Genomic DNA, 71,514 nt, shown 5'->3' on the forward strand with positions numbered 1-71,514 from the left:
TTGGTATGGGCTTCGACCTGGGCTAGATGACTTGGGCCTACATGAGCTGGTGGTTGGTTGGGGCTGTGATGATGATTTTTGTTACCTATTAGACCTCTTCCTCCCTCTAGTTGCAGATTGCACAGTAGATTGTGATGATGCCTTAGACCTGGCTGTGGGCATTGCAGATGAAGGCTTCCTCCCTACCTTGGTTTTCTTCACAGCAGGTTCATTAGGTGGTTGGGCTTGAAACACATAAATGATTACTGTTAGGCAACCATTCACATGCAACCCTAACATACATAATGTAAATACACTTACAGAGAGGGGTGACTTCTTGCATCTTCCTCTCTTATGACCTGATTCACCATAGTTTGAGCACCTCTGAATCTGCCTCCTCCTAGACAAGTGGGACTGGCTTCTGTCCTCAACTTCATCAGGTCCTCTCTTCCTCTTCTTCACTGGTCTGTGGCTAAGGTTCCGATACGGAGGCGGCATCACATCATCAAAGGTCATATTCTCCCATAAATTTGTGCCATTTAGCCAGGCTTCTTGTAGCAGTCATCAACATATGCATCCATATCAAGACCCTTAAAGTTGATACAGCTGATGGCATGTGTGCATGGAATACCACTGAGCTGCCACTTCCTACAAGAACACTCATGAGCAGACAAATCAACAACAAATTTGTTCAACCTATTTACAACCTCATATGTCTGTGCAGCAGACCAATAAGGCCTCAATTCACCATCTGACCTGCCCCTCCTCTCTATCTTCTTCCTAATGCGAGGTAAAACTGTACCATTAAATTTTTGAATTCGTTCTCTATTAACAGCCCATTTACTCATCAAGTAAACCTTAATTTCTTCCAATATTGTAACTATAGGCTTTTCCCTAGACTCGACTATTACACCATTAAAGCTTTCACACATATTATTTACAAGAGTGTCACATTTAGAATGAAAGTTAAACCTGGACCTACTCCAAAATCTAGGAGAAATAGCATTCAGATGCCTATGAGCTTCCACATTGATATTTTGAATGATTGCCATCTCTCTCTCTCTCTCCCATTCATTCCAGTGTGTAGCCTTTGCACACCTCCACATCAATTGCTTCAAGTATAGTCCAAGAAACTTTTTCCTGAAGTTGTTGTACAGATGGCGGACACAAAACCTGTGGTTTACAACTGGAATGACTTCGTCGAAAGCGGGTAGCAGACCCTAACAAAGGAGGTAACCAGTTGTGTAATAACAATAACTGTTTAAATAGAAGTTAAATGAGAAAAAAATAGAAGTTAATTGATTCAATAATTGTTTATCTTCTGCTGATCAGACATGAAGGTTGATCTACCAATTGTCTCAGCCCTAAAATCATCAATTAGCAGCTGGAGAAACCCCTTCCAGGTGTCTTTAGTCTCTAACTCCACAATGACATACGCGATTGGAAGCATTTGATCATTAGGGTCCCAACCTATCGCAGTCAACAGCTGTCCCTTTGAGGTGTCTTGAGAAAACAGCCATCCAACCCAATAAACCTCCTACACTGCATAAAGTTCTTCTTGCAAGCAGCTAGACACATGTATATTGTTTGAATTATGTAGAAGTTGTTTAGCAAAGTGTACTGTTCCTCAACCTCGAAATCAGGGGACCTCTGTACCTTGAGCGTCACTGATGACCCTGGATTAGCCCCTAGCAGCTCCGAGCAGTAGTCAGCGATCCTCTTATACTGCTTTCGGTACGTTCCTTGTATCTCATCCAAGGCAGCTTGTCTTGACCTAGCTACCATTGATGTTGTCACAGTCAGATTCCACTTCCTTTGTGCCTTGTTCACCAGGTCCTTTATCTTAACATTTGGGTTATATTCGACCTTCTTCTTAAAGGCTCTGCTCAGCCACGCAGTATGCATTATCCCTACCCTATGTGCCTGGCTACAAGTATGCTTAAGGTTCATCGATCTAAGCTGCCAAGTCTCTTCCTCACTCATTTTTGCTGCATATAACCAAAATGGACAACTCGACTAACAAATAGTCCTCACTCTAACCAAGTCAAGCTTGGCATACCTGATTCCCCTCCTTGTTTGTGCTGCATACGCTATTACAGTGTCTTTGAATTCCTCTCTTGAAGCATATACAGTTCTAACCTCCCATTTGTAACTCGTCATGTCTTTGACATCTTTGTGAATTGGATACCGAATAGCTTCATCGTTATCATCATCCTGTCTGTCATCCTTATCTGAACCCCCACCAACTTGATAATCCAAATCTACTTCATCACTATTGAAGCCTTCCTCATCACTGAAATCACCATTCCAAGTCCCTTTGCCTTTATCAACCCGACCACCATCTGTAGCACCTCTCAGTTCCTCAAACCCACTTTCATAATCATACTCCTCGTCACTATCTGTAAAATGAACATCATCTGCACTGTCAACTTCAAGATCAGGCAAAATAAACTCTTCATCATCGCTGTCATCATCACTGTTCGATTCAACCCGTGCATTTTCAGCAGCTACATCTGGGTGCAAGTTATCTCCTTCATTAACTTGCTCCGGATTATCATTTTCCACCTGTGGACCCTGTTCACTCTCATAACCACCAACTGATTTCTAAGATTTTTCTCTTTTTGCCCTCCAACATCAATATACCCTACTTCAAGAAATTCTTCAGCATCGTCAACTTTATGCACCACAAACATCTCAACATGACTCCTCAACTCCGCTATTCTACAGATCTCAAGTGCATATATGTCACCTGCAAATAACTTCAAACCCTTCTCTAACCATTCAGCACTTGGATCCTTATACCATAAAGCTAAAATATTTTTCTTTGTGTATCCAAACTGTCTCACCTCTGCATATGCCTCAAATACGGACCAGTAATCACTCTCAACATCTTCAATCAATGTCTTTTGTCCCTCTATATACTGCAATGTCCCATTATCATATACAAATCGACCCCATAGTAGACACTCAGATTAAAACTTTCCATCCCCTAAAACGAAAAAAAAAACTTTAAATCAAACCCCACCAATTTCTGGAAACTAACGAAATCCATTATGTTAGAGCATCATTGAAGGTGAAAGATTAATTTTTAAGTGTGTAATGTAAATGAGACAATGAACCCCTTTCGCAGGAATGAAAACAAAGCGTTAAGGGTTCCAGGGCAAAGGTGTCTGCAAAAATTGTCTAATGGATGGGAGAATGATTTTAAAGCGTTTCTAAGCGTTGAAGATAATTTTAATAACAAAAAAAGGTTGGGGACGAATTTGATTTTCGTCCCAGACCTTAGGGATGGAAAAAGTACTTAACCTTCGTAGATGATTGTTTGATGGTCAATGAAGAAACTTCTAACACGGGAGAAGTGGGATAATTGATAAGGATGAGGTAGCAGACAATTAAGAGAAAATGTATTTAGATAAATTTTATTGGTAAATTAGGATTAAGATGATTAATTTTTTAAAATAATTATTTGAATTTTTTTTAGTATCGAACCAAATTAAAAATTTATTATATATATTTTTTTCATTGTCTCCTTAACAAAATTCTTATCTTATTATATTGTTATTTTTTTTTCGTGAAATTCTACCCCTCCATCATAATATTTGCGTTGACTCACTAGTCACTAGACGAAGTTACCACTTTTACCAACAACCGATCCCTTTATTTTAGCGCCAACTTCTTTTTATTTTTCACTTTAAACGGAGGAAAAAACATAGGGATTTTTTTCAACAAAATAATAATAATTTTCCCTCTTCCTCCACAATACAATAATACAATGAAAAATTACAAAAGGAATCCCTCGTTTTCAACCCAAGATACTAACGCCAATAAAAATCCGCCACGTAACCCAAACAAGACTGCATCGCAGAAACGCCACATGTCATGTCTAGCTACCTCCGGTGGTGGCAGCCGCACCCGATAAACCCTCACGTGAGGGAAATACTCCGCTCGTGCTTCCGCCCTGCAAAACTATTTTTAATCACTCCTAAATCCAACGGCCGAGATCGAAAGTTGGACAACCCTTCTATGAATTAAGACCGTTCCTTTCATTTCCGCATCTTGAACCGTGCGATGGAACAAACGCGAAGATCTAACCATTGAAAATTTACAAACAAAAATTGAATTTTCAAAAGCTTCGGAGAGAGAGGGAGTGTGTGTTCTTCTCTTCTCTCAGCTCCTCCTCCTCCTCCTTCTTCTTCTTCTTCCTCGAAGCCCTTCCCTCTGAAAATCGCAATTTTTTTCCCTCTTCCATTTCTCTCTTTCAAGGCTTTGTTTTTCTCTCTCAAGAACTTTCTGGTGCGGTGTGTTTGGATCGAGGTTCCGTCGAATTGTTTGCAGTTTATCGGGGGACTTCTGTTTGGAGCTGCGGAATCTCTGGTGTCAGAGTTTTTTGGTTTAGGGTTTTTTTGTTCTTTCAGTTTCTGAGGTAATAATCGGAATCGGTGGGTGAAGTTTTCATCTTTTGGCGTTTTTAGATTTTCGGGTAAGAGGAAAGGGAGGAATTTGGGACTTGGGGTGTGAGAAAAATTTGATTTTCTTCCTTACATCTTTTTTGCTTTTCTTGGGTTCTGAGTGTGATGGGGGAAGGTGAAGGAGAAGGGGTTGATGGCGGTTCAAAGATGGCAACGTCATCGGTGGATGCTGCTGTAACGACGCCGGTGGAGGCTCCTACGGGGAAGAAACTCGCCCGACAGCTCGATTTTACGGCCTTGCCGGAGAAAAGATCGCAACAGCAATTGCAACAACGATTGCATTCCCAGGTTCAGGTGCAGCAGCAGAAGCAGATTGTGGCTCCGGTGATAGCGGCGCAGCCGCAGATTATGGCACAGCCGTCGGTGGTTGTAAAGCCGGTTCCTTCGCCGCAGGCACCTGCAGTGAGAGTGGGGTGAGTTCTTATTATTACTGTGATTAAAGCTGTTTGAGCTAATTCAGTGCTGTTTCTGATGCCTGAAGGTTTTTTACTGTAGAACTTGGATTGTGTATTTTCTTACAAGGTTTGAATTTGTGTTAAGAAAGTGGTATTTTTTAATTATAGGATTGGATGTTGGGTTTCACTCTCTTTGTATTTTTGAGTTGCATTTGTTTTAACCGAGCTAACTAATTTGTGTGGCTGTATCAGGGTGGGATCGTGGCTTTGTGAGGAAGATTTTGATTTTTCTGTTTGGGGTACCAATGCATGTGCAATGTTTTGGTTTGCACTTTGCAATTTCCTCATGCACATCTCTTAGCTTTGATGTGTTTCTTTCTTACTTCCACTCTGCTTAACGAGTTGTTTATTGACTTATATTGGTCTTTTTCTTTGTGTGAAACGAAATGGTGGCGGTAGTTGAATATTACTTTAAGTAGCTTGTTAGTAACTTCAAAATTATAATTTTCTTGCGACGATGATTTCCGAATTATGAAGTGTATGCTTGTTTAAGATCCTTCTCATTATCAATGCAAACAGCTGCAGAGCTAAGGGAAAAGTAGCTCGCTTTTGATAAAAGTGCATTGAATTCATGTTTTTATGTCTGCATTACGAACCAAGCAAGCTTGAAGTTGTATATAGTAATTTTTATTTTTGTTTAGCCTTTTAATAGTGGGGTTGCGATTATGAGATATCAGCGACATGATTTTATTAAACTTTCCAGACTCGTGCCTGTGTTAGTACTTTTGAACACCGAAATCCCGGTCATTTAATGCGGTTTGTTTCCCTCTTGACTGGGAGCAACGGTTATGGTAACCGGGGATGGTGCATCCGTGCATGTTTTTCTTTACTTTAAGGTTTACCTGATGTCTTTTCAAGGCGAATATTTTATTATAATTTTTTGACTATTTAATAATATACTTCTATTGCTAATATTTTCCCTAATTTTTACACTAAGTTTTCTATGTTTTTGTGTCTTACAGTAGTATTTCTCATACAATCTGATTGATCTTCATTCAGTCGAATTTCATAAGTCACTTGTTGAAAATTGAAGCATGTATTTCTCAATTATGGTAAAATGGTAGATCGTTTGGTATTTTGGTTTCTGATTGAACTGATGTATATGTGAATAATCAATACAAAGATATGCACTTTGACTACATTGCATGCAAATGGCCTTAGGAAATGCTCAAGCTACATGTTTTGGCCTTGAATTAACTTTTCTTTTCTTTTCTTTTCTTTTCAGGAAACCAGAATCTCCAAAATCAAGATCAAGACCTAACTTTGATATAAAGGAAGCTACTCCAAAGAAGCAAAAGCAGTGCAATTGTAAACACTCTAAATGTTTAAAGCTGTAAGCAAAACTCTCCCTCTCCCTCTCTCTCTCTCTCTCTCTGGATGGTCCTATGAAAGCTTTTTCTGTAGATGTATGCATGTTTGGATACTTGTTTTTTTCACTTGTATGTTGCAACTACGAAATACAAAATTGTTCTTAAGAGCTCATATTTAATTTTGTATATGTTGCTATTTTTAGCTCACTAATTGTCAGAAATTGGTTTTCTTTTTTCTTACATACTAATGCAAAAGAGATATTAATGACCGGGTTATCATTTTTCGTACTCTTTATTTTGTTTGATTTTATTCTCGTGCTCAGAGTTAATGCCCAGGCATTACTAATCTTATTCTAGAACTTTGATTTTTATTGTTACCTTCCATTCTTTTCTTGGATTTTCATCAGTTTCCTTGATTGATAGATGAGCATAACAATTAAATGCATAATTCTGGATAATATTATGTGTATTTCCTTGTTCTATTTCCATGATTACTCCCCTGGCTATATCATATGTATTTATTATCTATGGGGTAGTTTTAATATGAAATTGCTGGTTCCATGGTCAAAGGCTCAATTTATCTGAATTTTGGTTGTCCAGCAATATACTTTCCTTTCCAGAATATCAAAATATCTATTGTTCGAGTCATATTTCCCTTTATTGGAGCTCATTGTACAATTGCACCATATTGGCTGCAATACAATGCTAAATGGAGCTAACTTTTTTCAATGTTTTGAGCAGATATTGCGAATGTTTTGCATCGGGAATATATTGCGACGGTTGCAATTGTGTAAATTGTTTCAACAATGTTGAAAATGAGGCTGCTAGACGAGAAGCTGTTGAAGCTACTTTAGAGCGCAATCCAAATGCATTTAGGCCGAAAATTGCAAGCAGCCCCCATGGAACACGTGATAGCAGGGTATGTAGGTCTAATTTTTTTGTCAAGTAATGTGTAATCTGATGTTTTTTGTGGTAGATATAGTGGTTTTATTAATTAAAATGTTTTTTGGTTGGACGCATATTGCAACTTTATGCTGATGCATGACATTGTCGTTTATATCTCTGTTGATGACGCAAGATATTGTCATTGTTATCTTTATGTTTTTCAATTTTTTTTGGCTTTATGACTGTATGTTTTCTATATTCTGATTGGAGATCACTTTTCATCATGTGACGTTCTTTTCCACGACAAAATATAAGCTATTGCGTCATCCATAATCTTGGAGTCAAACCATTTTCTTAATACAGAATTAAACAAGCGTGTTTAAATATTTTTACCGTCTCCGTTGGTTGCCTTCTTCCCCTTCTCTTCATTTTGTTGACTTAATTTTCTCCAAAACTTAACTTTAATTGGTTATTCCTTTTCTTGGCACGGTTAAATAATTTACTTATTTTTTATATCCTTAATTATTTAGAAACTCTTAAAGTCAATATAGAATGCTAAATTGAATCATAGCGACTCTTTTTCAATCGATGCCTATACGATAATGTGTCTTTGCAAGAAGATTGACTTTTCATGGTATTATATGTAACGACAGGAGTTTCTTCTTAGTAAATTACTTGCAAGTTTCTTTTTTATGTTCTATATAAATGACGAATAAAGGTGTTTTAAACTCTGTATATTCCTTGTACAAGAAAAATATGTTGGATAAATTTTTATTGTATACTTGAAAAATCCTTGGTTTCTCTATTGTTGAGTGTTTAAATTTGAAAATAAATGTAGGAGGAAGCTGGTGAAGTTTTAATATTAGGAAAGCATAACAAGGGTTGCCACTGTAAGAAATCAGGGTGTCTCAAGAAGTACTGTGAGTGTTTCCAAGCCAACATCCTTTGTTCTGAAAATTGTAAATGCATGGACTGCAAGAATTTTGAGGGAAGCGAAGAGAGACAGGCCTTGTTTCATGGAGATCAAAATAACATGACATATATTCAGCAGGCAGCAAATGCTGCAATAACTGGAGCAATTGGTACATCTGGTTATTCATCGCCTCCGGTATCCAAGAAAAGAAAAGGCCAGGAAATCTTCGTTGGGCAAACACCCAAGGAACCATCCGTTAGCAAGTTGGGACAACAGGTAAAACTTGCTCATAACCTAACACGTGCACATACTGAAGCTGAGTTTACATTATTTAATGTTTTCATTTGGCATAGCTGTTTTTTGTCGCACAATTGTTTTCCCAATGGTAGTTAAATTAGTATCTTCATAACCAAGTGCGATTTAGTTTATTGTGTAAAATTTCTAATTTAGAATTCGAATGAGAAGAATCAAACTAAGTGAGGTTGAAACTTTTGGTTCAATACCCTGATAACTTGACAACTCCAAAAGCTCAACCATATACAAGTTATTCGCATTGGCTAGCCGCTGTTTATAGTGAATTTACTCATTGGTATTTGTTTTATTGCTGGACTTATATACACTATCATCATGGAATGCTTTTTTATTGTTCACCAGGTAAACCATGTCCGAAGTCCAGCTCCATCCCCATCCTTGCCCTCCCTTCCGGGCACTCGTGTTGGAACTGCAACACTTGGTCCTTCAAAATTTTCATACAGGTAAACTTGGTCATATATATGAAATGAAGATAAATTTATCACATTTTAGTTACTGACATTATTATGTTTGAAGGTCTCTTTTAGCAGATATCATACAACCACAACACTTGAAAGAGCTTTGCTCAGTTTTGGTGCTGCTATCTGGACAAGCTGCAAAGACACTTACAGGTATTTGACTATCTAAATCACTAATCACCAAGTATATGCTATTGGTATGTCATGTGAAGGTCCATCATTTTCTATTTTATTCTTCCATGTATTTAGCGGTATTAAGTAGTCATCGTAGTTTTTTTTATTGTGGATGGCGGCTCTTGGCAGTGAGTTAAAAATCTACCATAAAACTATGGCAGATGGCGTTGCGGGAAATGACGGACTACCGAAAAAATACATATATATGCACAAAAAAAAATGCAGAAAAACTGCAAATGTAATAAATTATAAAATTTAATCAATTTAAGCAATTTTCTCCTCATAAGGCATCCAATTAATTCAGCAAATGCGGTAGCAAATTCAACAAAATAAACATAACATCAAGTCATAACACACCATAAAACATAAGACAAGAGAACTTAAAAACTAAAAATTCACAAGAAAAGCCAAAGCCATTGCCTTATCGTGTTCTTAAACTAACAAATGACAAAATAAACTATCTAAATTCTAGTTCTCATCAACTTCATCCAAATCAACACGATTATTATGAAGTGAACCTATGTAAATTGGGGGGGAAAAAGGAAAAGAGTGGTTTATAATTTATAACATTGAACCTATGTAAATAAAAGGGGAAACAGGGGAAAAGAAAAGAAGGGTAGGAACACTAAGTTACGAACTAGAGAAAGAGGGAACCCGTGGCTTGCAGCGGTGGCGAGAAGCGACAGCAACGAGTGGCGGCGAGTAGCGAGTCAAGAACGGCTTGCAGCGGCAGCGAGCAGCGGCTTGGCCAGAATGCAGAGAGAACGGCAGAGAGGGAAGACGGAGAAAGAGGAACTGGAGCCAGAAGGTGCTGCCTCTTCTGGGTAGGTGCATCCCAGAGCAGTGAGGGAGAGATAGAAGAGTTTTTGGACCGTCAGAGAGGAAGAGGCAGTTTCTGAAGTAATGAGGCTGAGGAAGGTGAGTTGTAGCATTTAGGGTATCCTAAATTACCAAAATATCCCTCTAATTTTGTTGAAATTCAAAAAAAAAAAAACCGCCATTTCCGCCATTTCGTCCTCCACGAAAAACTTGTCGCGTCATCATGTATGGCAGCAAGGAAGAAATCTACCATTCCATAGCGTCATGGTGCCGCCATAACCACTTTTTCAAAACACTGGTAGTCATTTAGAAAGCCTTTTTATCGGTTCCCCTCATTTTCCTAATGAGTAGTTCCATTTAATGAGTGCACAATATGAATAGGCTTAATGTTTGTGTTTTTCTTTCTGAGCATCTCCCAAATTTATCTATATATCAATCTAAACCAACTAAACCTTTAAGGTTAAGATTATTTTTTAGCCCCTCACCCCCTACCCGTCCCCAATGGCATTGGCAATAGCAACATACTTATCAAAGGAAGTTTATTTCTTGCTGTTTAAATGATTATTTCAACAAAAAAATTCCAATACCATGATAATAATATAAATAACGGTTCCCTGACCAGATTTCTTACTATCTGTTGGTGTTTATGTATTTGGCTAATCCTTGATTCCCTTTAGTTACTAGATTAGTCTATATTTGTGCATTATGCACATGTATAACTGTTGAATTTGGGGGCAAAATAAATTCCTTTGGTCAACCCAAATATTGCAGGTCCCTAATATGCTCTTGAGAATGTTATGTAGTCATATACACAAGCTTCTATTTTATGTTTTCTTAATGTTTTTTAGTTACATGCTAAGTGAAATCACCCTTTTAAATATATGCTGATCAACTTTCTCTTGCCAATCTTAATTATCAATAATGTTCAGACCAGAAAAATTTAATGGAAAAGCATACAGAAGATCAGACAGAAACTTCACTTGCTTCTTCAAATCAGTCACAATTACCAAATCAAAAAGAAGGTGATGTTGAGAAAGCTATGGCTGATGATTGTTCGAGCGCAAACCAAGCAGATAAAATCAGCCCGGACAATTCAAGTTCAGATGGTGCTGACGTCCCGAAAGGGAGGCCAATGTCTCCTGGGACTTTAGCTTTGATGTGTGACGAGCAAGATACGTTCATGACAGCTGCCTCTCCAGTTGGCACAATGGCTCATGGCTGCAACATATCCTCGCAATTTCCTTACGGACAAGGAATGACAGAGGAATACGCGGAGCAAGAAAGGATTGTCTTAACAAAGTTTAGAGATTTCCTTAACAGAGTTATCACCATGGGAGAAATAAATGGCAAGTTACTATTTTGTCCTCACCTTCAGTTATAACTTACTTTCTAAAACATTCATATGATCCTTTCATATCATTTTTGGAGTATCTTCAGTTAGTGTATTTTGCCTTTGTTACTATCCTCATCAAGAGTTCTGCATAAACATCAAAATGTAGTATGCTATTAGAAATGCATGAATTTTGCATGACCTAAACTCTCTTTTTCCAATTTCAGAAACGAAGTGTTCGTCGTTAGCTAGAAGTGAGTTGGAGAGCCAGAAGGATCCAATCAATAACGGCACTGGAAATACGACTACCGAGAGTTTGCATCAGCAGGGTGCCACTAGCAATGGTGTTGCCAAATCGAGTGTTCCACCTACGGCTGCAGCAGCTTCGGCTTCACCAGTCCCCGGTCATAATAATGTTCCTGAAAATGGAGAAAATAAGATGAAGACTGAAAAATAGCTATGAAAGTGATCTATCTATCTAACCAAGGATGTGCAAATATACCATTGAAAAGAAAATTGAGAAGATTTTCTTAGAGTGTATGCTAGGGTTAGAACTTTCTGTAGTTCTATGTAATGTAAAAACATTGCTTTGAAGTGGCTTGTTAAAAGGGTACAAGCCTCAACATTAGTCCACCCAAGTAGGATCAATTTTCTTCTAATTTGGTCATTATTCATACATAATTTAAATTAATTTTTCAGCTTCAACATTGCTTGATTGCGAAGCCTGTAAATTGCAGAGTTGTAACTTCATAAAAATGTCATTTAGATTTTTCATTCAATGAATTTTATAGCTTGTAATTTAGAATATATTCATTTTCTTTTTCCATTATATTTTTGCAATTTTATATACAACAATAAACATATAGATAGATAATGATATGATGATGCCATACAGGTTGCCCTATTTTTGTCTGAAATTTTTTAAAGGCATATTTGTCATTTTCATCTTTTAATAATAGTTCTGTCAATGCAGTATTTCTAATAATTTATGTTCTTATATCATTAAAAAAATTGGTATTATATCTTTAAATTAGTGCATCCTCAAAAGTCAAAAGGATAGAAATATGCGTCATAACTCCATATTCTTTTATTGCCAATAATCCTTTAAGTTTATCCTCTCTCCCGCTGTTCATCCATACCATATTATGTAATCAACAAGCGCATATATTTTGTGGGGTTTTTTTGTTCGCGTGTTAAATTTAGATACGATATTTATTCCATATTTATCTCATTATCTGATACGTATATTTTTTGTGTTGAATTATGTTTGAATAAAAAATAGAAAGATATTTCGGCATGTTAGAACATATCAAAATAAGATTTTATGTGGACATGTTCAGTTTTATTATTAATTTATATTTTTAAAATAAATTATGATTTATTTAAAAAGTTCTGTAAATTTTATATATAAGGACTATGGTATATGTATCTTCATATCTAATTAAAAAAAATTAAAATTAACATGTCTTGTGATGTCGTATTTCATCGTCGTATTAAATTTCTCAAAATTATAATATATTATTTTTCAATATTATATTTCTATGCAATGAATGCTAATTATTTCTTTTATTTTGGTACACGGTACACCCTTCGTACATTATATTTCAACATTTAATTGTTTACTGCTTTACTTTTCAATATTTTTGTCGATAGCTACTGGCAAAACATTTAAAAAAAATTATTTTCGTTTGTAAAAGTTGGTTTAAGAAGAATAAATCACCAAAACGGTATTTAATTTATACTCCTAACAAAAATAACTCTAAAAAATATAAACTATAAATAAATTTTAAAAGATTTAAAAATTCGACAAAAATAATCAAATATTATATGTAATTTTCAGAAAGAGCTTTAGTGATTTTATTTTGATTTTTTTTTTTGTTTGCACATTTTCATCTTTAAAGTTTAATAATTTTATGCCAAGTCTTTTTTTAAGTGATCGAATTTTTTCGTCAAAAATAAAAAAGTCATTGAATTTTACTTATTCAAAGTTTTCTAACGAAAATTCGAATACATGTACAAACCATTTACTAAATGAAAAAGTTATTTTCCATTTAAAAAAATTAAATACAATTTTAATAATTTATCCATTTAAATTTTCAAATACTATTCTAGAAATTTATCTGTTTAAGAAATTTGAGAGATACCAAAGAATAAGATACAGTAAGTACCTTAAATCTTGATTCATGTGCAGTTGTTTAAACCCAACCCCACCTCCAAAATAAACTTTTTGATATACACAATTTAGCTTCCTCACATTATCAAACTGCGAAAAGAACTTTAATTTTTTTTTTTGGCCATAACTACTGTTTTATTAAAGGTTAAATACACTAATAAAACGTATCACACGAGATTTTTTTTTTTTAATATCGTTAAGGAACTGTTCTATATTTTAAAAGTTTAAAGAATAAACAACACAAAAGTGAAATTTCAGAGCTGCGAAAAACAATTTACACAATATAAATTACCATTACACCAATACAATGTTGTCCATAAAGTAGGTAACATTATATTCTTGATCACTACATTGAAATGAATTCACACACGCCTTGTTCATAAAGAAGCTCATGACCCAAAAAATCTTTACCTTATGTTTTAGGGTATAATTAAGAATATGTTCTTGGAAAACCAAGATCGATTGATTTATTTATTTATCATCATTCAACTTACAAGGAAGCAAAATATTATAAGCTAAATTTACTTTGCTATTACATATCCAAGAGCCTTTGAGAAAATTACTTTTTCATAGACGTGCCTTTGATCTTGGAGTAGCTGAAGCAGGTGCACTCTGTAAGCAATGTAGAAACACAAACACTCAATCTTGTTCTTCACAATGAGTCACACTTGCAATTTTAGTACTTAGTATATAAATTATTCAAACTTGTTTCAAATTATACTCAGAAATGAAATGTTTTAAATTTATTTTCTTATACCATTTCAAAAATAAAAAATGTTTGGAAGACAATAGAAAATCAACCCATAGCAGTCCAAAGTTATATTATTTTGCATTCCTTTATTACTGCTGAAATAATTGGTCAATATAGATATAATAAGTGTGTAATTATAGATGTTACACGCATGAAATTATGAATGTTAAATTAAATAAAGTAACTATTGATTAATGTCTCTCTATCATTGCTGTATCATTTAGAAGCGAAAATTAAAGTAAAACATATCAAGTTTGCTATAAGGAAAATACTTATTTGCATCAGTTACAATTTCAATTTTTTTTCCCTTTTTCCAAACAATAATTTCTTGGTTTTTCAACCTTAGGTATCCAAATATCCTAAGGTAACTATGTCAATTTAACATTTTTTTTTTCTCATGTACAAAGGAAATTGACAATACTAAGTTCCATGAAATTCAAATAGATAATAACAGATACAGAGTCTTACCAAAGGAATGCCCTGAATTGCCCTTTCCTCCAGATACCTTGATGGCTTATAGAAGTTACCATATAATTCTGACCATTTCTTTAGGCTGTTATATACATGCTTGGCCCCAACCAAGTCCGCCCAGAAAACAACGCCACCCCTGTCGCGAAAGTGACGGAAATGAGATACAAAGTTAAAAGAATATGTTACTGATACATCATCAAAGCTGATCATAAAACATGCTGGACTAGATAAGTACAAAAGGGGCAGTAACATAAATGATGGTTATTTAAGAGTTCAAATAGTTTACAAATTATTACATGGAAGCAAATGGTTTTGCAATGCTTTTTTTTTATAAATTCCTTTTCTTAGCTTTAGCCCTTCAATATTTTAGAAGAGGAAAGAAAAAGGAAAGGGTAAACCCACCTGTAATTTGGGAAGCTCATCCCAAGAACACAAGCAATGTCAAGGTCTGATGCTCGAATAACTATTCCTTCATCTAAAACACGGCATGCCTCGTTCACTACTGGAAAGAGGATCATCTCTACAATCTCCTGGTCAGTAATAGATATAGGCTGCAAAAGGAATAAATGCTATCAGCTTCACTACACAAGCTAATGCCGACGAGCAAATTCAAGAAGATATAGATTCAATCTAGTGAGAGAGGAAGCTTATGATCAAACAATCACTTGCAATACAGAATTTTCAAAAGAAAAGCACCTTTCCACCAGGCATAATATTGGCAAGTCTTCTCGACTCTTCAACAATTGGTAGTATTGAAAGATCGGGTTTTGGCTTGCTACCCTTTTCATAAATGTAGTATCCTTTTCCATTGTTTTTGCCTGAAAGGACACAAGTGATCAAGGAAAGAATGTGTTATGTAAACAAATGAAAATTGAAGTATGTCCTCAGCACAAAGAAAGTTTAATTTAACTGAAAAATAAGTATTACCATTTCTCCCACTTTTGATCATAAGATCAAGCAGTGGAGATTTATATGTGCGACCACGAAATGAACCCTGAAATTCTTTGGAAACGGCTACAGCTACTCCATAGCCAGCCAAGTCCTGAAGCCTGCGGGCGAAGGAAAGATTAACTCCGTCAAACAGACCACAATTTACACGGTGGCACACATACTAACAAAACAAAACCATGTAAATTTTATCTATGCCACTCTTTTAGATTACTTGAGAATTCAAAAGGTGTTCCAAAAATACTACAGTTTCTATAGCATGTTTTTTAACTGGCAAACTAATCTTTTTGTGTGTTGGAAGTACCACAGTTTAGGGTTACATAGTCGATAAATATCTAACACTTCGGTGAACATATACAATGGAAATAAATAAACCCAAGAAAAGAGTATTACTGGAAAGGACCCATGGGAAGGCCGAAACTGCTTATCAATCTATCGACCCTGAAGATATCCACGCCCAGACTGACCAATAAATGGGCACCTTGTGTATATGGGAAAAATGTTCTGTTCACTGCAAAGCCAGTGCAGTTGCCCACGACAACCGGAGACTTATTTATGATTTTACCAACAGTGATAAGATCAAGAATAACTTGAGCAGAAGTTTTCTTGGTCCGTACAATCTCCAACAGAGGCATAATATGAGCAGGACTGTACATCAAGAAATGGAATCAGAAAACAAATCCATATACACATGTGCTCAAAGTCCAAACAATTTTTAATAACATGAATGCCATTTCAATATCTAAGCCTGATGACACTAACTACGGCAATTCATTAAAGCAGAAATATGGCAATAGAGATAATTAAATATGCAAAAATAACTATAAAACCGATGAACATGCATTCCAGTGGAAATAACATATTCGGAAATAACAGTCATAAACTCAACTGGAATTGTTCTCAGAATTCAGAAACCAATTTATACTATGGCTCAATTAAATTCTCTTTAAATGAAATAACAGCTTAAGATATAGCATCCTGGCAAGTCAAATTTCTTTGAACTATATGAGTGGATAAGTAATCTCTGTTCATTCACATCAATTCCATAAATGAGTAATGATTAAGAGTCCTAATTCATCTCCCTAATTTTCCTCCTAATACTTAAATAAGTAAAAATTCAAATATATGTTATTTATTGAAAACTTCAGAAAGATAAAAAATTCAAAACTAACTTTATTTAGAAATTAGGGGGATGAGTTAGGACTCATAATAATTTTTAATGAGGTTGTTATTACCTGAAAAAATGAGCCCCCACAATGCGATCTTCAGATCTAGTCTTAGCACCAATGACATTAAGATCAATAGTCGAAGTGTTTGTTGCCAAGATGCAATGAGGAGGGCATATCTTCTCAAGATCACTAAATATAGTTTGTTTAAGATTAACATTTTCAATTACAGCCTGCAGGGGGGGAAAATTAACACTAATTACATCCAGCAATATTAAATAACACATCATAAATACCTGACGAAAGAAGTTAGAACTGTTAGATTAATTGCCTATAATGAAAACATTTCACCAACTTCCATCGAGAATCAAACATTCAAAAATACTGAAGAAAGTTAACTACTTTCCAAGTAAAGTGAAAAGGGCTTTAGGGCAGGCAACCAACCTCAATGACCATGTCCACATCTTTAAATTCTGAGTAATCGAGAACACCTTTAAGCAGCAACAATGCTCCATCGGCCTTATTTTTTGCCAACTTTCCCCTTGTTACTAAGCCTCGAACATTACCTTCCATACAAAATAAAACAAAATTACATTAAAAAGTTGTTATAAAATAAATTTCTTGCATTGTAAGTTTCGACAGTAACAATTTGAACTAAGCTAAGTAAGGTCTTCATCTCCTCAAAGGCTCAAAGAACTAGATATATGATGAATGAATAATCACCTTCAATCGTTTTTATCCCCTTCTCAAGATATTGAGAATTGACTTCCTTGAGTATAACATGAATGTTGCTTAGAATGAGAGCGGTAGCAATTCCAGAACCCATTAGACCTCCCCCAATAACGGCAACCTTTTTCAAATTTCTCGGCTTAAGCCCAATATCAGTTACACCAGGCACCTGCATCAAAACAGTTCTTGTCAGCAAACAGTTTTCTGTATTTCAGCAAGAGAAATCCACATTAAAAACAAAACCACTTCAAATGTTTGTTACCCGTTACTAATGGAATTTGTCATCAAATACAGTGACAACCACTCAAACATACAGTGGAACCATAGAAATGATATTTTTTTTCTTGCACTCTCAATGAAAACAAAAGAAAAGGCTCCTCAACAGCACAAAATTATGGGCCAGAATTAGCTAGACCACTTTTAATCTTCCCAAACACATTAAATTAGAAGAGAAAAAAAGGTTAAAATAAAATAGTTGATAATTGTAGGACAATAGAAAAATGAACTAAGGTTATCTTCCAAACAAAAAATTAGCATAGCTTCAACTTCCACACATTCACATGTGGTACAGCCCTCAGCCACTCATGCTATGTTGTGCTCAAAAGCAAAATGCTATCTAAGTTCTAATCTATGTTGACCAAAATATATTTCCAAACACAAGCAGCAAGAGTTGAATACTTGAACAGGAAACAAAAGACTAAAATTCAACTATGCTACTCAACGATCCTCGTACCTTTGATATTGCACGCTGAGCAAAGAAGACATGAATTAATCCTTTTGCGGTGTCTGATAGGACTAGTTGCTTGAATACTTCTGCTTCCTGCAATTAATGTTCTATGAATTAGCTTATATGTGAACTGAGTAACCTTAATCACAATTTCACACAATCGATAGCAAGATACTTGTGAATGCTAACCATGATGAACCTAACAGAGAAGAAGATAGATCTACGTTGAACTCAAAAGCAATACTACATGAAACTCAGTGAATAATAATACATGCTGGACTTAACAATGAAAATGCATCTATTTCCGTCTGAACAACAAAAATCACAGAAGGATAAGTACCCTTAGAACTCCACTATAGCCTCCATGGACAATTCCATGCTCAATCACATCTAAGCATGCTTGCTGCTGAGGCAAATGCGGTGCAGTCTTCTTGACATGTTGTCTGGCAGTTTTCAACACCTCACGTGCTTCAGACAAGGAACCAATTTTATCAGTCCTATGAAGTGTTCGAATCCAAGGCTTACGCCTCTCTCCAATCTCAAGTGCCCACTGTCGGGAAACGCTGAGTAACTCCTCAGGAGACACAATTTCATCGATAAGTCCTAGTTTCTTCCCTTCTTCTGACTTTATTGGCTTCGATTTCTGTAAGAAAGAAATAATGAATACAACTTATACACAAACATTTTGAAATGAATATAAGAAATAACAGATACATGACAAGTTCAGGCAAAAAAGTCAAGGTTTTCAATTTTCTGTAGCAGTTTATTCTATCAATTTTCTTTTCAAAAGACTTATAACTACGTCTCATCCATTGACAAGCAAATAATATGGAACCTCAAACAATTTAAAATGAATGGTCAACATCGTACCAGCATCATGTCAATAGCTTTAGGAAGCCCAACAAGCCTGGGAAGACGTTGTGTGCCTTACGAAATCAACAATGTCTTGTTAACATTTCAGTTAGCACAACTAAATGAAGGTAGATTCAAGAATCCTAATTGAGACTACAGAACACACATAAATTCAAATGCCTGATTACCTCCAAATCCTGGAATGATTCCAAGTGTCAGCTCTGGCAGTCCCAGTTGACTTCCTGGAGCAGCAATGCGGGCGTGGCATCCCTACAACATATCAAGATGTCACACTTCACACAATAATTAAGATGCATAGACAATAATGCCTGTCTAAATGCAAACAGCATGCTTCTCATTCACAAGTCCAAAGACTAACCAGGGCAAGCTCTAAGCCACCTCCAAGAGCGAGCCCTTGTACTGCCGCAACAACAGGCTTCTTCGAATCTACGGTGATCAAGAACGCTAATTAATAATATTGCAATGATCACACTTACATAAAATAAAAATCGAAGCAGTTTCTACTTTCAGGTGTGCATAAAGATAAGTTACAACCTTCAATTAAGTTGACCAACAGTTCCACAGAGACATCAGGGAGAATTGAAGCATCACCTATTAAGAAAAAAAGCAGAAAACTCAGTGCCTTAGCTTTAATTTTTAATTTTGTATCTAAGTTCATCAGTATAATCATAACTCACCAGTTTGGTGAACCTTCTGCATAACACTGATGTCAAACCCACCAGAAAATCTTCCACCTTTGCCTGATCATAACATGAACAAAAAATCAAAACACTTTGCAAATGTCTTAGTTATTACAATCAAATGATCACACTGCTGCATGAACAAAGTAACTACCAAGAAAAAATCTTTATTAATAAATTTAAACAAAAAAAAAGAAGAATTACCAGTCAAAACTACAGCTTTGACATCATTCCTTTTAGCTACCTCCTGAAATCTCTCTTTCAACCCCATAATGACTGATTGAAACAGAACATGAACAGAAGAAAAAAACATCACACATCACATAAAATTCAAAATGAAATACATATAAGTAACAGTAACAATGATTATTGAAGTAGCTAGCATACTTGGAATAGCCAAGGCATTAACGGGAGGGTTGCACATAGTGATGACAGCAACCCCATCATTCCCAACCTCAAAATCAACCTTCACGGAAGAACCCATCTCTCACAGCAACAAAACAATCACCAAGTTTCTTCCTTTTTTGAATAAAAATTATACAAAATCAGATCTTTTGGGAGTACAAATAAACTGACTATGGTGGGTTTCAGAAAGCGAAGTCCAATTCCCACGACTATAGCGAGCCAATATATATTGTCGGATGTGCACCTAAGCACCTAGCCACCTAACATATATAATTAAGCTTTATTGAACACTTAATAATTATAACTAATAATTAATAGGTTGTTCAAGAAAAAGATTTTTTTTAGTTATTTTTTTAAAATATTTTGTGAAAAAATAAAAATAATTAATTATTTAAATATCTCATATAAAAAGATCTTTTTATATATCAATTATATTTAAATATAATAATATAAAAATATTTTTTTATTTATTTATCATATAAAAAATATTTTAAAAAAATCTTTTAAAAAATATAAATTATAACTTCTCAAAAAAATATTTTTTTATTATTTTTTTAATACTTTTATTTTTATTATTAAAAATTTGTTAAATACATTAAAAATAAAAAAAATTTATTAAAAAAAGATATTTTTTTTGTCAAGATAATGAGATCTAAACAAATACAAAATTAAAAATATATTTTGGCTAAAATAGTTGTTCATATTCTTTTTCTTAAGTTTTTTGTCAATCTCACAAGTCACATGAATCAAAATTCTGTTCATGCTAATGCTAGAAAAATAAAATTACAGTCAAAATTTATATTATTTAATATTTATTTAAAATAAGTTCTAATTGATTTTACTAAATATTTTTATTTTGTTTAATAGTTTATCTCTAATCAATAAATTAGAACATATATAAAACAAGATTTAAATTATCAAAAAATAATTATTTTGTCATATAATTCTACTTCCTCTGACTTCTATATTAAAATAATTATCATTTTGATTATTTTGATATATTAAAAAAATTATATATTTATATGTAAAATGGATCTAATATTAATCTTTTAATGTATTGAAAAATTAAAACGATGGATATTTTAAAATGAATAAAGTATGTTTTGACCTTCAATGATAATAATAATGAAAAATGTTATTATATTTTATAAATACATAATCATTAAATTACTGATATAAAATTATAAATGTTTTTCAATGATAATAGTATTTTTCCCAAAATCTCTTTGAACTTTTTGTTATTTATTTATATTTTTTAGAGGATTTAATTAAAAAACTATTGTGCATATTAAATAACATTATATTTTCAGATCATTTTTTAAATCATGTAATAAAAATGTTTCTTATATTAAATTTTAAACATGCATATTTACTAAATGTGTAATGCTAGCAAGAGATCTTAGTACAAAGAATAAGTTTATAAATTGTATTAAAAGTCCTAGTACGGGTCGTGAGATGGATTGAAAACTTGTGAGTCGAGGCAATCGTCAGATTATTTGGCTGAAGCAACGGGATGAAGACATTTCGACGTTCAAGTTAGAATGGATTTGAGAAGTATATAAAGTGTGTAAAATAAATGACGTACCTAAGTAATTTAGGATTCTCTTTTATATAGTTGGTGGTAGTTATCTCATCTTATTTTATCTGACTAAGATAAGAAAGACATTTGAAATTTTGAATTCAAATGTTAGTTAGAAATTATAAAGCCAATTTAAATCGTCATCATCTTATCTTATCTGAAATAAGAGAAGTATTTAAATTCAAATATTGAATCAGAATATTAGAAATTATTAATATGTCTACCGTGAAGATAGTCTAATCTTAAAAGGATTTAGAAGTCGATTCCGAAACATAAATAAATTTTAAGGACAATATACACATGAGTTTTATTGAATTTTTATGAGTACTCCTTAGTAAAATTAAAGAATATATATTCTTCACCCTATGCTTTACTTTTTTTAAAGAAAATAATAAATTAAGGAAGAACTTGCATTTATTGTGTTTTTAGTTTTTACTTTATCAGTTTACTACTTATTGGAAAGGAAAAGGAACCTCAACTTCGGAGAAAATAGCTTGAATTTGTTAACGGAGACTTGGGGTGTGAAAGTGAAATCTTGACAGCGTTGACTCACCAACCTTCCACGTTGTGTTTCACACTTCCACCACGCTTCCACGTGTGAGAATAAAAACTAAGTTAATCACATGAAGGCATCACCACAGTAAGATGCTGAAACCGTGAAATATGATTGACTAGATCTTATGGTCATTACACATGAGTCGTCGAGAGTTATGACTATTTCTCTAAACATGAATTTTTACCCGTTGAATAGTCCCTAACTGCACTTCTTAGCCTATAGAAAGCCGCAGTTAATCATGGCAAGCAAATAAAATCCAGAAGAAAAAAATAAAAGCAATTCAGGTGCGTTTGATTATGTATTTTTTTCGTTCTTTTTTTTTAACTAAGAAAATTATTTTTCATATGTTTATATAATTTTATAAAATAATAAAAAATTTAAAATATTAGTTTTCAACTTTAAAAAAATCACTATTGCGTTGAACGTCAAATAATCATCAAATTATAATAAGATAGATAAATTTTATTAATTAATATCAATCAGATCAAATCAAATATTTATATTTATTCATCAAATCAAATCATTTTAAAATTAGTAATTTAAGTTAAACAAAGATTTTATCACTTAAAAATTAAAATTAAAATAGCTTTATAATTAAAAAGCGTTTTAACTTTTAAGGCTCTACTCAAATATAAAATAACAAATCCTTGTTTCATAGCAACGACAAACGAAGCATCAGCCAAAAAAAAAAAAAAAACAAAGAACTTCATAGTTTGTTCTACTATTCCCACAGGTAAATTTGCAAGCTCATGTCTTTTATGTATCTTAAATAATTGTTCTTTTTCCTTTTCATTCATCAAAATGGTTCAACCAATAATCAAATCGGTAGAAGGCAGAAGCCACCAAATTTTTTTAAGGGTTTTCTTCCGTTTTAGTGTATTTCTTTTTTAAATCTTTGTCTCATTGTTTGAGTAGTTGCTTGAAACATGTGAGCCAAATTCTCAATTGTGTTTGAATTTTCGTAATCCCTTATTCTTTAAGAATCAAAATTTGTTTTAATGTAAAATTTAAACAGGAATTGCTTATGTATGATTTGAATCCGTTATGCTTATGTATGCAAAATTTGAATTGCTTATGTATGGTTTATGCTTTTTAAAGATGATCAATACAATTTCAGAGAAAAAAAAAAGCTTCTAAGTTATTAGTACGTAACTTTTTACAAAAAACAAAAGTAGGCAGAAAAGATTTTTGAGTAAACGTCTTCCACAATTAAAAATTTATAATTGGTTCCAATCATCTAAAATCCAAAGATTACTTAAGACGGTGATTTGGATCCAAATATGAGATTTAGACTCCTTTTAAAGTAACGTCCAACTTGTTTTAAAGTTATTTTAAGGTGTAAATTTTGGTTGTGAACTTGAGAATTTGAAAAAAATAAAAGAGAGATTTTAGAATTTTTGGTAAAACTTAATTTTTTGATCAACTTCAGCAGGTTATAACTTAGCTACCGAACCTCCAAATTTTGTCAAGTTTATTTCAAATGAAAATTAGGTTCGTAAAATTTATACTGTTCGAACCTCCAAATTTTGTCAAGTTTATTTTAAATAAAAATTAGGTCCATAAAGTTTATACTGTTCGAAGAACGTTGAGATACTGTAACACCCTACCACACTAAGCTTTACGCTTAAGTCGTAAAACGAAGGTGGTGAGGTATTACGACCTCTAAAATAAAATGAGTACATATAATAGCAGAAGAATTATAATATGCTAGGAGCCTTGAAGAAAAGGGGGAAATAAAAATCGCACAATAAAGGCGCTACGCTCAAGGAACGAGTTAGCTTACGTGCTAAGAAAACCATAACTATTAAACATAAGATAACAGAAGTAGGAATAGAGTGCCAAAGATACAAAATAACAAGCTCCTAACTCAGCCTGCGAAGTCAAGAAAGGCTGGAGAATATTTACACATATATACATATATATCCAAAACCCAAAAGTACATAAACACAATCCTGCCTCTCCATAAACCTTTAAGAGAATCAAAAAGAACAAGTCATGCAGAGAGAAAGCTAGGTATATATATATATCAATGTACAACAAAATAAACCCAATAACCACTTCGCTTCAAGAGTCCAGACGCCTAACGAGATGCCTCTCAACCTGCATATGAAAAACAATAACATAGTATGGAATGAGAACCGGAGGTTCTATATATATATATATACATCACTGTACAACAAAATAAACCCAGTAACCACTTCGCTTCAAGAGTCCAGACGCCTAACGAGATGCCTCTCAACCTGCATATGAAAAACAATAACATAGTATGGAATGAAAACCGGAGGTTCTCAGTATGGTAAAGGTGCCACACACATAATATATAAGGTCCTGGGAATGCCAGAGGCAATCCTAGAATGCCGACACTCAGATTATAGAGCTTAAAGTATTAAATAGAAGTCATAAAAGGTGGTTTACTAAGGATATTTAAACCTAACTTAACTTAACCTTAAATCTAAGTCCCATACTGCCATTCCTCCATACCTCCAGTTCCATCATGTATTTTCACAGACAAATAGACAGATAAAGGCAAACACAAGAAGGTTACAATTACTGCAGGTAACAAATACACATTTAACATGGCAAGTACATATAGGCATACCCAATTAAAGCACAAGCAAGTAGCTCAAGTAATATGCATATGATGCATGCCTGTCCTATGGCTGATGAGGCTCATCTGTCGGTTATCCAGCCAACCCGACAAGTCTGAATTGTCCTTAGACGGTCCCCCGACGTGCATCCCTAAGAGTCTATGCATAGATTTTTCTCAAATAATCAATATTGCTCAATGGGGGTAACATTCCCGGGAATTTATATAGTGCCCGGTCACACTTACGTCGTAGGGTCAACAGAGTATCGAGTTTTCAACCTGGTACACGTGGTGGCAAGCCACGGCACTTAATCCAGGGAACCTCGTATCTCAGATCATTCAAATTCATAAGCCATATAAATAATTCAATTATAATTCATCAACAACCACATCATTTTCATTCACATCTCATTCATCATCATACATCAATCATATTCAATCCTTATCCTTCATTATCACACCTCCCATTCCGTCCATCAATAGTTCCAATTCAAAATATAATTCATTCTTTTCTAAATGAATCAAACTTAAAACATGCTATTTTTTTTAATAACTCAAAATCAAACCATATAACCTTTAAATCTAAATCTTTTTAAATAATCATATAAACAAAATCTCTAATCTCTAATTTTTATAAAATTTCGACAGCATCTCCTCTAAAACTCGGACTTTGCCACCCTGTTCGGGTCCAAACCTGCATTCTTTTAAATTCAACATTCCCTTCCTCATTATCATAACAATCTCCACAAAAAATCTACCTCAGATCAATAATTAAACTCATACAATATTCAAATCCAACAACTAAAATTCAACTAAGAATCATAGTTCACAAATCCTAGGCTTTTAACACAAAATACCTCATTATCACAACAACCTCCACAATAATTATACATCAAATCAATAATTCACCGAATCATTAATTAATCAACAAGCACCAAACCAACCATGTTCATCAGCAATAACATTCAACTATAATTCTCTCCAAATTAACATAACAACATTCACCATCCAAAATTAATAACTAATTATCCAATAAACTTCAACCAATTATATTCATCGACAAATTACTAAATATAAAACATACACCTGCATTCCAACTTATCCTATGGTCATCTAGCCTAAGTTTTCACAGAACATTATATATTAAATGCAAGAAACCTAAACCATACCTTGGCCGATTTCCACGTAACGACTAAAGCTATTTATTCAAAACCAAGACAGCCCCTCAAAACTCAACTAATCCGCTTCCTCCAAGTTCCAGTATTCACAATTTCAAGCTCCAATTATTTATTCACAACCTAATACACATTCATAACACATATATATCCAATTTAATACTCAAAGCTCAAATTCAATGAAAATAAAATAGAATTATCGCATCCTCACCTTACCCAAGCTTCACATAAGCAAGAGTGAATATTTTTCTCAAGCTAATTGGATCCTAAAACATCAGAAATCAAAGAAATTCAACATTTCTTCTCAAATTTTGAAACTTGGGGGAAAAGAAGGCTGAGTGCAAAATAATGAGTTACCTATGAAATTGTTCCAATAGAAACGTAGAGCTCGACGTGGTGAACGCGTGGCCGCAAACGGTGCGGCGATCGGAGCTCGGACGGAGAAGTTACGAGGATCGGAAATTAACGTAAGGTTTCGGGAGCTTTTTCTCATTTCTCCTCTCCCTGGAAGCTGCAAGCTTCGTTTACGCTGAATGAAAGAAAAGAGAAGGCTTCGGTCTTCTTAAATGATGGGCTGGTTGGGCTCACGGGCCCGGTTTGGGCTCGATTCGGCCCGTTCGGTCCAATCTTGGACCGTTTTCTTCGAAATTGGTGTCAAAATTCTCGTTTCGACGAGTTCTATCCTAATTTAATATAATTTTCACATTTCTAATATTCTTTATTAAAAACTAATTTATTGACTAATTATCTACTAATTTAACCAGGGTTTACATCCTACCCACCTAACAAAAAATTTTGCCCTCAAAATTCAAATCTAGTTACCTGAAAAGAGATGCGGATAGTCCTTTCGCATATCTGATTCGAGCTCCCAGGTATGTTCCTCGATACCAGCTCGACTCCAAGCTACTTTTACCAATGATACTTCCCTTCCTCGTAATCGTTTAACGCTGGTGTCATCAATTCTTACTGGGGCTACTGGAAGTGTTAGATCTTCTCTCACTTGGATTGGTTCTGGTTCTAGAACATGACTTGCATCAGGAGTATACTTTCGAAGCTGTGATACATGGAACACGTCATGCAAATTCGATAGATACGGCGGTAAGGCAATTCTATAAGCCACTGGTCCAATTCTTTTCAGAATCTCAAAGGGTCCAATATAACGGGGATTCAGTTTCTTAGTCTTAATAGATTTTCTCACTCCAGTGGTTGGTGTAACTTTCAGAAAGACATGTTCTCCTTCTTCGAATTCCAAAGGCTTTCGCCTTTGATCAGCATAGCTTTTCTGGCGGCTTTGGGCTATAAGCATTCGACTACGAATCTTCTTTATCTGTTCAGTAGTTTCAGCTATCATCCCAGGCCCTAACAAACTTCTTTCTCCAGTTTCATACCAACACAATGGAGATTGACATTTCCTACTATACAGAGCCTCATATGGATCCATTCCAATACTCACATGATAGCTATTATTATAAGCAAATTCTATTAATGGCATATACCGATCCCAGCTCGCTGGCTGGTCCAAAACATAAGTCCTTAGCATATCCTCCAAGGTCTCAATAGTTCTCTCTGACTGACCATCTGTCTGAGGGTGATACGCAGTACTCAAACTTAATTGAGTCCCAAATGCACGCTGAAAAGCTCCCCAGAATCTTGATGTAAAACGAGAATCCCTGTCAAATATAATGGTAGAAGGCATGCCATGTAACCTGACAATCTCTTTAATATACATTCGAGCTAATTCTTCCATTGTACAACTTATTCGGATAGGAAGAAAGTGAGCTGATTTTGTCAATCGATTCACAACTACCCAATTAGCGTCACAACCAGATCGGGTTCTAGGCAAACCTATCACAAAATCCATTGCGATACTTTCCCATTTCCATTGTGGAATCTCCAAAGGCTGAAGGGTTCCTGATGGTCTTTGATGCTCAATCTTAACCTTCTGACATGTTAAACATTTAGATATGTGTAATGCCACATCATTATTCATCCCTAGCCACCAGAATATTGCCTTCAGATCCTGGTACATTTTAGTGCTCCCTGGATGAAGTGAAAACCCGCTCTTATGAGCTTCCTTCAAGATACTTTGTCGCAGGTCTCCAACATCAGGCACAACAATCCGGTTCTTGAACCTCCATAAACCATCCTGACCTTCTAACATTCTCCACTGTTTTTCCTGTTCAACTGCTGGTAATACCTTACGTAACGCTTCACTGTCTTGATGAGCCTTCAAAAGTTCTGATTTAAAATCACTTGAAATCTGCAACTGACTTAAACATAGAATTCCAAATTCTTCTCTAACTCCCAAATTCAAACCTTGAAATGCTTTCAGTAACTCTTCCTCCCGTAGCATCATCCAAGCTGCATATAAAGACTTTCGACTCAAGGCGTCCGCTACAACGTTCGCTTTTCCTGGATGATAATTCAATTCAAAATCATAATCTTTCAAAAGCTCCATCCACCTCCTCTGACGCATATTCAACTCTTTCTGCTCAAAAAGATACTTCAAACTCTTATGGTCTGAGAAGACATGAAACTTAATGCCATAGAGATAGTGCCTCCAAATCTTTAAAGCAAACACAACAGCAGCAAGTTCCAAATCATGTGTCGGGTAGTTCATCTCATGCGGCCTTAATTGCCGTGAGGCGTATGCTACAACATTCTGGTGCTGCATCAGAATGCACCCCAAACCCTTCAGAGATGCATCATAGTACACTTCAAACGGTTCACTTGGTTCAGGCAATACTAACACGGGTGCAGTAGTTAACCTGTGCTTCAATGCTTGGAAACTCTCTTCACACTCCGGAGTCCAGATAAAAGGCGTATCCTTCCTAGTCAACTTAGTTAAAGGTAAGGCGAGCTGTGAAAATCCCTTAATGAATCTCTGATAATACCCCGCCAAACCTAGGAAACTCCTGATCTCTGTCACTGAAGTTGGTCGCTCCCAATTCATCACTGCTTCCACCTTAGGATCCACAGCTATTCCCTGCTTACTCGCCACGTGGTCGAGAAACTTCACTTCACTCTTCCAGAACTCACATTTAGATAACTTAGCATATAACTTCCTGTCTCTCAGAATTTGCAGCACAGTTCGCAAGTGTTCAGCATGTTCCTCTTCAGACTTAGAATAAACAAGAATGTCATCAATGAAGACAATAACAAACTTGTCCAAATACGGTCGGAAAATCCTGTTCATATAATCTATAAATACCGCCGGGGCATTAGTTAGCCCAAAAGACATCACTGTATACTCATAATGACCATAACGTGTCCTGAAAGCAGTTTTTATAATATCCTCGTCTCTAACCCTTATCTGATGATACCTTGATCGCAGGTCAATCTTAGAAAACACACCGGCACCCTGTAACTGATCCATTAGATCATCGATTCTAGGCAACGGATATTTATTCTTCACAGTGATCTTATTCAATTGCCGATAATCGACACACAGCCGCATACTCCCATCCTTCTTCTTTACCAGTAACACTGGCGCTCCCCACGGAGAAACACTTGGTCGGATAAAATGCTTACCCAACAAATCTTCCAGCTGAGCTTTCAATTCGGCCATTTCTAAAGGTGACATCCTGTAAGGAGTAATTGAAATCGGACCGGTTCTAGGTACCAACTCAATTGCGAATTCAACTTCTCGGTTGGGGGGAATTCATTAATATCATCCGGAAACTCATATGGAAATTCACATACAACCGAAATCTACTCTAAACTCTGATCATCACCTGATACTCCCACAGTTAATAACATAATACCCTGACATTCAATTCCAGAACAGTTTACTATCATAGAGTTCAAATAGTAACTATTCACCACAACTGGTGCTTCTGACCCTTCTGGCATAAACTGTACTAACTTTTTAGAACAATCAAGCAAAACATGATTCTTAGATAACCAACCTCCCGGTTATCCTAGCATCATCTGTCTGCAGGATACGTCATATTTCCTACCACCAATGCTGAGCCTCGCTTTGCAGCTGATAAGTTCCAAACTCAACCCAATGCTCCTCAGGAACCTGCGACGCCATTTCCATAGCCTGGATCCAATTATCTGCATCAGTGGGATTTGAGGTTCCCCTAAAAGTCGGAGGGCGAACTTTCAAAAATGTAGTAAGTGTCATAGGACCGTCCTCATCATTATTATTTCCGTGATTACCTTGATTTATCTGGTTACCCAGCACCTCAGCTGTTGCTTGCATAGCTGCAGCCGTATTTCCCAGGGCAGCCATAAAGTCTACTGGATCATTCCCTACCGGGCTAGGAGTAACGGTGTCTATCCTACCTCTATCTCACCTGCGACCGCGTCCGCGAGTCGACATCTGGTTCTTATACACACCAAACAAGTGATATTAAGTTGATCAGTCTCAATATCGCAGGTCTAATGCTTTAAGTTCCAAATGTATGCTCCCAAACGTTTATGCCATATATATCAATCAGATATCCTAATAGCACATAAACACATATACAGAGAATGCACGGAAGTACAATCAGTCCGTCTTTCAGGCTCTATAGGAACGAACTGCTCTGATACCATAATGTAACACCCTACCACACTAAGCTTTATGCTTAAGTCGTAAAACGAAGGTGGTGAGGTATTACGACCTCTAAAATAAAATGAGTACATATAATAGCAGAAGAATTATAATATGCTAGGAGCCTTGAAGAAAAGGGGGAAATAAAAATCGCACAATAAAGGCGCTACGCTCAAGGAACGAGTTAGCTTAGGTGCTAAGAAAACCATAACTATTAAACATAAGATAACAGAAGTAGGAATAGAGTGCCAAAGATACAAAATAACAAGCTCCTAACTCAGCCTGCGAAGTCAAGACTGGCCGGAGAATATTTACACATATATACATATATATCCAAAACCCAAAAGTGCATAAACACAATCCTGCCTCTCCATAAACCTTTAAGAGGATCAAAAAGAACAAGTCATGCAGAGAGAAAACTAGGTATATATATATACATCACTGTACAACAAAATAAACCCAGTAACCACTTCGCTTCAAGAGTCCAGACGCCTAACGAGATGCCTCTCAACCTGCATATGAAAAACAACAACATAGTATAGAATGAGAACCGGAGGTTCTCAGTATGGTAAAGGTGCCACACACATAATATATAAGGTCTTGGGAATGCCAGAGGCAATCCTAGAACGCCGACACTCAGATTATAGAGCTTAAAGTATTAAACAGAAGCCATAAAAGGTGGTTTACTAAGGATATTTAAACCTAACTTAACTTAACCTTAAATCTAAGTCCCATAATGCCATTCCTCCATACCTCCAGTTCCATCATGTATTTTCACAGACAAATAGACAGATAAAGGCAAACACAAGAAGGTTACAATTACTGCAGGTAACAAATACACATTTAGCATGGCAAGTACATATAGGCATACCCAATTAAAGCACAAGCAAGTAGCTCAAGTAATATGCATATGATGCATGCCTGTCCTATGCCTGATGAGGCTCATCTGTCGGTTATCCAGCCAACCCGACAAGTCTGAATTGTCCTTAGACGGTCTCCCAACGTGCATCCCTAAGAGTCTATGCATAGATTTTTCTCAAATAATCAATATTGCTCAATGGGGGTAACATTCCCGGGAATTTATATAGTGCCCGGTCACACTTACGTCGTAGGGTCAACAGAGTATCGAGTTTTCAACCTGGTACACGTGGTGGCAAGCCACGGCATATAATCTAGGGAACCTCGTATCTCAGATCATTCAAATTCATAAGCCATATAAATAATTCAATTATAATTCATCAACAACCACATCATTTTCATTCACATCTCATTCATCATCATACATCAATCATATTCAATCCTTATCCTTCATTATCACACCTCCCATTCCGTCCATCAATAGTTCCAATTCAAAATATAATTCATTCTTTTCTAAATGAATCAAACTTAAAACATGCTATTTTTTTTAATAACTCAAAATCAAACCATATAACCTTTAAATTTAAATCTTTTTAAATAATCATATAAACAAAATCTCTAATCTCTAATTTTTATAAAATTTCGACAGCATCTCCTCTAAAACTCAGACTTTGCCACCCTATTCGAGTCCAAACCTGCATTCTTTTCAATTCAACATTCCCTTCCTCATTATCATAACAATCTCCCCAAAAAATCTACCTCAGATCAACAATTAAACTCATACAATATTCAAATCCAACAACCAAAATTTAACTAAGAATCATAGTTCACAAATCCTAGGCTTTTAACACAAAATACCTCATTATCACAACAACCTCCACAATAATTATACATCAAATCAATAATTCACCGAATCATTAATTAATCAACAAGCACAAAACCAACCATGTTCATCAACAATAACATTCAACTATAATTCTCTCCAAATTAACATAACAACATTCACCATCCAAAATTAATAACTAATTATCCAATAAACTTCAACCAATTATATTCATCGACAAATTACTAAATATAAAACATACACCTGCATTCCAACTTATCCTATGGTCATCTAGCCTAAGTTTTCACAGAACATTATATATTAAATGCAAGAAACCTAAACCATACCTTGGCCGATTTCCACGTAACGACTAAAGCTATTTATTCAAAACTAAGACAGCCCCTCAAAACTCAACTAATCCGCTTCCTCCAAGTTCCAGTATTCACAATTTCAAGCTCCAATTATTTATTCACAACCTAATACACATTCATAACACATATATATCCAATTTAATACTCAAAGCTCAAATTCAATGAAAATAAAATAGAATTATCACATCCTCACCTTATCCAAGCTTCACATAAGCAAGAGTGAATATTTTCCTCAAGCTAATTGGATCCTAAAACATCAGAAATCAAAGAAATTCAACATTTCTTCTCAAATTTTGAAAATTGGGGGAAAAGAAGGCTGAGTGCAAAATAATGAGTTACCTATGAAATTGTTCTGATAGAAACGTAGAGCTCGATGTGGTGAACGTGTGGCCGCAAACGGTGCGGCGATCCGAGCTCGGACGGAGAAGTTACGAGGATCGAAAATTAACGTAAGGTTTCGGGAGCTTTTTCTCATTTATCCTCTCCCTGGAAGCTGCAAGCTTCGTTTACGCTGAATGAAAGAAAAGAGAAGGCTTCGGTCTTCTTAAATGTTGGGCTGGTTGGGCCCACAGGTCCGGTTTGGGTTCGGTTCGGCCCGTTCGGTCCAATCTTGGAGCGTTTTCTTCGAAATTGGTGTCAAAATTCTCGTTTCGACGAGCTCTATCCTAATTTAATATAATTTTCACATTTCTAATCTTCTTTATTAAAAATTAATTTATTGACTAATTATCTACTAATTTAACCAGGGTTTACAGATACTACTATAACGACTCATACAATTTTAAAAATATAAATATAAATAAATTATAATTTATTTCATAAATTGAAGTTCTATATTTTAAAAATTATTTTATTATAAGTAATTAAATTAATTTTATAATTATTCGAGTTTAATTAAATTCAGATTCTTATATATATATTTATTATAATAAAATATTTTACATAATTAAATTTATAATTTTATTAATTTATAAATAATAAAAATTATATATTTTTTATTTAAATAATTGATATTTTTAATTTAAAAATAAAATTTAGTTAATAATATTATTATCGAGTTTGATATCCGTCGATATGAGTAAATATCGTACTTCTCAGTGAACGTAGCTTTGCTAATGCTTCACTGCATATTTTTTATTATTATGTTTCTAATGTCATTTATATTAGTAACTCATATATATTATTACTTGTGTTTTAATATATCCAACTTTCATAATTATCCATTTAAAATATTTATAACTTAAATCGCTGACTTAACCATTTATATACTTGACATCCAACCCACCCATTGACAATTGATCATCATTTATACCATTAATCATTATCAAATTGCATGGCTGAGTTCATTTCAAGAGGAAAAAGAAAGACAGTCGAGAGAGAGGGGAAAGAAATCGTGACGCCACCAAGAACTTTTAACTTCGATTTTTTCGTGATCCATAACTCCAATGAAAAATTTAATCCGATAAAAATATTCACATTCTCCTCCTCTTCACGTTGGTGTCACTTTTGTTCGGAAAAAATTGATGGTAGAGCTGCTGTCCCTCCATGCAAAGTTCGGCCGAGGAAACTCCGAAGGTGGAATAGCCAATTTTGACGTTTTCTTCTTCAATTTCTCGATCAGAAATCTTTCTTGAAGTTTCGATTGTTGTGATTTCATACGGAGGTAGGGTTTGATAATTTTATAATAATTGAATGTAAATTTAATAAGTGAATGTTCGTTTGATTAATTATTGATTGAATTTGACTGAATTTATGTTAAATTTTTGTGATATATTTATATTTGTGATTAGTTTGGGGTTTGGTCATTTTAAGTGCAGTCAAGAACTGAATTATTTTGATGAATTTGGGGCTATAATGTTGTTGATAATCAAGTGGAATTGGTGAGATTTGATGATAACATTGAGATTTAATAAGAAAAGAATTGATGACATGCTTTGAGATATGGAAATAGTTTGATTTTGGAAGCGGTTGGATTTTTAATTAGTTTAATTTTATAATTTTTTTTATATTAGAAATAGTTTTGATTTATTGGAAATGATTTGAAAGAGTTTGAGAAATGGATTGGATGGGACTCGAGAAGGATGGCAAAGTCAGAGTTTTAGAGGAGATACTGCCAAAATTTTGTTATAAACTTTAATACTTTGTTTGAAATGTTATTTAAAAAAGATTGGATTCGAGAAATTGTATTATTTGATTTATTAAGAAAATAGTTATGTTTCAAGTTTAATTCATTTAAGAAAAGTATATGTTTTGAGTTTGGTTTATTTAGAAAAAAATTATTTTACGACTTTAAATTATTTAAGAAAAATTTTATGTTTTAAGGTTAATTTAAATGGCTTGTTGAGTTTGAAAAACTTATATTGAAATGATAATCAAATATTATTAAAATATTAATTAAAAAATTATTAAATTGTTATTTGCTTCTAATAGATTGTTTAATGTGTGTATTAGTGTGCAGGAAAAAAATTAGTTTCTATTGGGCCAAAGTTACACAAGTCCAAATTAATCATTGAAAAAATTAATTCAAATATTAATGACTGAATATTTAAAAAAAAAAGAAAAAAAATCCAAAGAGGCACATATCACAAGCCCATGATAAAATCAAAATGAAAAACAAATGGCCCAAGGAAGCCATTCGGTGATCACAAAACAAAGGAGGTCCAAATTGATAAAGTTTTCATGCATTGTGATTGGAATTCAAAATTCAATTTGGTTGAATACCTTTCTTGGTAACCGAAACTCTAAATTAAATTGAATTTAATTGAGTATTGAAAGTTTTGTCTCTTGTCTCTCATTTTTCTTTGCATTCGGTCATGTCAATCCATCAGAAGAAGATAGAAGCAAATAGAAAAAGTTATCAGAAGCCTATGAAGAAAAAAGCTATGAAGTAGAAAAGTAATTGAAGATTTTTTTTAGAGGTGAAGATCTGAAGAAAACAAAAGCAAGATTTTCGCCATTGAAGACATGATTTGAAGAAAAGCTTCAAGATCTTATTTGCCAAGAATAGAAATAATCTGTCTCGGTGAAGAAGCAAATTTGAGGTAAAAAAGTTTAGTTCCATTTTTGTTCATCAAAGAAAGAAGATAACCGCTGAGCTACACGTAGGAGGAAGCAAAAATGGAAGGCAAGAAGCTGTCCTACGTTAGAAGATTATCAAGGGTCCGAATCATTTCTTAGAGCCAAAGACAGGATCAAGAGTTCAGCTGGAAGGAACTTGATGAAAAAAGGTTGAGAGGGGTACATGCATGTTGGTTTTTGATTTTTTCTCTCTCTTCTCTTTGTTCGAACCGCTGCTGTTTTTGGTTGGAGAAGAAGTTGCTTGGTTGAATCGGTTTCAACTTTGGAAGCTTTTCCTTCTACATTAAGGGTGAACGGCCAAAGGTTGAGATCAAAGAGAGTAAGCTCAGAGTTCTCATTGCTACCCAGAAGCTACCTGAGTTCTTCTCTTTCAATGTTGTTCATTTTGTTTTTCTTTACTTAGTATTGTCTGTCTGAGTCTCATGGTAAAAAAGGCAAACATGGTGACGTTTGTAAGAAAAAGCCAGTGAGAGAAAAAAGGCAGTGATCAATATTAAAGAAAAAGTCATAGATGTCTCAAAGTTTCTTTGTACATCTGTATGTTGTGTTTCATGATCCTGTGGAGATTCTCTTACAAGTCAGGTTAGCACTTCGCGGTTGAAAGCTAGGTTTTGAGTCCTAGTCAAATTCAAATTGGGTGTAAAATCTATATTTGTTCCAGATAGGAATGGGTAGTTCCTAGAGAGAAATTGGTGTTTGTAAGAGAAAGTCTATGAGGCCAACAACTTTTGTGTTTTGTGGCCAGCACTTAACCATCAAAAGAAAAGTGAGTGATCTCCCACCATTGGATATAATCTCACACCATTAAAAACACTATTGATGGCCAATTGATGGTTACAAAACACAAAAGTTGCTGGCTCCTTAGCACTCCTCGTGTTTGTAATGTTGTGAAAACATAGTGAAATTCCATCATTGTTGTGATGGAGACTGGGTGTAAGCCACATTGCACCTAGTAGCTGAACTAGGATATATCTGGTGCTAATTCTTCTTTCCTACTCCCTTCTTTGTTTCTGATAATCAGGAGACAAAAAATAAAAGTGTCTCTCAATTCGACACGAGACAAAACAAAAGTGTCTCTCAACTTGACACGAGATAAAAGCAAAAATATCTCCTAAAGTTTCTTTAAAAAGGCAGAAATTATTATTCAGCAAAAAATGGCTAAAATTCAACCCTTCTTCTCTTAGCCACTGATTACTATCAGGACTTATGTTTTGAATTTGACTTAAGAATTTCATTCGGAGGAGTTTTAGTGAACTTTAAAAGTAATTGAATTTTGATTGAATGATTTTGTTTTGTAACGTCTTGAAAAAAGTTAAAGGATTAGTTTTAAGGATGAAATTGGGATTGGTTTTGATTTTGAAATCAGTTTTGTATGATTTGGTTTTGATTTGATTTAGAAACTTTATTTGATTAAATTCAATTTAAGAAAACAATGATTATTAAGGATTTCTAATGAATTCAAGAAAATGAGATTGACTCGCTCCCTTAAATTCTAGAGGCTTTGTTGAGGGGTTTAACTAATAAATGGTTTCTCTTTGTCTTTTAAAAGAAGAATTGGTTTAAGTGAAATTGTTTTAAAGTTTTGGAGAATATCATAAAGAGGTGATTTTGGTTTTAAAAGAAAAAGATAAATCGGGATGTATGATTATGGGAAGGTCACGAGAGGGTAATGATAATATGGTTAAGGTGCCAAATGATAAATGTTAAAAATTCATGGGCTTTGTTTGTGATTGTGCAGAGACGCCTGTAAATATGGAATGGCTTCTAAGAGAATGGGTCACATGTTTCAGCTGGAGAATCAGTGCCTGCAAGTACTTACAGAGGTCATGTTCGACATACTTCAACTAGAGAATCAGCGCTTTCAAGAAGTGGAAACTTGCAGAGGTTATATCGTTGGAATGCCTCATCCGACTTGCGAGTTGGATTGCGTCGGGTGCTGGTCAAAACTGACAAATGAGCTCATTATTTGTGATAAGACTAAGCATGTATCATCCTTGTTTGCATATTTTGCATTTGATTCGGTGTTGTGAATTATTTGTGATTGCTTGAGTGTGTTTGTGATTTTCATTGCTTGTTAATTTGAACTACTATGAGTGGTTATTGTTCTGAGTCCTTTTGTCGGGCTGCGAATGTTTGAACTATGATAATATAGATTTAATTATCTAGTCCTAACCCTACCAAGAATTTCCCCATTCTTATCCCTTATTTCCACCCTTTTCAGCTACTAGTATGAAGGTTTACTGCGGAGTTACAGGAGTATAAAAGAATATTTTTATGAGTTGAGATGTTAGAATTTATTTTTCCCTCGTCGTCTATTCTTTTAGTTTTTAGAAGGGTATGACTTGTAATTGAGGTTTTTTTAATAAGTCTATATATATAAAGTTATGTGAATATATATAATTTTGTGATTAAGTAATTTAAATAAAGTCTCATTTCGTTTTCTTAAATAAAGTTCCGGTTCGTATTCACGAATACTTAATATTAAATAAAGATAGTATATAATAAAAAGGTTTAGAGGTAAGTAACGCCTGAATTTTTGGTACGATCATGAGGTGCTAAAAGTTAGGGTGTTATATTACCTATTTCCACCACTTTTAGCTATATAAGTACGAAGGTTTAGTGCGGAGTTATAGGAGCATAGAAGATTATGTTTACGAGTTGAGTTGTTAGAATTTATTTTTCCCTCGTCTTATTAGTTAGAATTTTATTAAAGGGGTAGATTTTGTAATTGCCTTTGTATGTATAATAATACTATAATATATTATTAGTATTAAGTAGATGAATATATATTCTTTGTTCTTGTTAATTTTTTTTTTAAGTTTTTAGTGAAATTAGTGATAAATTTACACGTAAAAGCTCATACCTTATTATTTAATACATGAGAGACGTCCTAATATGACCCTATCCCAAAAAGTTTCGTAATGTTGCATTTCTGACCATATAACAAAAATCACCACTTCTACAAGTCCTTAACCTTAAAGGAGTAACTTACCTCCGAGATCAGAATTTTTCCTTTTTACTACATTATGTTTTTTTATATAGTTTTTGTGTGTTTAACTATGCAGGTATTTGTACCTTAGCTTGAAGATTCTTCATTGGATTCGATATGTTTTTGCTTTAGGACACACTTAAAGACCATAAGGATCAATTATTCTTTTGAGTCTGATCATGAGCTACCAGCAATAAAAAAAAATTGTTGCAATCAGCTCTACTGTTGGATAAATTTTATATTCGTTACTATCCTTGTGAATTCCATCACGGATTAGAGAATTTAAAGTTTTTGAGACAAATGATCGAATAATTGAAATTGAAATGCAAGTTGATATCTGTAGTTTGATTGAATAATTGTCAATCATTCAAAGTGCCTAGTTTTCATATATAGTGCATCCGAATGGAATATGGATCTATTTATGCATTCAAATGATACATGTATGAAGACAATGATGTATTTTTCTCTTTTGACATTAAAAGCTTGTATTAGGGAAAGAGAAATGTTGCTACTTTTAATATACGCAAAATAATATATTACTTTAGGTAATGCAATATTATATTAAGGATGGAATGAACATTTTCTGAAATTTTATTTAGGATTTAACTAACATATGCTCTTATAAGATAAGATTATTATTAATAATATATTTTTAAATTTTATTTTTTTAATAAATATAAAATAAATATATTAAAATTTATAAATTTTTGTATTTTTAATAATTTTTTTAATTTGTAACATATATTTTTAGATACAAATTAACTAAACTCATTTATTTAAAATATTTTTATATTAATCCTAAATTTTCCTTTATCAATTAGTAATACATTCTTTTTTTTTATTTGTTGGAATTTCTTTGTTTGGTCTATTCACATAACAAGCTGAATTTACAAAAAAAAAAAAAAGAAAAAAAAAAGATAAAAGTCATCCTTTTTTCTAAATAAATATTATTAGAAAGTCCAAAACCAACGTGCAAGGCATATACTGCCTATCCAATCATTAAAATCAGATGACTATCACACCTTTCTATAAATTGGTTGAACTCAATTAATAAAAAATTACCTATTAGATTCAGAATAAATAATTTGTTGCAAAATGTAAAACCTATAAAAATGTAAAAGAAAAACTTATAAATTTATTCAAACGGTTTGATTTATTTTAGTGGAAACTAATTTAAAACAAATAAATATAGATATGTCATTTTATTATATTCGATTGAACTTTAATCAAATATGTATTGAATAATTGAATATTTAAAATTTTAACTTTATTAATTTTATTTTTAAAAGTTTACCTACTGCAGAACTAAAATACAGGGTATGTTTAATAGGTATTATTGAGTACATATTATGTTTAATAACACTTAAGAATGATTTTTTAAAGAAAGTACATGTGCTTGAAAAAAAAAATACAATATCACAGTAACTTTAGTTCAAATAAAAAAAAAAGGATTGGAACAAATATTTTAATTTTTCTTTTGTATCTCTTTTTATATACTTCTATTACAAAATAAAACAATTTGTATATAGATTTGTTCAGTTTTTTAATATGAACAAATTAAAGGATAAATTTGCCGAATCAAAAGAGTTGGAGGTAGTTGATTGTGAGTGGTGAAGCCTGATATTAATTCATGAGAAACGTGATCATGAAAAATGTCTACATGGCTTAACATTTGAAAATTATAAGCTCCCAATTACATTTGTACTGCCTCTTCTATTTTCTTTCCGTAGTGGTGTGCATGACTTTTTATTATTGTGACCTATAATTTTCTTGAATACAATGTGGTAGAATTGTTTACAAGAATTCCAATCTTTAAATAGTATATTTTGATTAAGAAAAAGTACGGAGAAACAATGATAATTGTGAATAGGAGTAGTAAAATAAGTTGAATTTGTCGGACTCACTAGAAAGATAAGTTGGATTAAAATTTAAAATCCGTCAAATAAATTTTTTTTGTCAAATCTGCACTGTCAAATTTGTAAGTTTTGGTGGGTCGGTCTCTCAGGCCAAAGAATTTTATTTTATTATTAAATAAAAGAGTAATTATTGCTACAAAATTAATAATTATATTATTTTTTTATTTTTTGTTTTTATTCTTTTTTTAATTATTAATTATTTTATTTTATTTTATAATTTTGTATATATGCTTAAATTATGTGACTTATTTTTTAAAATAAAAATGGTTTTATTGACAAATATTATTTTGAACAATTTTATTGAAGTTAAAAATTAAAAAAATATATTAAAACATTATATTATAATTTGACTATTTTTTATTTGTATTTGATTTTTTAATTAATTTTTTTATTAATTTTAATGAATTTTATTTAAAAAAAGAGTCAAGCGTGCTAGCCCGTCGGCTCAACTATCTGCCCTAACGCGAGGCGGGTAATATTTTGAACCCATTTTAGTTGGCAGGGCAGGCCACACCCCGTTTGTGGCGCTGGCCTAGGCAGAGATGGGACGGGCAGGCCCGCTTTGCTACACCTAATTGTGAATGATGTAAATAATAGATTAAAAAAAGATAAAATTAAAATTAAAAATTAGATCATTAATTAATTATTTAATTTCAAATTTTAAAATTTCAAAAAGGAAAAGTATAGATAGAAACAGAATCGGTTAGGATCTCATCCAAATTTAGAAATAGAATAACTAATTATTCTCAAATTTCATTTAATATTCTCAATTATCATACTATTATTATATTCTTGGTGCTAGCAAAGAATATAATAATATTCCATTTGAATTAATATAATTATTTATTTGATCAAATCAAAATAATAATTAAATAATTTTATAGCAAAGATTAGAACACTCGTTAGTGTGTGACTCTATAGGTTCAATACTAAGCGGGTAGTAAATTAGTCGTACTAAATTTACTAAACAAAGTTGGCGTGTAGCAACACTCCTCAACGACCCGATAGTATGAAATAATATATTTTTACTAAGAACCTTAGAAGAACAAAGTATAATTCCTTCCATCTTTTCAACTCTTGGTTAACCCTTAGGGTATGTGTGGTTCAAATATTATTTTATTATTCAAATTTCATTTTCATGAGAATCAAAATATACCCAGGAGGAAGGTGGAAAATTAAAATGATGGAATTTTGATTCTCTGAAATCAAACTTACTTGAAAATAGTTTTTCAAATTTTGAACCAAACATGGAAATATGATATTTCCATCTTAAAATTCTTAGGAATTATTTATAATTCCTCCAACCACACACACCTTTAGAGTATGGTTTAATTGTCAAACTCTAACTTGTTACCATTATTATAATGAACTGTGAATGACTTAAGAAACTCATTTTTTCATTCAATCAATCCACTTGACCAAGGTTTTATTCATCTCAGTCATTATAATCATAGGGCTCAAACTCTTTATCGAGAGTTGACGAATTTCTCATTGACTAATCATTAATTCTACAAGTATTTAAATTATACCCAATATCCATTCAACTAGCACCCTAGGGTATTAGGTGTCCGGAATCAAAGTATAATAAATGCATTGTTAATTACTATCACAGTCGCAGGTCAAATGAAACCTATTACCATGTTTATATTGAAAATATCCTATTGACAAATATGTGGTAATTATAATCATCAGAATTTCTCAGAGTGAGTCAGTTCAATGGTCATATCTCTATATGTGGTAATTAATAGATCTCATTTATTAAATTATATATATATATATATATATATATATATATATATATATATATATATATATATATTGATCTTTCCGGATTATTAATGTCCTTTTTAATAATCCTATGACCAAGAACAATTTAGATTAAATTATAAAAGATTTATCTCTTAATATTATGATCACTATCACAATGATAAATTTCTAAATTTAATCAAGAATCTTATTATATTAACATTTTAATATAATAACAATAACAAATTATTTGACACATGATTGATTAGATTGTAATCATACTACTTATTCCCAATATGTTTAGATTCTTTAGTCTCCCTAGCAGAGTTGTTCTATTAATAAAGCTGAGGGGAGTGCAAGAGGTAGCAAGTTTTGTGATTTTTTGTCATTATGAGTGCTTTTAACGGTGTGAGATTACATTTAATATGAGATTATTCTCTTTTCTTGTGTTGATATAAGTGTTAGACAAATTTTAATAAAAGTGTTGGCCTCCTAGACTTTCTCTAGGTCTATTACCTATAATTAGAGTACGAAAATTTTTTTAATAAAAATGCTGGTATTTTAGACTTTTTCTAGGATTATCAGTACCTATTTGTGTGGAGAAAATATGAATACATTTAAATAAAATGTGTATTCGTTTTTTATTTTATTTTTTTTCACTTAATCAGTACAAGAAAAGTGAGTAATTCTATATTATTAGATGTAATTTTATACCATTAAAAATATATAACTAATTAATAACTACAAATCACAACATTTATTGACCTATTAGGACTTCTTTTTATTCTATTTAATAAAATAGATAATTAAGATAGAATTTCAAAAATTATAAATTTATTTTTTTGACAGTTGTATGTATCTTGTTGACTTATTTTAAAAAATTATTTATGAATTTTAATCTTATATGTTTTCAACACCAGTAACCTAGGTTGAGAAGGGTGAGTGTAAAGGATGAGAGCTCATAAGAGAGATACATAATGGTTGTGGTAATTGTATTATTAATTGACAATGGGTAAGTATAGAGAATTAATAAAATATTTTATTAATTTTAATATTTTTGTTAAGTATAATGACTTAATTTGTACAGTTATGGGCACAGGACACAATATGATACAGATATGTGGACATATAAATTTAAAATTCTTATAAGATTTGGATCACGTTATATATATTAAAATATAAAGTATTTGTTTGATAAATTGTGATAATATTTTAGTATTTTATTAATATTAAAATAAATAAAATTTGTAATTATTTTTAATATTTTTTTTAATTATATAAATTATTAAAAATAATTTTTTATTTTAATAATTATTAATATATCTTATTTCTAAATTCATTTTAATAATACATATTAAAAATAAAGTTGGACACACTAACACGTGATGGTATTTAAGTGTGTACAAACATGTCTGAATTTTTTTTATTTTTATTAAGATACGGTTAGATAGGATATAGAAGATACGTGTATTGGACGAATGTCGATGAGCATCATCGTATTCAAAATGCGTACGATACACGGATACGACAAATAAAAAAAAGTGTTTGTTCTTCTTAAGAGGAAATAATAGCAACTAGCAGAGTAATTAAATGTTTAAACTTTACCATAACCTAACTTGTTTTCATGTCTATACTCTATAATGGTGGCTGTTAAATACTCCTCTATCGTTTGGAGTTTTAAAACTCCATAAAAATTTACAAAGAAAAATTTTATCTTTATGCTGCATTTAAGGTGAAAATTTAAGGAAATGGATCCTCTCTATTTTTTTAATAATTAAGGGAGTAAAGTGTGATCTCTCACAATTAATTTTATAAGTGAGATCAATAAAAAACATAAGAGAGAGAGAGCAATAAAGGATTACATATCACACTTTGCTCCCTCATTTTTTTTAACAATTAAGAAGATCATCTCCAAAATTTAATATCAAAACCTTTTCACCTTGAGAGTTCTCTCTCCTTCTCTATTATCAAAACTTGCCTCTTCACTTCCTCTCTTTCTCTCTCGTCTTTATTTATTTATTAAGCAACGCTTTTTTTTTAATTTTAGTGTTTTATTAGTGTTATTTTTTATGAAATAAAATAAAAAATTATTATTTTCCATAATAATTTTTTTTATATTTATATTTTAGGATTCATTTTTTTTAAAGTTTCATAAACTCATTACAGTACGATCTAATCGTACTGATATATTTTTATTTTTAATTAATCTAATTTTATTCACATAATTTAAATTTTAAATAAATATAATTTAATTTAATTTAATCGTAAATATTATTATACTTATATGATTAATTATATTTATTCAATTTTTTTAAAAAGTAACTATTTAAAATCGTTAATTTTAAATTAAAAAATTAATATACTCGTATTATTTTTAATAAACATTCTCGTATTATTTTTTTTGAATGAAATCTAAGCCACTATGGTATTTTAAATATCCCAAGGAAAGAGATAGATGGATACAATTCTTCAAACTAATAACATTAAAATGTATATATAGGTACAAAATATATGAAAAAACTAATAAATCTTACCTAAAAAATATGGTTAGAGAAATTTTTTGCATAAGATAATAAAAAATATATATATTTTGTTTATCATATTTATTTAAAAATAATAAAAGTACATTTATTTTTAAGGTTTAATTATTCCGGTGGTTCCTATAATTTTTTCGAATTTTCAATTAGATTCCTATTTTTTTTTTCAATTAAGTTTCTATACCATATCAAATTTTGTAACTAAATCCCTGCCATTACAAAAATATTAGAATTAACTGAATATTTTGTAAAATAAAATAAAATATTTATTCAAGTATTAGGTATATTCGTTTTGTTTTACATGATATTAATTTTAGCAGATGTGTATTTGATAATATTTCTCAAAAGGAAAAAATAAAAAATTATTATTCTACGTTCTAAAATGTAATTTATTTTTATTTTAAAATTTCAATACGTTAATAGTTTAATTTATCTAAATGTATAAGCTTCATATTTTTTAGAAATAGTATTAATATACGTACGGATATCTAAAAAATAATTGATACATAGAAAAAAATATTGTTTAAATTTAAACAATAGTTTAGATTTTTTTTCCTGTCAAATTTGTACTATATTACAATAAACAATATGATTTTTATTATTGTAAGAGCCCAACATTTGAGTCCAAATCTAAAAGCAAACAAATTAAACAATACAAATTTAAACCAACTTGGATTGAGCTCACTCGTCCGCTTAAGCAAGTGTTGGGAGTTCGAACTCCACCTTGTATACGTAGTAACTCATTGGCTAGCGGCAGACTCTTAAATGAAGCTCAAATCCGCAACGGATTAGTCCTTAACCTGTCGAGTTGGAGATACCGTTTGGGTAAACTAAAAAAAAAATACAAATTTAGCCCAAATAAACTTAAAATTAAAAAATAATAATAAACAATGACTTTTCTTAAACTTTTCATTTGGAGTTTTAGTGCTCCAAAACATATTAGGAGCATTGAATCAACATTCCAAACTTATCTAGGATTTAAATCTATTGCAACTTTTTAAGACAGATTTAAATCTGTCATCTGATCCAGGCCTTGGGCTGCCACTTGGATGCTTTTAAAATCAAGTTAGAGAGAGCTTTTTTTTTTTAACTCAGTGTCTCTAGTTTTCCTGTCATCTTTTTCTTTTCGGTAAGGAGTCATTTCTTTAACTTGGGCCTAGCCCACAAACGGATAGGCCCATTACAAATAGCAGTAGGTGATGCTGGAGGTTTTGTTTAGAGTTGCAGGCAGAGATAGTTGTAGCTCATCTTCAACAACGATGGCAACAACCTCAAAGGTATTGTGCAGGTTGTCATGTCGGGTGAAGCTTCTGTCTCATGCTAAGCTCCCCAAGTTACCATCATCTTCCTCTTCACTCTCTCCCTCTGCACCACGCATTACTCGCACCACTTCACGGTGAGTCTGCTCTTTCTCGCTTCTCTTTTATTTATTTATTTATTTTTATACTACCCCATATGAAAAAAAAAACCTGTCTTTTTTTTTAAGTTTCTCATCATGTACGTAAATTTTGCTCCTTTTTAACGGAATTTTTCTGGGTTTTCATTTGAGGTAATGCTTTGTTTGTGATTTGGTCAGGTTACCGGTGGAGTTGGGTAGCATTGGATCGATGATGCCGTTGCATAATGCGGTAGCTTCAGCTCGATTAGTATCAAGTTTGTGCATTACATCTCAGACTTGGTGTTTAGTTCCTCAAGGTGAGTTGGGTCTCATATCATATTAACATATTCATATGTGAGGTTGAACCTGAAGTTGTAGAAAGCACCTTTAGCTGCATATAGACCTAATTAGTGCACACTTATTATGGTGTGTTATTTTGAAATATTGGGGTTGTTTACTTTTCTCATACACCTATGGAAAATCCAAAACTTGTTATCTCTAGTTGAGTTTCTCTGTTGGTACTTGGTAACCTAGCTATGTTAAAGGTACACATATGAATTCTGCTTTGATGATTTGGATTGCTGTTAACTGTGTTTGGGAGTGTGTTAGCTTAAAGCAACACTTTCTCCCCCAACTTTGTTAGTTATGATATTAGTTAGTTGCTAGTAAGTGTACTCGGGAGTGTGTTTCTCAAAGCGGCAAGGTGGAAGAATGGAGGAGGTAAAACTGTAAAAGCGTCGAGTTATTTGAGATTGGACATTCGATTGAATTGGGAATGTATTCTCTCAGTTTGATTTGTCCGATTGACAAGCTTAAGTATGATTTTATACCATACAATATTCAATCTGAAATCTGCAAGAAAATTTGTTTTGATTGCTGATAAATTGAGCTAGAACTTTGCTTTTCTTTCATCTGATTAGGGGCAATTTAACAAATATAACTTACTATACTATTTCTGTTTGCAAATTTTACAGGTATTTCCATGCCTTTATGATGTTACCTATCTGGATTGTTGATCGACAGGTTACAGTGACACAGAGACTAGGGTTATGTTATGTTTTCCTTTTGTTGCAATTTTGAGGCTTCATCCTTTATCTTTGAGGAGAATGCAGGACAATTTGATGTTGGTGACTTCTTCGACTGATTCGGTCTATCTTCATGTATTTCTAAAATGAACTATTTGATAATATACTGTGCTGAATCCTTGGTGGGTTCTATTGCAGATGAAGGCTTTGTATTGGCCTAAATATAAACAAAACTCTGAATTTGGTGGGTTCTATTGCATTATTAAACATTGAATCTTGAGCCTGCCCACTCAGTTGGATCAAACTAATTGACAGGCTCAATCTTAAACTTAGATGGATGCTTAAATGAATCGTTTCAAGACCTCTGGTTTTGTTGCTTTGTAAATATTTGTTTCGTTTTAAAATGATAAATATACTTATAATCTTGTATAAGATAAGCTTAATGTTCATTTGTGCAAAATGTACATTAACTTAAACACATATTCTATTATGTTATAACCCTGGAACAAGAAATATCACTCTACTTTGTGAAATTACTCATCTACATTGTGATTTCAGAAGTCATTTTTCTAACTTAACTACGTTAAAGCTTGCACAATTCCATCTATGAGGTAGTTTCAACATCTTGAGTTCTCTATCTGTGATTTGAGGAAAGGAGTTGTTAAAATTTGTGTTATGCATGTGGCAGAAATTGAACTGCTAAGAAAAATGGCTTTGGCAATTGGCACGGTTCCTTATTTCATGAATCATTCAAAAGTCAAAACTACTCTTTTAAATGTCATTTTAAAAGAGTAGAAAAATTTCAGCTACCCAAAAAAAGAGAGAGAAGCTATGCATGAAGATGAAGTACACGTAGCTAAATATACAAAATTAAACGTCCTTAAAACCTTTGTGTGTACTTTAAGAATTTGCATTTCCAAGCAACATGCGTTTCTATTTTCTATAGTGGTCAATGTAGTGGGAGAACCAATTATAAATTTATTTTCTCCCCCCTTTTCTTTTCTTTCATATTTTCACGCCAGATATTAATCTTAAGCACATTGTCCTTTCGTCATTATGAGGCATCCGTTGGAATTAAGCTTGTATTCACATGCATAACTGTCACATGAACCTTTGCAATTGCATGTGCTGTTTAACACTAACGAAACTCAAAACTAGTCCCTTATTTCTAGCCATTCATTTTGCATTAATGTAACCATTGATTATTGATTATGATCTTATCTCATAATAACTATAGTAATTGTACACCACTAATATCTTGTCTTCTATCAGAAGAATTTTCAGATGATAATCTCACTCTTTTGTGCTTCTGCCATACTTATATTTTAAATGCTTTCTGCCATTCCATGTGTGTCAGAATCATTGGCGTGCCTTTTTAAATTTACAAAAAAGCTACTCACAAAAAGGGAAGAACAGAATGTCACGGGACTTAAAAATGAAAACTGCTATTTCACTTATTTTGTCATTTTGCAACATATTTTGAGTGATTGGTAATGAGGTGAAGACAAAGTGTCATTTTACTGAGTTTTGTTTTGTTTTGTTTCAACCTCTCGGTCACCATCTTATTATAAGGTGCAACAAAACCAATGCATATATCCACAGGTCTCATTCAGAAAACAGACTTGTAGATAAGGAACTTGTTCACACTTCAACTGATATCAGTAACAAGAGCATGGAGCTGAGTTTCAAGTCCTTTTCTCTTGAGAAACAAGATGAGGCTGAGGCTGAGGCAGAAGAAGGCATGGGATTTTACAAGTCTCTTCAGGTTTATTTACAATTACATGCTGTTTTTGTAATCTTTGTTTTTTTTTCTCCTTGGAACAGTTTCATGCATTGTTGAATTTTTTTTTTTTTTTTTTTTTTTTGGCAGGAGTTAAGAGAACTAAGGTCTCAGCTTCACCATGCTGCAGATTTCTGTGAAACAACATTCTTGAAAGGCACATCAAAGAAAGAGTGAGTCCTCTAAACTCAGTAACTGATGCTGCTATATATATATATGCCAATGTCAGAGTTATTCTCTGCCTTTGGATTCAGCCTTCTGGAGAATTCATACACCTTGTGGAGGTTCATGCATATGCCAAGATTTTCTGTTTCTTTCTTTAAGTTTATTTTTTTTGTTATGAATAATTCTTTTGATGGAGAATTTTCTAACACAGTGCAGCGCCTATATCAGTTCAAACTTGGTCTTAGATTCATATACCATTGTGTATAGCCACGGACAATAATACATATTAAGTTTTTTTTTTTTTTTTTTTTTTTTTTTTGTTAACAAAGAAATGAAAATATATATATATATATATATATATATATATATATATATATATATATATATATATATATATCAAACATTTTTTTGCATTTGTATAATAGGGGACCACTCACTCACAGATTCTGTTACTGTTGGAATATCCCACAAATCAATGAGCCTTTTCTTTTCTTTTCTTTAACATGTTTGCTAAACTAGTAGGGAAAATGGACTATATGAGGAAGGGTAATGAAAATTTTTATCCTCTTTAGGCCAAACACAAATATATTAACCATATCTTATTGTGGGATTTTTGAATCCCACATATTTTGCTTATAAATCTAGAACATGCTGCAAAACACTTTTAAATTTGGATTATCCAGGTAACCCTTTTAAAAAATTTCTATCTTTCTTGGTACATGCACTTTCTAAGTTTTTTTTCTATGAGAAAGTTTGTTTGGTTGCTTCACATGTTAACATGACACTGACAAATTGGAACTTGTTACATTCTTGCAGTGTTGTGGAGAACACAAAAGAATACATATGCAGGGCAGTGGTCACTGTAGTTGATCATCTTGGAAATGTTTCTGCCAATCTTGATGCCCTTATATCTCAAACAAATGCATTTTCTGATGCTGAGTTAAGAATCCAATGCCTCAAACAGGTTAGTATTCTACTTTGCACTTAGCTCAAATTATGCATAACAGTACTAATATTCTCACACCAGTTTGATATATTAATTTTAGAACTGTTTATTTTAGTTAGTAGTTTTTGTTTTGTTGCTTAATGCCTTAATTTGTGGTTTATTTGACTGCTAAGCAGTAACATAACTTATATTCAATGATGAAGAATTTCTAACCACATTATAAGCAATTAGTAGGTACCACAACTTGTGTATAAATGTTCAATTGATAAAAGAATAAACAAAATTCTAGAATATTCAACACAGTTACTAAAGATGGTGCTTTTTGACAGAGACTTCTCTCATGTGAACAATATGCTGATAAGCTTGCCCTCACCAAGATGCAATGGAGGGAGAACTTGCCAAGATTCCATTCAAGATATTTATCGACACGTAAATACTTCATGTCATCCATTGATTTTTTTTTTTCCTGATAGGCACAACAAACTTTGCAAATCAGTTACATTGAATTATCACTGTTGTTCCATCATCTTGTTTTTTCCCCCCTAATTTTATATTTTTAATTACTTTCCATGATCAGCAATCACTCTTGAGAGATCAAGCAGTGAAAAATCAAGGTACCTCTTCATTCCTCAATAAAATTGAACATATGTTTTCTGATTCTCAGAATTTTCATTATGAAAGTGAAATAACGTAAACTTTAGTTCGATAGTTGTTACATTTTTTCCCCTCATTCAATGCAGAAGACCTGAAAGTGAAGTTTCTTCAAAACTGGAAGATAAACATGTACTGGAGACACATGAAGATTTACCTCTTTTTATGTACACTCAGAAACCACTTTCATCAAAGAATATGAAGTCAACCACTACTACAGTTAGTGACCATAAAAATTTGGCCATAGGTAAGCACCTTATGCTCTTTTAATGCCCAATAAACCTTATTCAAAATAATTTTATGTTCTAATGTAACTTTCTTTTCATATTAAAGCTGCAGTAGTACCTGTTCGCGATGGTTTATCAGTATTAACCAAAGTTTCAAATCTCACATTTCATTTCCAAGTGAGTTTTGTCTTCAACACTCTAGCAGCATACTAAACCAGGTTCTCTTTCTCATAGATTTCTTAATGTGCATTGCTTGATTGTTTGTAGGGTACCCCGAAGATTGGACGTCATAGAAGATCGTTGCATGGCAGTGACATCTTATGGCTTCTACGGCGTACTAAACGAACCCTTTGAAAACTAGACTGTTAACAATGTATAGCTTCATCTTCTAGTCTTCAGCACTCTTGGTTGTTCATTTGTTTCTGGAATTGTTTCCTCATGAGCATATGTTGCAATTTAATGTTATCTGTGGTAATCAAGAACCAAACACTAAAAGCTACTATGTAGTTTAGGCACTTCTCAAATATTGTCTTACTCTTTTGTGAACTTAGGAACAAGACATTTTTATGCTTAACACAAGTTTTAAACAAATAGTCCTAAACATTATTTCCCAGAAAGCTGCTAGATTCTCATGTTTTGCTTTAGTTTTATTTCATATTTCTGACAAATGAACAAAATTATCTTATGAAATACTAAATATATACACCAGAAGCAGCACAGATCTTCCACTATCTTAAAAAAGTAAAGGAATAAAGAATTTACAAGCAGTGCAAAAAATTCAAAACCTAAGAGCCTGACTGAAATAATGTACAAGCCTGATATTTAAGAAGCATAAGACTCTATATTGGGTGTCTACATCTGCACTGTAAATGTTGTTTATTTGTGTTCTACCTTGCTCCTTCTTTGATATTAACATCAATCTCGGCCTATAGGACTTTTCATCGAAGTCAAGCTTTCAAGCTTATCCACATAGTATGCTCTCTTTGGTGTTGTTGCTAAGCTTTCATCTAAGTCTCCTGTAGTCTTTGCATGATCACTCCCTTCCTTGGATGCACTCCAACCCATGAAGTCTGAGAGAGTCATTGATGCCGTTGGTGTCCCGTCAGAATGTTGTGAGGTTCCTGCCTCTTCTTCCTCTGGATTCGGGGATCTCTCCCCACTTGCAGACAAAGAAACAGGCGAGAACCTCCTGTTGTTACTCACTGCCAATGATGGATTACGTGTCAATGAATCAGCATATAAGACATCCTCAATCCTTGACATAACTGTGTGAGCTAGGCTTTCTATTACTCTTGAGTAGCTTTCTAGAATGGCGTGTCCCACATCCTGCACATATTCGGAAAGAATCAAACTTCATTAGTACCCAAATAGTTTCTATTTCCAAGTTTCTGTTTTTAAGTTTTAATTACAAAAGTGGCATCTACAAAAGTTTGTTTTTACTACTTTCTTCACGAAATCCTGAGTACAGAAACAATTTAAGAAGCAAACCAAATATGTGCTTAGGTGGAATGTTGTTTTCACCTTGTTATATTGGATTTTGCAAATATCAAGTTGAGATTGTGGAAGTCCTGGGTAGTTCTGCTTGATTAGCAGCAATACCGTCTCCGCTCTCTCCTCAAAGAGTTCCCTTTTCCCCATGCTCACTGCTGAACTCCACTTGCTACTATCCTTGTTGTTCATCTTCCTTTTCCATATCACTATAGAAGCTTCAATCCTATTCTTCAGGTCAAGCACCTTATGTTCTGTTGACATGTCCATTGTTTGGAGGAATTGACCAGGATCAAAGAAATCCTCAGTAATGATCTTGTATGCTGATTCGCCAAGGCTTTCTCTACCATTCTGCGAAAGGAGTGAAGCAGAACATCAACTGAAATTCTTAGTTCTGACGAAGTATATGAGCCAGTTAGACTCTTTTGGTCTAATTTTATACATTACCTTAGGGAGAGATTCCATATAGTTATCAGGGATTGCCATCTCTGCTAGCACTTGCGCGTTTATTGCCATGGCTGCCTTGAGAACCTGGTTAACGGAGTCCTTTTGACACTGTATCCATTTCAAAGCTAGATCTGACAAACCTGTTGGTGGAACCTTAACTGTTGGCAGCCACCACTTGTCATTCTTCCTTTGATTGCTGGTTTTATCGTCGCCCTTCTCGTCGCTTTTATCAACATACCAGAATTCATTGTGATCTCTAAAGTTATCCAAGGTATCCTGTTCCATTGCTAAATAGTTAATTCAAAGTGATTGAAACAAAGCCATTTGAATAGTTATGCAGAAAAAAGGATCATATAGTTAGCTACTTACAATGAGCATTGCATCAAGTTTGCGCAAGGCAGGGATGTTCACGACCAAATCTGCTCTTTGTCGTGTTGTCATGATCTACATGAAGCCATAACATATTATTTTATATGAAGTATGAATCACTGAAAATAAAATCTTTACTATAAGTTAACTCAGAGTTAAACTTTATAACTAAGCTTAACATAGCCGGTCCTAAAGCTACACAAAAGAGGAGGTCGTGTTACTGTGTTAGGCTTAGGGGGTGCCCACCTCCATGGTTGTTCCATTTTTAGCTAACTGCTGTGATGGAGCGAATTCAACAATGTGATCAGTCACCGATAGAAGCCACTCAATTTCTTTTCGCCACCTGGCCTTCTTATCTGGAGACATTGGCTTCAGCTTCGATATTTCTCCGAAAACAGATGCTGCATAGCATAAAAACCACAACCGGATTATTGAAAATGGACATTTCATGAGACAACAGATCCAATTGGTAACAATAAAAATATATGTCCTTTACCAGCTAGATTTGTTATGGCATTTGACAAAGCCAATGCTGAAGAAACACCATTTCCTGCACCTGACATGTCTTCTCCTAAAAGTAACTTACCAAACCTATCCTTGATCATGTCAGCTTCTGAACAATAGAACAAAAAAGAAAGAAAACTTTATACCAGATTGATTTAACTGCAATCTAGAACCAATAACAAGCTTGACATAAAAGGTAAAGGGTAATAATGTTATATATACCAGTTGGGGGCCTGGGAGGAATCTTTGGTATTTGAACACCTGAACTTGTTGCTTGATCATTATTGAGGACACGTCCAATTGGCTTAACTTCGACTGTATTTCTTGACTCGTAGCTTCTCGAGTAAATCTTATTGTTTTCATCATCTTCGTCGCTATCCCTATCGAATAAGCCATGAATATGGCTCTTTGGGATATCAAACATCCTCCTGAAATGAAAAGATTTTGACTTCTGCATGCTGTGTGAATGACCGAAATGGCGAACCATTGTTGATTAGATTCAAAAAGTCAAAAGAAACCTTTTTCTGCTTCTTCTTCTTGATATAGCACCAATACCAAAAGTACTACTTGATCAATGAGAGATAGAACAGAAACCTTCAAACAAAATAAGATGTTGTAAACAAAACTACCTAGGGGGGGAGCCTAGACACCACAATGGACTTTCATTGAACATGTGGTGTGCATGTTTTTGATATGGTTGAAAGAAATGGGAAGTAATCTGTTGAGTTTGTTTCATGAATGAATGAAATGTGAGGTTAATACTAGCCTATTGCTTTTACCATAATTGACTCTAAAAAATAAAAACCATAGACCCTTAATCACTGAACCATTTTTTTTCTCCCTCTAATTCTCTACCATAATTGCTTTGTTCTTATCAAAGATATATACCTACCGTCTAAAATTGGAAAAATGAAATTAAATGGTACATGTTGAAGAAAAAGAAGTATATGATAAAGTGAATGAATGAATGCGGAAAAATGGCATACATTAAGGGTCATAATAATTTTGTTAATTTGGATTGGGAATTGGATTAATTGGCGGAGAGCCTCAAATTGAGCTGGACTATAATTAGAACAAGCTATTGATATTGTAACTCCCTGATACTGTACAAAATAATATTAATTAGGTGGCTTTGATTACGTGCACACCTCACACTAACTATTAGTAATTATTAATTAGGACCTAATTTTACATAAAAGGGAGTTGTATACTTTGAAATGCTATCTCATCAAAAAGAAAAAGAGAAAATATCATTAGCTTAATATAATAAATGCATTTTTTCATTTTACTTTCTTAAGAATCAACAATATGTGTTATATATATATAATATAATTGTACATTTGAGAAATTTTCATTGGTGATTATATACACAAAACAAAATTTGAACTCCTAAATTCTTAATATTTACTAATGTGTTCTCTGCGTTTTACCTAAATTGTCTCAATTTTATTTTTCTTAGTTTGATACTCGATATAATATGCACGTAGAAATTTATATATAAATAACAAAATTTTATTTGTTTTTTGAAGTGTTGTTTTTAAATAACGTATATTTTACATATTGTTTGCTCGTTAGATTTTATTAAGTTATTAATTGTCGTTTTTTAATATTTATATGAAATCATTATATACAAAAAATTGTATATGAAAAATAAACTGATTAATATTTATTTATAAATTAAAATTTTTAATCTTTATTATAAAATCACTCATCTTCAAAATTTAAATTTTTAAGATTATTTAATATTATTTTATTAAAGCAAATTTATTTTTACATTTTATAATAAATTATACTTCTGTATATTTTCTCTATATCATAAATTATAATTATGATAAATTTTCAAGATTTTAATTATAATCAATAAATTAAACGTAGGAATACATATATTAAATATTGGGCGGTGTTATGTTGATACATAAAAAATTATTAGCGTTGATTCTTTTATCTATCTACTATTATAAGATTTAGTTTGTTTTATTTAGTTATTCTTTTGGCACTTGAAACACACATGACACATATTTTTATAATAGAGATTTTTTTTTTTTGGTTTACAATGGGGCCTAAGGCCCAAAAAAAACAAACTAAGAGGAAATTAAAGATTTGGGTTGAGAAACCCTTGAATCATCACAAGATAGCATACTCATAAGAGCAGCAGGGAAGTGTTTCATATTTGGGTGGAGGCCTCCTGATTGATGCTGAAATTAACCAATCAATCTGCACAACTATTGACTTCCCTATAGATATGGGAAATTCGAATATCCCAATCCCTCTTCATAGTTCATATATTTATGGATGTGGGAATATAAAATAGAGCTAGAGTTGCGCCACTCTTTATGACTCTGAATGGCAGTGATAACTGCCTTGGAGTCACATTCAAACCACACTTTCTTGAATCCCAATGTCCACGCCATTTCCATGCCAATGTACAGACCCCATAACTCAGCCAAAAACGCTGCACAATTACCAAGCCGTCTGGTGAATCCCATGATCCAGCAACCATAACTATTTCTAAGTAGTCCTCCACAGCCTGAGTGACCGTTAGTACTCTTGGCAACACCGTCTGTATTCACCTTGATCCAATTCCTCATGGGAGCCTGCCATTTGAGCTGACCCTCGCTCCTGGTTCTATTTTGAGTCCCTGGACTGCCTCTGTCAAAGGCTTTACGGACAGAAGCCACATAATCTTGAATGATGAAGTGCCCCGATGGAAGTCTCTTGAAAGGGGGTTGAAAAATCTCCATATTCCGCCAGTTCCAAAGCTTCCAACATGTTATTGGGAAGACATCTCTTCACTGAGTGTTCATATGTATTCCCCAATTAAAGGATAGGCAGGCATTGACCCACTCAACCAAGGGGAGTTGAAGAAAAATTTGTAGTTTCCCTGGTTTGATCAATTTTTTTCAGATAGGCAGAGCTCCATCGCAGTCCCTCAGAACATGCAAGGTATCCTCCACTTTGTGTCGACAGTGGTGGCACCTTGGATCTGATCTATACCATTTGTGTCTCTTCTCCTTGGTGATAATTCTATTATAGGTGGCTTGCCAGAGGAACATTTTCACGCGCTGAGGTCCTTTCCAGGCCCAAATCTTATCCCAAACCAAGATATGCTGTCGGGAAGCCTGCTGCTGGGAAGCCTTGGATATGAGTTGGTAGGCTGAACTCACAGAGAATCTTCCATCAGGCGTCGCCTTCCAAGCAAGCGAGTCTGAAGGATCCGAACTCCTAGGAGGGGGAGCAGCTTCTATACGAAATATGCAGTCATTAGGCAATAGATGCTTGAGTTTATCTAGGTTCCAGTCACCGTGGTCATTGGTCAATTCTCGAACTTTAGCCTCAGTGTTTCCAACATCCGAGGTGGGGAGAGCAAGCTCTATAAGAGGCTGGTCCATGTCAAGCCAAACATCTCTCCAAAATAGCGTATTTAAACCATTGCCAATTCTGTGTATAGTATTCTCCTTTATGAACGGCCACATGGGAGCAAGGTTCTTCCAAAGACTAGAACAGTTAGCCGTTCGATGAGTCAGATACGGGTTTTTGTCGAGGTCATATTTGGCCCAGATTAAGGATGCCCAAAGATCGTCTGGCTTGTCGATCAACTCCTAGCAGATCTTAGCTAAGAAAGCCTTGTTCATGGTATTTAAATTTTTCATTCCAAGACCACCCATAGTTTTTGGGAGGCACAATGTTTGCCAGCCTATAAGATGAGCCTTCCTGTTAGAGTCATCTGATCCCCAAATAAAGGCTCGTTGAGCCTTCTCTATTTCATTACAGATAGATATAGGGATTCGATTATGTTGCATCGAAAAGTAGGCCATTGGGCTGATTGCTGATTGAGCTAAAGTCACCCTACCAGCCATAGACAAACATTTCTGTTTCCAACCTTGTAGTTTGCTTTTGACTTTCTCCAAAATATGGTTATAACCTCTCCTCCTACCATGACCATCAATGATATAAGCTCCTAGATATCGACCAATTTCTCTGGTTTCATTAAACCCTGAGTAAGAGGTGATTTCCTTTCTAGTGCTTTCTCCTACTTTCCTTGAGAAGTAGATCTGAGTTTTTTGAGCATTTATAATCTGTTCAAAGGCCTCGCTAAATTTATTTAAGCATTTCATTATGTTTTCCATCTGATGCTTGGAGGCTTCCGCAAACAGCATTATGTCATCCGCGAACATGAGATGCGAGACAATAGGGCCTTTCCTCCCGACTCTAAACGGTTTTCAATATCCATTCGTGACCATGTCCTCGATCATATGAGACAACCGATCCAGGCAAATAAAAAAAATATAAGGAGAAAGGGGATCCCCTTGACGAATACCACAAGAAGGAAGGAACTTTTCTGTGAGCTCACCATTCCACAAAATTTGGAAACTAGAGGTATTTACACACCTCATAATAATGTTAGTAATCTCAGGTGGCAACGAAAAGTCTTGGAGAGATTTTTTAATGAAGGACCAACTTAACCTGTCATAGGCCTTTTCAAGGTCAATTTTGATAGTCATGTGCCCATTTCCAGCTCTGATTTTCCTCATAGAATGAACAATTTCTTGCGCCACTATTATGTTATGTTGAATCCTTCTCCCTGGTATGAAGCTGGTCTGGGCAGGCGATATACGACCATCAAGCAAAGGCTTAATTCTATTTGCTATGATCTTTGTTATGACCTTGTAAGAGACATTGCACAAAGCAATGGGCCTGAACTGAGAAACAAATTCATGGTACTCAATTTTTGGAACGAGGGCCAGCAGAGTATTGTTTATCTCTTGAATTAGCTTCGGGCTATGCCAACACCTCCGAACATACTCCTTGAGGCTTTTCCCCACTATGGACCAATTTTCCTTGTAAAAACCAGCTAGAAGGCCATCATCTCCAAGGGCTTTGAGAGAACCCATTGAGAAGAGAGCCATTTCAATTTCTTCTTCGGTTACAAAGGACCTCAATTTATTGATATTGATATTGTTCAATTTTGGATAGAAGTGCTCGGTGTTGATGGTACCACTTCTATAAATCTCCGATTCAGTAAAAAAAATTGCAGAAATATTGACAAACGTGAAACCTCAAGTTATCATCATCTTCTATCCACTCCCCATTGGAACCTTTGAGTTTGAGGATTCTGTTCCTGCGCCTTCTAATCATAGTCCGCATATGGAAGTAGCGAGTGTTGCGATCCCCTTCCACCAACCAATTTTTCCTAGATTTTTGCAACCAAAACACATGCTCTTTCTCAATGATAGTTTGCAGCTCTTCACTCAACTCTGCCTCCAGATTGTCAAGATAGTCACTTTTACCATACCTGGGAGAATTCTGAATGTCCCTGAGTCTGGCAAGAATTTGCTTCTTTTGCTGGAAGATATGTCCAAACACTTGTTGGTTCCACTTTTTTATTTTGGTAACAAAGGATTGGATAGTCAGGTTAAGGGGGAGATTCGATTGCCAATTTTCTCTCATAAAGGAGTTAAAATCCTCATGTTGCATCCACATGAATTCAAAGCGAAAAGGTCGAATCTTGGGGTTGTTCGATGTAGCAGAAGTTCTGATTAAAATCAGATGGTGGTCCGACTTCACCCTAGGAAGGGTTTCCACCGCAGCACTATGGAAAGTCAGATTCCATTCCACATTGCAGTAGGCTCTGTCCAAATGCTTAAAGATTTTATCACCATTTTGCCAGATCGGTCCTCTCCAAGTGAATCGAGTTCAATGATACCCTAAGTCAATAAGGTTGCAAGCATCCACCCATTCTTTGAAACGATGAATTTGGTTCGTATCACACAAGGCTCCCCCTTTTTTTCGCTAGGATCACTTATTTCATTGAAATTACCATAGGTTAGCCAAAGGCTTTGGATTGAGGAGGCTAAATCTTTAATATAACTCTGCACCTCTCTACGGAGATTGATTTGGGGATTCGCATATACTATAGTGAGCTCCCACTTCTTCCTTTCCTCTAGGACTTGGACATGTAAAGCTTGATTATGCCTACTTATTTCTTGAACTCGGAGATTGGGATTTTTCCATAGCAACCAAATGCCTCCGGAAAATCCTTGAGCATCAACCACCATCTTGAAATTGAACCCCGCTTGCTTTATAGATTTTTCTGCCACCGCTCCTTTGCATCTTGTTTCTAAGATAGCAACCATATCAGGCTTGTACTGAGATACATAGTTCTTCAGAGCTCTAACAAATTTTGGGCTACCAGCCCCTCTGGTACACAAACAAATGGCTATTCTGAATTTTTTATTATGATTACGTGGTTAGTGTAAAACTTAGAAGTTTTTTTATTTTTTGAGACACACAAACAAATGGCTATTCTGAATTTTTTATTTTTGGGACAGTAGCTAAGCAGAGTCTAAGTTTGGTTAATATTTTGTAGGCTTTTAATTGAAAATAAAAGTGGTCTTTTGGGGTTTTTGGTAGTCCGAAAGGCTTTTCTAGCCTTTTGTTATTTGGGCTTTAATCATATGGGCCATATCCACACAGGGCTTGAAAGAATGCTTTTCCTATTTACTAACCAAACTGACAAATTTCAAGTGAAAAAGAAAATAACAAATTTTAATAGAGAAAAGTATGTGACAAAAACCATTTTGTCTAGTTAAGACCTTGGGCTAAATTTCTGCTAAACAAGTTGATAGGCCCAATTATGAACCACTGTGGCCCAGTATTACCAAAAAGAATTACGTTGTCCTCCCAGTTTTACCCTCTCATATTTTCAATGATATTATAAAGTCTACAAGTGCAATTTTTCGTCAAATAAATAAATAAAACTAACATTTATTATTAGATTGTAATAATTTACGTATTAGAAAATAAAGAAATTATTTACACTTTTTTTAGGGAAAAAAAAGACTGAACATATATGAGATAATTACATTTATGTGTATATAAAACAACTTAAGTATTGTCACCAGAAAGGCAAAAAGAAAGTAAAGGAAAATCTTAGATTTTTCTTTTGTAAAATATTAAAGATTTAAGTGAATTGAATCTTGTCCATATATATATATAGAAAACCTTTCTGCAACGATTAGTCAATTTTCAATCCAACTGGTCAGACTAGTTGGTCCTTTGTGTTTCTTGGAACACTATTAATATTTGATTACCTCATAATTGAGGTGACAAAATATATATATATATATATATATATATATATATATATATATATATATATTGTACGTTACAATAAAAATTTACATCCTCCAAATAGTACCTAAAATATTTCTCTTACAAATCTCTGTGGCAATCTTATTGTATATATGTTCTGTCCAACCTCATCATCAGAATAAAGTGTACACACAAACCTTAACACAAAAAGCTAACTAAGCTTCAAAAGTTAATGAAATAGACATTATTATTATTATTATTATTATTATTATTATTATTATATGCAAAAAGCTTAACAGATATAATCTTATCTGGGTCGCTGGTCAATCTCTTTAGGATACAGGGAACTCGTTATTTGCAATAAAAAAAATTCTTGTGATGAGCATATATATCTAGGGTGTGAGATATTATATTCATTTATATTTTACTTAAAAATAATAAAGCGCAAATCCGTTCGACACATATATAACTTTGCCAATGTATCTCAAGCAATCGTATTGTTGACAAACTAAGAAAAAAACATGACATGCACTACTTATACCATGTTGAGTTTGTCAATTGTCATAAGTGAAATTTCTAATCTTCTATTAACTATCATTATTTTAATACCCTTGATTTAAGGTAAATTCTAGCCTACCCTTTCTATAATAACATGTAATTTACCCTCTGTGACATGTTATCTTTTAATTGGTTGCTATGTTAATTATGGTTAAATTATTGGTAATTAAATTATAGTCCAAAGTAGGTGATTATGTAATTAAATACCTCCAAATTTAATTTCAATGCATCCAAAAATTCCATATCATCATCACCATCACTATCATTATCATCATCATCATCATTATTTTCATCTTCTTTTTCGTCTTCCCCTTCTACACTATCATCATAAAAAGCCATCATAATCGATTTCACGTTCTTAAATTTTAAGATTTTCTGAATTTCGCAAACGTAAACTTAGTCTCACCTGGGCTAGGTTCACAAAACAAAAGCAGTTTTTATAACTAAACACAAAGAACACAAAACACAGAACACGACCTTACTTGAACAGGATCTGTTCTATAGGCTCGTACATCTGTATCCTTGAGTTCTAAGAAGACAGGAACTAAAGTCGGGCGGATGAACTATGACCGTGAGGTCAGAGCGTGATTAATTGTTCCAAAGCGCATGCCATTTGAATGGTGGAGTATCGTTCGCGCTACAACCTTGTGGTCGAGATGGTCTCACCGTGTTCTGACAAACTCAAATCTTTTTTCTCTGGCCATTTAATTAGTTATTTTCTCTAAATACTTATTTCCTGGTTCATCAAAATATGAAACACCCAATGAGTTGATTTTTTCTTTCAATTTCAGAGAGAAATGGGATCGGGGTAAATTGAATTTCTACACAATGATAAAAATATAACTTTATTTTTTAATGTTTATAGAAATTATATATTTATTCCTCTTATAAAAATATTTAATTACAAAATTACCCTACTTTAGTTAACATATTAACTCTTATTGAGTTAAATTAACTCAAACTAAAACTAAGCATCCAATTAAAACATATCACGTCACGAGAAGTAATTTACATGTTGAAATAGAGGAGGTTGGGTAGAACTCACCTTGATTTAAATTATTTCTTTCGTATGGTGTACTGCTTTTGAAATGAACCAACCAAAGAAACTCTGCCAAATCTCACTTTACTTTTTTTTTTTCCCTTCATGATACCAAATGCCCAAATCTCACTCTAGCTAGGTGTAGTAAGTTTAATATCTTATATTATATATTATGACATATCCACACACAACACATAAAGACAATATAAACCTATTACAGGAATATCTAATGGACTAATGAAACACAAAAAGAGGACAAGATAAAAAGATGTCTCATTATGAAGCCTAACATTTATAAGTGACCACAAAAATACAAATGACAACAGCAACTAGCATTTGTTTCTTATCCTTTTTTTTCCCTCTAATCTACAGTGGGACCATATGTTTGAGGATTCTCCTTCAGCATCTTTCATGCCAGATTGCCAGCGATGAATTTAAAATGTTATGAAATTTTTTAGAGATAAACCTCAATGTAGTCCCTGAAGTTGCACTCGAGTCTCATAGTAGTTTCTGAACTTAAAAGTTCTTTGGAGTCATCCCCAAACTTGCACTCTGAGACTCAAAGTGGTCCTTCCGGCAATTTCAGCACACGTGGCGCAACCGGAAATCTTAGCTGGCAGCGTTGGTGACACGTGGGACTCACAATGGCTAGCTGATGTGGCAGAGTAAACTCTTCCGACTCAATTTGGTCCCTCAGGTGAAGTTAAAACCCTAATCCCTTTTTTTGAAGGCCACATTGTTCACTCTGCTGTCTCCTCGTCGGTGCTGTGTTCTTCTGTTCTCCCTCTCTGAAATCCGAAGGTTATGGCTAGCACGAGCAATGCAGCTGGGAACTCGAACAACCCACGATCGTTTGGAAGCATCATGAGGAGAATGAACAGAAACAGAAAAGCTCGTTTGCCATAATGGTGTGCCTGCGGGTCGAGACCGGTGCTGCAGTGGTCAGGGACGGATTCTAATCCAGGAAGACCGTTTCTAGGTTGCCCGAACTACAATGTAAGTATTATTGTTGTTGATTGCTGTATTTATGGATATAAATTTTGCTGATTGAATTTTCTTTGATGTGCAGACTGTGGGTAAGAAATGGTGTGGATTGTTTATGTGGATTGATAAAGTTTTGGAAGATGCCATGCCATGTGATGATAGAACAAGAATTTAGTTGATGATGAAGAAGGGAAGATGAAGATGGCTTGGAAATTTGGTAAATTAGAAGCTAAAATTAGGGTTCTAAAAATGGGAAAATTTTTTATGTTTGTGTTCATGCTGCTGATTGTAATTGGTGTTCTTGTATTAAAGTTGGATAGACAGCAGGGTCAATTGTATCTAGCAAAAAACAAATGACATGCATGTTATATGCATTCCTTTTTCATGTACTTGTTTCTATCCTTTTGTTTGAAAGAAATGGAAATTAAAGTGTTTGATTATATGCATACTTTTGTTCCTGGACTTCTTTTCAATGAAATAGAAATGGACAGGATTTGAACTACTCTTAAGTCTGTAACAGAGGATAAGATATAAACAAAAGGCTGAGAAAACTCAATTCAATAAAGTCATAATTCATAATTCATATTGGTAATGTTTAATTCAAAAAAGACATTATAGAGTCAAAACACCAAGTATATATCAAAGTTGTTGATATATTGACCTGATAAAATTCAAATATTAAAATCTCCAAAACTGGGACAATATTTTAGGCATTGTAAACAACATCAGCAAAATAGATACAAAAAAACAGCCTGCTTTTCCTAAACATAATCATCCTAATCTTCATTTGTTGTGTCTGGGTGCCTTGAATCCAGGGTTGGACACAAACTTCATGAAATTTACAAGCCTTGTAGCAGTTTCCTGTGTTGCACCTTGCATAGGGCCACTTGTTCAAATACTCCGAGGCTTCCTTATTAACCCTTTCAATCTTTTTGATGATATCAAGAAAGCCATCTTGGCTAGTACACCTTGCACAATCCCAAAGTAGCCCTTTAAACTGAAGATCCTTCCATTGCTTATTGAAGTTCTTCCACAGATGCCAAACACAGAATCTGTGATGGACATCTGGAAAAACCTCCTTAACTGCATTTATAAGGCCCTGTTTCAGATACCAAAGAAGGGGTCAGATAGTTGTTTTCGGACAACAAAACTGTCCCTACAGTTATATAAGTAACATCAAAAGAGTCTCTAGACTTGTTCAAGTGACATCAAACTAGTCCCTAGACTTATGTAAGTGACATCAAACTAGTCCTTACACAGCACTGTTACAGAACATTATGCAGAACAGGATAAATGAATAACAATAGATTGACAGAACATTATGCAGCATATAATCAGTCCAGGATTAATTCTGCATATATAGACAGCAGCCCAGTGTATTAACATCATATAATCAGTCCAGGATTAATTCAGCATATATAATCAGCAATATGTGCCTTAAATCAAACTGGCAAATAAATCACAAGGACAGGCACCAAACTTCACTCTCCGTGTAGTTTCCCACAAAACCCAAGACCAATACCCTTTTTTTTCTTTTGCAACTAAGGGAAATATATATATACAACTACAACTTACTACCAACAAAAAAAGGCACACAGAAATAAAGAAAATCTGCCAAATTTGGAGCTAAAGTAATCACTAACTAGAGAGGTTAAAAAATAATAAAATAATATACAACACTGAAGGTGGAGATGAAACAAGAAAAACCATCTAGAAATAGTAATGGTAAATAGTAGTTAATGAAAGCTCATTAAATGGCATCTGTTATCTTCTTCATATCATAGCATTGATTCAGTCCTAATCTTCTTCTACCATTTTCATCATCACTCTCACTCTCTCCTTTTCATTACTTGATAGTTGGCAACAAAAGCACCACTCCCTTGCTTTTCTACTTCTCCTTCTCCCTCTAATATTTTACTGTGCTATATTATCACTATATTTAAATTAACAACATAAGTTAAGTCTTCTATTATTTTGTGGTTTTCTTTTTCAAAATTTTTATTAGAAAAGGTTATTGTGGACCGGAGTATTGAATAGAGTGCCTAACTTTGTTAGTTGTTAACTGTTAAATTATATGATATTTCACCTTTATTTTGATCATGTTGCTAATGATTTGTGTCATGTGAACATAAGAAAGTGTGAAATCAAGAACATTATTTTAGTGTAACTAAAGATAGCAGTTCTCTAGACACTAACTTCAATCTTGGTGGATCAAACCATTCAAATTTACATACCCTTTTCCACAACTAATCCACTAGTCCAGACCAAATTCATCAAACAATTTGACTATTCCAATAGCTAAGTTAACTTCATTAGCAATGGCAAAACTTACTTTATATTACTCTAACTTATGTATGCAAGAATCATTTATGATCACACACTCAGTTTAACTAAACAACATTACATATTACATTAAGTTTAACTAAACCAACCTAATACAAAGAAAGGCAATTAGGTAAATCAGTCAAATTCAGAATCTATTATCAGAGTTACAAAAAATTTCAACTCCCAAAAAATCTTTACTTCTACTGTGATCATGCAAACTGTGTTTAACAAATTCATTAATCAGAGTCATTGTCGTGAAACACATTAACAGTTTGAAAACTCATCCACTAAGAGCAATAAACCCTAACACATAAAGAACACATTTTTATATCATCAAAACACAAGAAACACTCCTACTCTACAATTTTCTTGGCCAAACCACTACGAAAGCCAGTAGTGATCAAACCCTAGCACATAGAATAGAACAGAGGCGTTCATACCCACCAATTACAATCGAAAAAAATGGCATGAACTTTTTTGAATATTAGATTAACAATAATATCAAAAAACAGAGGAACCATATTTTTTTCATTTTTGGCTTACCTCTTTCAGAGAAACCAGGCTTCCCATGATTTTTTTTTTCATTTTTGGCAAACGAGCTTCTCTATTTATGTTCATTCTCCTCGTGATGCTTCCAAACGATCGTGGGTTGTTCGAGCTCCCAGCTGCATTGCTCGTGCTAGCCATAACCTTTGGGCTTCAGAGAGGGAGAACAGAAGAACACAGCACCGACGAGGAGATAGCAGAGTGAACAATGTGGCCTTCAAAAAAGGGATTAGGGTTTTAACTTCACTTGAGGGACCAAATTGAGTCGGAAGAGTTTACTCTACATTGAGACTTATCTCAAATTTTTTAGGATAAAACACTTATATAAATTAAATTAATGTCAATATTACATAAATTATCTAAATTAAATAACGTTACATAAATGTCTCAAATCATAATTCTATATAAATTGAATTAAGTTAATTCGAATTATATAATATAGTAGTAAATTGAAACACATTGATTTGAATTGCATAGAAACATTATTTGAAGTATAAATCGAATTGGTTAAATTTAAATTATACACTATAGTATGATTTGATTTACTACTTATAACAGATTATTCATATTTACTACTTTTAAGTTAATTTTTTTATTAACTTTAAAACATAAATATCAATAAAAAAGTACCTCCATTTGGATTCAAATAAAATATCAAAACGAATAAAATAGAAATCTAACTTTTGTATTTTAGTTCAAATTTAGAAAATCTACATTTTTATAAACTTATGAATTTAAAATGGAATATTAAACAATTTTTAAAAATTCATTAAAAATTATCCTTTGATTTATTAGCATCTAAAAAATTATTATCGGGACTTTTGATATTGAAAAAGTTAATATAAAGTATAGTCTTCCAAAGTATCATAAGAGTTATTATTAAAACTTGAATTTTTTGTAGAGTCAGAAGTAACAGATAGTTATAAATTATAAAATGACCAACTATATTTATACAATATGTAATTTAAAAATAATTAAAATACAGTATAAATAAGTTGGTCAAATTATATATTTTATAAATATAGTTAATTATTTTATAATTTATAATTATTTGTCACTTCTGACTCTGACAAAAATTCAAGTTTTAAACCTTATGCTACATTGGAGGGCTATAGTACTTTATATTAACTTTTTTACTATCAAAAGTCTCGATAATGATTTTTTAGATGCTAATAAGTCAAAGGATAATTTTTAATGATTTTTTAAAAATTGTTTAATGTTCCGTTTTAAATTCATAAGTTTATAAAAATGTAGATTTTTTGAAATTTAAACTAAAACACAAAAGTTAGATTTCTATTCTTATTCATTTTGATTTTTTTTATTTTTTATTTTTAATCTAAATGGGGGTACTTCTAAATTAACATAAATGTCAATGAAAAATTTATACTGATTCGATTTACATTGTTCCATACTAATTGGAATCATACTGATTTGATTTAGTACTATAGTGTATAATTTAAATTTAACCAATTCGATTTATATTTTAAACAATGTTTCATGTAATTTAAATAAATGTATTTTGATTTACTACTATATTGTATAATTCGAATTAATTTAATTCAATTTATATAAAAGTATAATTTAAGACATTTATGTAAGATTATTTGATTTTGATAATTTATATAATATTGACATTGGTTTAGTTTATACAAGTGTTTTACCCAATATTTTACTTGCTAATTAGCACTGTTATAAAATATTTTTCTTTCTTCTTCAAACAAAAAAATTGTTGACACTATAATTTTGTCTCTTATGGACGCAATATATATGTTAATGTGCTACCATTTATTTGACACTTATATTTACCGGCTTACAAAAGAGAGAGGGGAAATTATACAGTTTTTCCATAATTTTTTGTTTAGATATATAATAAAAATTTAAAATATATCAAAATGTATCACGTATAAATATACTGGTTGTAATCTTATATATATTTTTACTTACATGGATATATATATGAAATAAATATTTCAACGTTGTCTTGAAATATAAGTTTAATTAAATTGTTTATTAAATAATAAGTTTATTAGAATATAGGATATAAATTTGAATAATCTGTTTTTAGTATTTAATTTTTTATCTATCTTAAAAAGTATAAATAATATTAAAATATTTAACAGATTATTCTATTAATTCTCATGTTTTAAATTATGTGTTTCATATTTTTCTCTTTTTATATTTATTTTAGCATGTGAGTGAATTTAATTTAGTTTTATTGAGACCATTGTGGAATGTACTATATATAATGCAAATTTATGATTTTATATAGTTATTTAATTTGCATCATTATTATTAATATATTACATAAAAATATGATCCTAAGATCATTGATTTGTATCATTAATATTGTTATCATTATTATATTACATACAAATGTTTAAATTAGTGTGTACAAGTACAACATATTTTATGTAATTTGTGTTATTATTATTATTAATTTATTACATATATGCTTGAATTTTCTTTTGCAAATACATATACATAATGCTTAAATATCTTTATGTACTATTCTTTATTTTGTATAATGCTTAAAAAGATATTTTCTTCTCAATTAATGACACTTCATTTAAAAAGATATGTTTGATTTAAGGTGTTAGACCTAATTAAAAATCTTTGAAGGAGTTTAATGTGAAAGGGAAAGCTTAATGAGAAGTGGTGGCGATTCATAAAATATCAATTGAGCTCACAATTTTATTTGCATTAGTCTGAAGGAACATCTCTATATTATATCCTCTGATAGTGGACATAAATTGCGTATGTGGATTACAACCTTCTCCTTCAGTTTGAAGATGGTGTCTTCTAATAGGAAAATTACCTACCACAAAACACGTCAAGTCAACTATAAAAATATTCGAACTTGCATAGTAGTCTATCATAGTTATGAAGGGTGAATGGTAGGAATTTTCTAATTGAAGGTTTTATTTTATGGAATTTGCTAAATTGGTGTTCTTAAACAAATTCAAAAGGTTTGCGTGGCATAAATAGTTTTTTTTTCTTTCAAAATCTTTAGTACTACTCACTATGTGAATCCTAATGTGATCCTAGAGTACAGTACTCTTCATTTTTTTATATTTATATGCTAAAAAAATATTCAAGATTTAATATATAATATTATTTAAATTTTTATTATTACAAATAATACTAGATTATATCCATCTAATTATTAACAAACCTCTTCGTTTATTTTATTCGTCTGAGTGGTCAAAATATATATTGTGTGTCAACTAGCCAACAGAATATGATTCAACTCAACCAGAAATGTTAATCCAATTGCATATGCATTTTCTTCAAAACTGAGTGTATTTCATGCATTTGTAGATGAGTTTTTTCACCAGCAATGAATTCACTAATAACCCCATCAATCTCAACTGAGCTGCAACCTGGTGCTTTCTCTGATCCTTTATTCTTCATCATATCCCTAACCCTTCTTGTTTCACTGTATTTTCCGGTTGTTGCATATAAATTTGAAAGCAAAACATAGACGCCACTGTGGTTCTCCAACTTCAAGAGTTTGGCAGCTGCAAGTTCAGCAAATTTAGTTTGTCCATGGTTGCAGCATGCACTCAAAAAGGCCCTCCAAGACAATGCCTCTTCAGAGGTGCCGCTGCCTGAATCTCTTATTCTTCTTATCATAACCATGGCTTCTTTGAAGAGCCCAGCTCGACTTAGCAAGTCAACTAGACAGCCGTAATGTTCGATCTTCGGCTCAATCTTGTGCACATTAAACATCTTATCTAACAATTTCAGACCTTCAAGTACCATACCGGAATAACTACAAGCTGTAAAAATAGCTATGAATGTTAGATCATCCAACTTTATCCCAGCCTTTTCCATATCCAAAAACAACTGGAGTGCGCTTATTCCATCTCCATGCATTGCCATCCCGAAAATCATTGCATTCCAACACACAACATCTCTCTCTTTCATGGAATCAAATAGTCTTTTAGCCATGACCAAGTGACCACATTTTGCATACATGTCCAATAAACTGGTACTCAAACGAATGCTAAATGTAATCCTTGCTTCATTCAGATATCTGTGTACCCAAATACCAATATCCAAAGCCCCCAGATGGGCACAGGAAGAAAGAATGCTTACTAATATAGACTCATCTGGCACCTCATCAGTAGACTGTATTAAACGAAATAGATGAAGTCCTTCGTTGAAGCAATTGTTCTTCACGTAACCAGAAATCATGGCACCCCATATTCCCATATCCCTCTCAGGTGCTTCATCAAAGAAAAGTCTTGCTGAATCAATGTCGCCCACCTTAGCATACCCTGCGATCATCATAGTCCAAGACACAGCATTCAAGTTAGGCATTTCATCAAACACTTTACGTGCAGCCACAGGATCACCGCAGGCAGAGTACAATGCAATCAAACTATTACCTACAAAGACATCACATAAAAGCCCCAATTTTGATCCATACCCATGAACAATCTCCCCCAAGGAAACACTTCCAAGCGAGGTACACGCCTTCAACACGCAAGGAAGGGTGTAGTGATCAGGGTTCAATCTACGGCGCACCATGTCAATGAACAAATGTATTGTGCCTTTAGAGTTGCCATTGATAAAGAAAGCGTTAAGGATAGTGTTGAATATGCAGAGTGTGGGATTGTGAATGTGTTGGAAAATTCTAAATGAATAAGCAAGGGTTCCATGATGGTGGCTGCTTAAAGCGAGGAGCCTGCTGAGTGCGAAAGTGTTGTGCTGAAGACCATTGGGAAAGAATTGAGCGTGTGCTTGCTTGAGTTGGTTCATGCTCTTGCATTTGCATTTCTCCAATACTTTGAGGCATTTCTTGATGCTACAACTTGACATGGGAAAAAAGAACGCTCCTAGAGCTATCTAATCCAATTGATATGATTTGTGATTTATAATTTTTAATCCTTGATACTGCAAAAATGTGGCACAAAATAATTACCCATTTTCGGATATGAAACCAACCAAAATAAATCTAAAATTTTGATGTAACAAACTATTTTAACGAACTCAAATTTGTTGCCTATGAAAAAAAATAATTCGCTTCTTTCTAATTCATTTTCGCTAGTTCTGTTTGCAAAAATGAAAAAGAAAAATTTATCTCATTTTCACCGCACAGTCCTAAAAGACCTTACAAAAAAGCTGCATGTGGGAAAGACTTATTTGTTCTATTTCATGGATTATCGCTGAGATTTTTCCTTCTTTGGATCAACTCCCAATTAA

At 33.2% G+C, this 71,514-nt stretch overlaps 6 protein-coding genes, 2 long non-coding RNA genes and 1 pseudogene across 12 annotated transcripts; 4 read left to right on the forward strand and 5 right to left on the reverse strand.

Annotated features, from left to right (window-relative positions):
- Positions 1–4,131: 4,131 nt before the first annotated feature.
- LOC130982662 (protein tesmin/TSO1-like CXC 5) lies at positions 4,132–11,928 on the forward strand. 2 transcript variants are annotated; one of them, XM_057906710.1, is made up of 9 exons: positions 4,132–4,861; positions 5,096–5,167; positions 6,129–6,236; positions 6,955–7,132; positions 7,937–8,287; positions 8,666–8,766; positions 8,840–8,934; positions 10,704–11,120; positions 11,332–11,928. In XM_057906710.1, the coding sequence occupies exons 1-9, from the start codon at positions 4,554–4,556 to the stop codon at positions 11,559–11,561; spliced, it is 1,860 nt and encodes a 619-aa protein (XP_057762693.1). In that variant the 5' UTR covers positions 4,132–4,553; the 3' UTR covers positions 11,562–11,928. The 2 variants fall into 2 exon arrangements, with proteins under 2 accessions (XP_057762693.1, XP_057762694.1); XM_057906711.1 differs by lacking the exon at positions 5,096–5,167.
- Positions 11,929–13,529: 1,601 nt separating this feature from the next.
- On the reverse strand, positions 13,530–20,257 carry LOC130980273 (peroxisomal fatty acid beta-oxidation multifunctional protein AIM1). Its single transcript, XM_057903951.1, has 18 exons — positions 20,010–20,257; positions 19,827–19,898; positions 19,620–19,682; positions 19,477–19,533; positions 19,301–19,368; positions 19,110–19,191; positions 18,940–18,995; positions 18,410–18,712; positions 18,076–18,162; positions 17,337–17,511; positions 17,058–17,179; positions 16,683–16,846; positions 15,841–16,095; positions 15,427–15,548; positions 15,196–15,317; positions 14,902–15,050; positions 14,497–14,635; positions 13,530–13,889 (listed from the first exon to the last, which is right to left on the reverse strand). Exons 1-18 carry the CDS (start codon positions 20,104–20,106, stop codon positions 13,845–13,847), a joined length of 2,178 nt encoding a protein of 725 aa, XP_057759934.1. The 5' UTR covers positions 20,107–20,257; the 3' UTR covers positions 13,530–13,844.
- Positions 20,258–24,119: 3,862 nt separating this feature from the next.
- Positions 24,120–26,447, reverse strand: LOC130982715 (uncharacterized). Its single transcript, XR_009087197.1, has 4 exons — positions 26,282–26,447; positions 26,136–26,190; positions 25,919–26,047; positions 24,120–24,402 (listed from the first exon to the last, which is right to left on the reverse strand). It is a non-coding gene; the product is annotated as an uncharacterized LOC130982715 (long non-coding RNA).
- A 4,166-nt stretch (positions 26,448–30,613) lies between these two features.
- On the reverse strand, positions 30,614–33,017 carry LOC130982714 (uncharacterized). The gene is made up of 4 exons (XR_009087196.1): positions 32,856–33,017; positions 32,710–32,764; positions 32,493–32,621; positions 30,614–30,976 (listed from the first exon to the last, which is right to left on the reverse strand). It is a non-coding gene; the product is annotated as an uncharacterized LOC130982714 (long non-coding RNA).
- Positions 33,018–46,014: 12,997 nt separating this feature from the next.
- Positions 46,015–47,570, forward strand: LOC130979261 (uncharacterized). The gene is made up of 3 exons (XM_057902664.1): positions 46,015–46,178; positions 46,359–46,477; positions 47,135–47,570. Exons 1-3 carry the CDS (start codon positions 46,042–46,044, stop codon positions 47,152–47,154), a joined length of 276 nt encoding a protein of 91 aa, XP_057758647.1. The 5' UTR covers positions 46,015–46,041; the 3' UTR covers positions 47,155–47,570.
- Positions 47,571–48,181: 611 nt separating this feature from the next.
- On the forward strand, positions 48,182–52,058 carry LOC130979260 (probable protein ABIL5). Of its 4 annotated transcripts, XM_057902660.1 has the most exons (10): positions 48,185–48,683; positions 48,788–48,950; positions 49,056–49,138; positions 49,947–50,094; positions 50,406–50,505; positions 50,654–50,690; positions 50,817–50,974; positions 51,061–51,131; positions 51,222–51,327; positions 51,887–52,058. In XM_057902660.1, the coding sequence occupies exons 1-9, from the start codon at positions 48,679–48,681 to the stop codon at positions 51,306–51,308; spliced, it is 852 nt and encodes a 283-aa protein (XP_057758643.1). In that variant the 5' UTR covers positions 48,185–48,678; the 3' UTR covers positions 51,309–51,327; positions 51,887–52,058. The 4 variants fall into 4 exon arrangements, with proteins under 4 accessions (XP_057758645.1, XP_057758644.1, XP_057758643.1 ...); XM_057902662.1 differs by lacking the exon at positions 51,887–52,058 and having other exon boundaries at positions 48,182–48,683; positions 51,067–51,131; positions 51,222–51,676; XM_057902661.1 differs by lacking the exon at positions 51,887–52,058 and having other exon boundaries at positions 48,183–48,683; positions 50,820–50,974; positions 51,222–51,676.
- On the reverse strand, positions 51,691–54,736 carry LOC130979259 (rop guanine nucleotide exchange factor 9). Its single transcript, XM_057902659.1, has 7 exons — positions 53,985–54,736; positions 53,755–53,871; positions 53,505–53,659; positions 53,259–53,333; positions 52,890–53,165; positions 52,476–52,793; positions 51,691–52,280 (listed from the first exon to the last, which is right to left on the reverse strand). The coding sequence occupies exons 1-7, from the start codon at positions 54,247–54,249 to the stop codon at positions 51,870–51,872; spliced, it is 1,617 nt and encodes a 538-aa protein (XP_057758642.1). The 5' UTR covers positions 54,250–54,736; the 3' UTR covers positions 51,691–51,869.
- A 7,148-nt stretch (positions 54,737–61,884) lies between these two features.
- LOC130984545 (small nucleolar RNA U3) lies at positions 61,885–62,094 on the forward strand (annotated as a pseudogene).
- A 7,396-nt stretch (positions 62,095–69,490) lies between these two features.
- On the reverse strand, positions 69,491–71,133 carry LOC130983279 (pentatricopeptide repeat-containing protein At5g06540-like). Its single transcript, XM_057907498.1, has one exon. The coding sequence runs from the start codon at positions 71,128–71,130 to the stop codon at positions 69,568–69,570; it is 1,563 nt and encodes a 520-aa protein (XP_057763481.1). The 5' UTR covers positions 71,131–71,133; the 3' UTR covers positions 69,491–69,567.
- Positions 71,134–71,514: the final 381 nt, after the last annotated feature.

Source organism: Arachis stenosperma, chromosome 5 (genome assembly GCF_014773155.1).
Source record: "Arachis stenosperma cultivar V10309 chromosome 5, arast.V10309.gnm1.PFL2, whole genome shotgun sequence".
Classification (NCBI taxonomy): Eukaryota; Viridiplantae; Streptophyta; class Magnoliopsida; order Fabales; family Fabaceae; genus Arachis; species Arachis stenosperma.

Bases quoted from the DNA above. Each gene is read 5' to 3' on its own strand.
- LOC130982662 (XM_057906710.1), top strand. From the start codon at position 4,554: ATGGGGGAAGGTGAAGGAGAAGGGGTTGATGGCGGTTCAAAGATGGCA. The intron at 4,862-5,095 runs GTGAGTTCTTAT...TGGCTGTATCAG, and splicing joins GCACCTGCAGTGAGAGTGGG to GGTGGGATCGTGGCTTTGTG. The intron at 11,121-11,331 runs GCAAGTTACTAT...TTCCAATTTCAG, and splicing joins CACCATGGGAGAAATAAATG to AAACGAAGTGTTCGTCGTTA.
- LOC130979259 (XM_057902659.1), bottom strand. From the start codon at position 54,249: ATGGTTCGCCATTTCGGTCATTCACACAGCATGCAGAAGTCAAAATCT. The intron at 53,660-53,754 runs GTAAAGGACATA...TATGCTATGCAG, and splicing joins TGCCATAACAAATCTAGCTG to CATCTGTTTTCGGAGAAATA. The intron at 53,334-53,504 runs GTGGGCACCCCC...GGCTTCATGTAG, and splicing joins AAAATGGAACAACCATGGAG to ATCATGACAACACGACAAAG.
- LOC130983279 (XM_057907498.1), bottom strand. From the start codon at position 71,130: ATGTCAAGTTGTAGCATCAAGAAATGCCTCAAAGTATTGGAGAAATGC.
- LOC130980273 (XM_057903951.1), bottom strand. From the start codon at position 20,106: ATGGGTTCTTCCGTGAAGGTTGATTTTGAGGTTGGGAATGATGGGGTT. The intron at 19,899-20,009 runs GTATGCTAGCTA...TGTTTCAATCAG, and splicing joins TAATGCCTTGGCTATTCCAA to TCATTATGGGGTTGAAAGAG. The intron at 15,318-15,426 runs GTAATACTTATT...GTGTCCTTTCAG, and splicing joins GATCAAAAGTGGGAGAAATG to GCAAAAACAATGGAAAAGGA.
- LOC130979261 (XM_057902664.1), top strand. From the start codon at position 46,042: ATGGCAACAACCTCAAAGGTATTGTGCAGGTTGTCATGTCGGGTGAAG. The intron at 46,179-46,358 runs GTGAGTCTGCTC...TGATTTGGTCAG, and splicing joins ATTACTCGCACCACTTCACG to GTTACCGGTGGAGTTGGGTA. The intron at 46,478-47,134 runs GTGAGTTGGGTC...CAAATTTTACAG, and splicing joins TTGGTGTTTAGTTCCTCAAG to GTATTTCCATGCCTTTATGA.
- LOC130979260 (XM_057902660.1), top strand. The intron at 48,951-49,055 runs GTTTATTTACAA...TTTTTTTGGCAG, and splicing joins GATTTTACAAGTCTCTTCAG to GAGTTAAGAGAACTAAGGTC. The intron at 50,095-50,405 runs GTTAGTATTCTA...GCTTTTTGACAG, and splicing joins GAATCCAATGCCTCAAACAG to AGACTTCTCTCATGTGAACA.